Here is a 65,347-nt window from a genome sequence, read left to right on the forward strand (position 1 = left end):
CTCTGCCCCTTGTTGGTATCTGTCAACTTTCAATAATGTCAATTGCTTGAGGTGCCTAAGGGAGTGGCTCTGGTCTTTACAAATCTCAAGCCTTCAGATACCATTCTTCGTGTATATAGTTGCTGTCACATGTGGAAGAATGAAGGTATTTCATTTTCATATTTTCTGCCAAATGATACGTTCGAGATGTTCTTCAAAGCCTTGGGTGATTGACCTTGGTGCTTTGAACGTTTATTAGGAAGCACAGGGAGGAATGTTCTCTTTGGAGCCATTTGGTTTCTCTTTAAGATCTCACTCTTATGACAGGCGAAAATTCGCTTCCAGTATGTGTGTGCCTTGCTTTAAACAAATTTGATACTCTGGATTTACAACCACAGATTATTATTGAGTCACTTTTAACAATCTCTTATTTATTTTTTTTACAAAAGTAATATGCTGTTAAAAATTCAAATGCCATATTCTTTTTAATAGTAAAGATTTATGAATCACAAGAGAGCCACAAATTCAAAGTTCCCCTGTTAAGTGTCAATAAATACCTTAAAAAACAGGCTTGGGTAAACACAAAGCACCTAAGGAAACAGGGCTTTCTGCTTCAAAGACTTGGGCACAATCTTTCTTCTTTTCCTTGTCCATTTGTAGCCCTTCCCTACGGGTCCACACACAGCTGCCACTATGGCAAAGGAAGCCACCTATTTAAAAATGCATTCACTACTTTGCTGGAAGGGCAGTGGGGCTTGACAGCTAAAACCACCAACTTTATTTTGTAGTACAGTTTGGCAGTATCTACCAAAATTTTAAACATGCATGCCCTAAAACCCAGCAATTCCCACATCTACAAATGTGTCCTACAGAAATACTAACAAAAGTGCACAAACATACATGTATAAGGATGGACACTAAAGCAAGTAATGCTTGTAACAGTGAAAAATTTGAAAGATCCTAAGTTGTTTATCAGAAAAGTGGTTAAATAAATCATATCTATACAATGGTATAATACACAACTATTAAAGAGAATGAGGTATGTGTATATAATGAGGTGGAAATAGGCCTATTATACATTGTTAAATGACAAAAAGGCAAGTTTTCTAACAATAATTATTGTAATGTGTGTGTATGTATGAGCAAAGAAAAAGTTTAGAGGATTGTTCACCAAACCATTTACATTGTTTGCCTCTGGGAAGTGGAATGGGAACTTTATACCTTGCTGTATTGAGTAATACAACTAAGGCATATTATTTTTGTAACTTTTTTATTTACATAAAAGGAAAGTGAAAGAAGAGGTTTTGGAATCAAACTCTGGTTGAAATCCCAGCTCCATCACCTCTTTAGGGTTAGTAGGTATCTGATTGTAAGATGAAAATTTGCTTTACCTTAACATATGTTTGGAGCCCTGGTGGCGCAGTGGTTAAGAGCTCGGCTGCTAACCCAAAGGTCACACACAGTTCCAATCCACCAGCTGCTCCTTGGAAACCATATGGGGCAGTTCTACTCGTCCTGTAGGGTCACTATGAGTTGGAATCAACTTGATGGCAACAGGTTTTGGTTCAACATATGTTTACACTTCACATCAATTACTTGAAATATCTCTGATTTTATTTTCTGTAGTGTTGTTTTTGAACCCCAGAGAAGATTTGCCTTAAGGGATTTACGATCCGTTTTTCACATAAGAAATGCTTTTTGTAAGGTGAATAATTTCACTCCTTAATTTATCTGTTTGCTAATACCCATTGCAGTTGAGTCTATTCCGACTCATAGTGACCCTATTGGACAGAGTAGAACCGCCTATACTAGGGTTTCCAGGGCTGTAAATCTTTACGGAAGCAGACTGCCACATCTTTCTAATGTAAAGTGGCTGGTGGGTTCGAACTGCCAACCTTTCTGTTAACAGCCAAGCGCTTAACCACTGCACCACCAGGGTTCCTTGTTTGCTAATAAGATACCCATAATAAATACAACATATTCTCTGTCTCAAATCCGGTGTCTCTTTCTCCCCATCTCACCCCAACCCTCCACAACCTGGGAGCTGTCCAGGTACAAATTAACATTTAAAAAGACCTCAAGTTGTTCACACAGGCAACTCTATTATTGCTCTCCTCTTTACAGGCTTGGTCTGCTCAAAAACCCACACTGAAATTGGATCACATCCACTTCAGCACTTCAGCACACAGGTATTGTGGGCAAGAGGCCGCTTTTGGCCACAAATTCCTTTATTCATTTAAAATAACTTTATTCATAAGGTTCATTGAACAACTAGTCTGTTGCCATTACAAGCCTTGACAAAGTACTTTTGCCTACCTTGTCTTTAATCCTTACAGCAATTCTGTGGATGGGTGTTACTAGCTTCATTTACCAGATGAGCAAACCAAGGCTTCAAAGAATGAAGTGAGTTGCCCAAGATCACACAACCAGTTTAAGTGGTGGAACTTGCCTAGTGGAAATCAAGGCTTTGGGGTTACTAAAAAAAAAAACAAACCAAACCCGTTGCCGTCAGGTCAATTCCGACTCAGAGCGACCCTACAGGACAGAGTAGAAGTGCCCCGTAGGGTTTCCAAGGAACGGCTAGTGGATTCGAACTACCGATCCTTTTGGTTAGCAGCTGTAGCTCTTAACGACTGCGCCACCAGGGCTCCATGGTGGTTACTAGAGGTCACTTTAAAAAAAAATTAATTAACTAGCTTTAAAAGTCAATAGTACTCTAAGACTTGTAAAGAAAAACAGCATTCCCCTAGCCTACCTTTCCCTTCTGTCGAATTATAACACTCCTATGCAACCACGTGGAACTTTTTCAGCTATTTCTACTAGTTTACCGCTGTATTTCTAAATAACACGTATAACGAACGTGTTGCAGACTTCGTGATATAACCAAAACGCCACTCTACAATTAATTCTCTCTCCCTTTGTATTTGATTCACGGGTCACCCTCCCTGCCTGGGCTGAAAGGTCTGCCCGACCTCCTCTCTTTAGTTGTATAGAGCAGACCAAGGCTGAGCCACCATCAAACCCCAAGACTCGGCTGAGCTGGCGGCCTCGGCTCCCGGCCCTCGCCCCAGATCCCTCGCAGACTACTGGTCCGGGTCGGGGTCCGCTGTGGGAGTCTGAGAACGAGGGTAGGAGCCGGGGGTGAGGGCCGAGGTGGGGCGAGGGTCAGGGCTTGGCCGGAGCGGCGTCGAGGAGGACGAGGGGCTAGAGCGTGAGGCCGGTCCTCGTTTAGCAGGCGGCCTGGCTCTGGGGCCGGCTGAGGATGAAAGCGGACGCTGCCCTCGGGGCAGTAGTGGTTCCCACGATAGGGCGGCAGCAGCTCCGCGCGGAGAGCGCCGTCTCTCCTCCAGCCTCGTCCCCGCGCCCCTGCCAGGCCCGCTGGGCCTTGCAAGCCCGCCGCCCTCGCCGCGGCCACTCGGCGCCTGCACCCTCCAGCCCAACTCTAGGGCCGTCTCCTGCCCCCGAGCAACAGGTCGGCCTGCCCCGGCCTCGCCTGCGTTCCCGGTGGGAGGCAGGCCCCGGTTGCAGACGGCCTCGGGCTTTCTCTCGCTTGGGCCCGGCTGCAGAGCTTCAGGTTTCCCAGCTCAGGCAGCACGGTCCAAAGCGCCCTCCTGAAGTCCGGGGTAAAAGTGCTGCTAAGAAACTGCTCCATCATCCTCTCCACTCTTCTTTCTGACACCTTGTTTTTGGTTCTTCATTGGGCTGAGGGGTCCAAGACTTGGTGAGCAGTTTCTGAGGGAAATTTCCTTTGTTTATCTTCATATCGGGAAGGGGTGTGTCGGTTTCCACTAACTGTGGCATCCTCTTACTGACCTCTCACCAGCTCCGTCCCCTTGCTTCCCTACACACACACTCTCATCCTCCCAATACTGTTGTTACAACAGTGGGTTAACTCAATTTTTAATTTACATTATTATGAGTTTGAAAATACTTTTCACAATTGATCTATGTAATATAGTATGATTAGATTTCATTTCTTACCAGACTTTTCCCCCCTGGGAGTTAATCATTGTCTTAGTTTTAACAAAACAAACAGATGCTCTGCCAGTACTGTAAATCTCCTTTCGAGTCATTCAAACTCATCAGATAATATGTCTATTTTGTTTTTTCTTTGAAATATCCCTCTCATTCCACTCTTAACTGTTGCTTGCTAGGCTATCTGCACAGCTGTTGTCCTTGGACTTCCCTTCATCACCATCCTGGGAATTTTTCCTTTTTTTTTTACTTTTTCTCTGTGTGAAGCCCCTGTGTCTTAGATTCCATGTCTTTCTTGTTTTTCTCCTTCGTTTTTGTAGAACACATCTTCTAGTAGCTTCCTGAGAAAGGGTGTAAAGGAAGTCAAAGAAAATTGGGGGTGGGTGGGAATCTTTGCATGTTTGAAAACATCTTTGACTCCTCACTTGACTGATGTCATCACTTGTATGGGTATATAATTCTATGTTGGAATGCATTTTTAGTTAGAATTGTGACTTGTCTCCTAGCTTCCATTGTTATTGCTGAGAAGTCTAATGACATTTGACTTTTGTGTATGACCCATCTACCTTCATGTGTGACTCTATTTTTGTTATTTCTAGGAGCTTTGAGGGTGTTCTTTTTATCACTGATGTTTTGAAAATGCACAGTGATATGCTTTGATGTGCATCTTTTTTCATTCATTGTGCTAGACACTCGGAAGGCCCTTTCAATTTAGAAACTCTAACCATTCAGTTCTGGGAATTTTCTTGCGTTATTTTTTAGCTCTCCCTTTCCACACACACGCTTACCTCACATGACCCTCACCCATTTCTCTGTTCATTCTTTCTCAAATTTCTGTCATCCATATATTCAAATCTCCAGATCATCTTCTAAGCCTTTAACTTTTCTACTTCTCATCTTCTTTTTGTTCTTTAAATATTCTAGTCTGGAAATTTCCTCAGCTCTGTTTCCAACCCTCACATTGCTTTTCTGTCAGTTTTGCCTCCTAAATAATGGCGTGCTAGTAAATGTGTAACAACCAACTCTTGGGGAAAAAAAAGCCCTGATTTGTAGCATTTACCCATATCCATAGTGTAAATATTTACACCATTGTCAATTTCAAGCTACCAATATAAAAATCATAAAAATATGATTTGTATGTATAAGTATAGAATCATAAAAATATGAATTCAGAAGGAAGAGATGCACAGTGGCACATCATTGTATATAGTCCAACATACAATAGATGTAAATAACCCCAAGAGCATAGATAATAAAATGTAGGAAAAGAATTAAGAGGTGATGAGTTTTGAGTATTTAGTACGTAATACTCAAATTAAGAAAAAATTAATTAAGAAGTGATGAGTTTTGAGTATTTAGTACCTTTGTTTATAACATAATTCATTTAATTATAACTTTACATAATCTAATTTTTAATAATAACTGTGTTTAAAAGCAGCTTACAAAATTCCTGAAAAATTGAGCAATTGGCTCTTGCAAGCTACTGCTTCAAAATAAAAAATCCCAGTCTCTAACATGATAAGATTAAATCAGAGGAATCTTTCAAATGCAGTTCTAATCACGCCACTCCCCAGAGTGAAACTCTTTATTGCTTCTCTGCCTACTGAAACCCTGCTCAGCAATCCAGACTCAATTCACATTCTACCTTTCTGTTTGTTCATCAAGCAAATATTGATTAAGTATCTGCCATGGGCAAAGGTCTTAAGCAAGGTGCTGAGGATACAAGGATAAGTAATATGTATCTTCTTTCTCTGAGGCACTGATAGTATAGTAGGAGAAACAGAAACTTAAATACTTACTATTAAATGTGAAAAGTACCGTTAAAAAAGGTATGCACAAAGTATTATAGGAATGCCTAGAAAATGACTAATTCAGCCCCGGGGGATCTGCCAAGAAAAGACTCAGCATGTCTTTCCTTGTCTTTTAGGTCTACTAGTGGGTTGGGTTTTCTGTTTTATTAAACGTTATATACTTTTCTCATCACAAGCCCTAAAGGTAAAGTGTAGTGTTCTTTTTGAATACTGCTAGCCTTATTAGTATTATTTAATCTACAGGAGATATCCTCAGAATAAACTCCTGGCTTATTCAGTTAAGGGCAAAAATTTTATAGTGAACTAACAGAAAGCATTTCTTTATGCTATTAATGTATGAGAAAGGTAGGAATATTAAAATGTGTGCTACTAAGTTTCTGGAGTATATTTACAAGCATAAATAGAAAAGACGTGGTGGAAATAATGTGAAACATAAATGGAAGTAACAGAGTATATGGCAGTAGATAAAATATATTTGAAAGTAGCAACTGAGCCATAAGCTTCCCAGAAAACAAATATATAGGACTTAATAGGATTAGCAATCATCATCAGGGGATCATAAAGATTTTTCTAACCCAAAATACTTGAGGCTATGATCCTATTCCAGACTGAGAATAATTGATCTAGTAAAACCTGATTTTGTAAGAAAATTGGCCCAGAAAGGTGGTGAAGTGACTTTTCTAAGGCCATACTTTGTATATACATGTGTTAATATGTATATGTATATTTCCTAGTTCTGTCCACTGAGAGGGCCTAGAAGCAATGACATCTCAATAGCAATGATCTTGGTTTCTATATCATTGTCCTATAAATGAACCAGAGCTCTTTGGAGAAATAGCTGATCTAAGACTTGGGTAGGGAATGTACAAGATGAGCTTGGAACATTTTGTAGTTCAAGAAAGTATGGAAGTGTCAAAAAAACAAAAGGATGTGGGCATGTCAAAGGGACTCAGGAGTCAACCTGAAAGAGCTCCCAGTGGCCAAAGCTGGAATAATTTGAGCAACAAAATAAATAATGTAGCATTGGATTATAGCCTGAAGTATAACGTAAATAACTGTGAGTCCATACCGATAAAAATAAATAATTGATTAAATACATAAATGAGGGAGAAGAGACAAATTTCTCATACAGAAGAATTCCAGATAATTTATGTAGATACTCCTCCATCAAGGAGGTGGAGTTCAATTCACCACCCTACCCTCACTCTAATTGTTGAGTGTGGGCTGCATGTGGGAACCTGTTTCGAAAGAGTAGCGCATAGAAAGAGGGGGAAAAGTAACTTTATGGTGGAGAAACCTGCCAAACAAGTGCTTAAGGTTAACATCATTAATGACAAATTGTGTTCATAGCATGTTCCTGTGATATGATGTGATGAGAATGGTACTTCACCTCTGTGATCTTTCTCCCAAACACCTGTAACCTCACTCGAGCCACGTGAAAAAAAAATCAGACAAAACCAAATTGAGGGACATTCTGCAAAATATCTGACCAGTACTCCTCAAAACTGTCAAGGTCATCAAAAACAGAGAAAGTCTGAGAAACTCACAGACCACAGGAAGCTAAGAAGACATGAGGACCAAATGTAATGTTGCATAGTGGAGGATAGATGCATAGATAGATAGACAGACATAGACGGTTAACTTTGTACCCAACAGAAAATATACATATTATTTAAACGTCCATGAAGCATTAAAAATAATTGACTGGTTTTAGCGCCCCCCCCCAAAAAAAACCAACAAATTCTCAAAAACAGAAATTATATAGGCCTTTTAAAAATTTTTCCCCTTACCATAGTCTAGTACTACTGAATTAATAAGAGACTGGTTGAATAAATTATGGAACATCAAAAAAAAAATCTAAAAAGCAATTTAAAAAATGTTCAACAACTTTATTTTTTAAAGTGCCTATCTGTGAGCAGATTTTTTTTTTGTTCTCTTAGTTTTTTCCAGATATTTCTCTCTTAGTTTGTGAAATAATTTTTAGATTCTTGTGTAGAAGTGCAATGTAAACTTTTTACCTTTATTTCCTTTCTTACATTAGTATACATTCCCCATTGTACAGTTCACTGGGCAATCTTCTATATCACTTGAAGTGTTTCGAGCTGAATTTGTAACCGCTTTCTGACCCTTAGGAAGAAAGATAATTCCATTTGCTTTTCATTTGTTGATCATTTCAGAAATCAAAAATTGAAGCTGAGTTTAATTTTAGTTTAGCACACTCAAAGGTGATTTTTGTGATTTTCTTAGAATTAAAGAACTGGGATAGCTTTAACAAGAACCTAGATCGGTGTTTCTTGATCTTTTTCTCTATGTCTGATTTTGATTTAAAGAAATTCCTAATCTACTACCCCTGAAATCCTTATCTGTCTCTCTAGGGAGATATACCTTGAGAGCACTGATAGATGGAAAAGTCTGTCTTCTTCATGTATCTACCAATGAAGAACTTTATTTTCAGTTAATTGTGTAAAAACTACAGGCTTCGTTTTATTTTGTTTTACATTCCAAAAATAAAATTACAATGTTAAATTTGCTCTTCCAAATTATACATGATCCATCATCAACTTCCAGGCATTCTGCTATGGTCAAGAATCACTGGTCTAAATCAAACTTTCATTTTATATATGCAAAAACTGAGACATAGAGAAGTTAAATACATTCCTCAAAATCATGCTGTGAGTTAGTGACCAAGTCAAGTCTTGATTCATAGTCCAGTGTTCTTTCCCCAAGTTTGTTGCAAAGTGGAACTTGAGGAAAAAATAAATCTTTAAAACAGAAATAGAGTCAGAAGCATTTCACTCCTATTAAAAGAATTCTCTTCAAATAGTGCTATCTGAAGAAAGCCAAACCAAATTAAAATTCCTTGGCCTAGGTGTATTAATTTGATCCTGATCCACTAAAAGTACAGAAACTTAATTTATCTTGATATAAAGTAGAAGTCCTACTCCTCCAATCATTCTTTTTGCAGTGCCTCTGTGATAGAAAATGGTAACAGAATTCTGAAATTCTGTTGTTATATGCTTTTATAATCTTAAGAAACTTTTTCCAAGCACATACAGTACAAACTATCCCCGTGGCAACATATAAGCCCTGTGTTGTTCTATCAAAAACTGCTGCTAAGTTATTCTGTGGTCCCTTCAGTATACCTCTCTTGTTCAGCTCAACCATGAAGGTGACAACTTGCTCAAACCAGTCACGTGAACAGGTTATTGTTAGAATTTTCCATGTCAAAAATTAAGTTAGAGTGCTAACAACGGCAGGGAATATGGATTTTAAATGCCTTTTCAATTTCAACTCGGTACAGAATCAGAGGGAAAATCCCCCCATAGATTAAAATTAAGAGATAGGAAGCAATGAGTATGAAGAAAAGTAGTTCGACACAGAATAAGTTAATATCAATGTTTCTCCAGGAACTAGTGCTACTGAATAGTGTGCAAGTAGGAATAAAATCCTAAATAGAGTAAGGTGGATGAAGATTTTTCTTTTTTTTGTACGAAATACATGAAACATCCTAAAGAACACTGAATTTGGAAGCTAAGAGACAGCTCTTCCATAAACTGTCAACCCTACAGGTTCTCAACGTATACTTATCCTCCTGTGTGATGTTGGCAAATTACTTTAAATCCTGGGACTCAGTTTCCTCAGGTGTATAAAGAGAGGCTTAGGCTAGATAATACCTAAAGTTCCTTTAGCTATAACATTTGTTTCCATATAACAAATTAATTTCTAAACAGTAGTTGCTAAATATATCCCTCAAACAAAAATCACATCATGGAAATAAGAGCAATATGTTTTAATAATAACAACTAGGCTAAAAATAAAGGCCTGTATCTCTTAATTTGTTCTGATTAACAGCAGTGAAAATTAGCATTTGTGAAATGAAGTTGAATTTATAAACTTTAAATGGAAATAACTACAATAGAAATGGTTATAATACCCGGTTATGCTAACATGGTTAATGAAGGGCAGAGACATAGCAATGCTCTTTTTTCCCTGGAAAATGAAGAAATCATTTATTTTGGAAACGATAAATTCACACAAAGATAAGGGGTAACAATAGCAAGACTTCTTTTTTTTTTCTTCCCCTGGTGAAGGCATGCATAAGATATACACAGGTTGATTTCTTAAATCTAGATTTCATTACTACAAAACAAAGTCATCTTAATTATTCTTAGCATAAGTTTGTTTATAATGCTGTCTAATTTTGAGTTGGGTAAAGCCCAGAATATAGGAGTCCTGGTGGGGCAACCTCAGCTGTTAAGCGAAAGGTCAGCGGTTCGAACCCACCAGCTGCTCCGTGGTAGAAAGATGTGGCACTCAGCTTCCTAAAGATTTACAGCCTTGGAAACCCTATGGGACAGTTCTACTCTGTCCTATAGGGTCACTGTGAGTTGGAATGGACTCGACTGCAGTGGGTTTGGTTTGATTTGGTTGGTGGCACGATGGTTAAATGCTTTGCTGCTAACCAAAATGTTGGCAGTTTGACCCCATCCAGCAGCTCCATGGGAGAAATACCTGGTGATCTGCTTCTGTTAAGATTATGGCCAAGAAAACCCTATGGGGCAGTTCCACCCTGTCACATGGGTTCATGGTGAGTAGGAACTGCCTCGAGGGCACCCAAAAACAATAGTAACATAACCCAGAATACATCATCTGACTTGCAAAGACAACACAGTGTAATGTGGTTGCTTAAAAAAACAGAACTATTTTCTTCAAAGAGATTTTAAACCAGATAAAAGCAGAACAGCTCTGACTGAAATAAAGTGGAGGATATGGAGCCCACTATATTGCAGCCTCATCCTTTCCCTGAGGTAGCTTTCTGAAATGCTGGGGCTTCCAGGAAGATAGCTTGAATACCTCTGTTGTACTGGAAAACACACATGGGATTCTGAGTCTTCTGTAACCAGATTTAAATCCCAGCTCTTCGTTATAAACTGTGGCATAGTGGGAGAGTTACTTAATCTTTTTGAGCCTCAGTTTACATGTGCTATGTGCTTAAGAGTGGTTGACGAGAGAAGCTAACATATGATTGTTGTACAGATAGGATGCTCAGCAAATAGCAATTCACTTCCCCTATGGTTTAAAATTGAACATAAAACTTGTCTGGCAGTTTTAAAAATGAGCATAATAGCCGTCTCCAGATATAGGCCTCCCAAGATTCAGATTTAGGTATTTCCCATTTGGCTCAGGTGGTTTTTTTTTTCTCCCTCAGGTTATTAGTGTCAGGTTTCTTTTTGTCCCAGGGTTTCTAACTATATCTTACTATCATCCTTATTATATGTAGTTAACTCTAGATAAACACACGTACAAGTCAGTGGTTTATTATGAAAACCCCGTAATAGACAGTGAATGTTCTATGGTTGTAATGTTTTTCTTTCCTAGACAAACGAATAAAAAAATGAGTAAACTTTTGGGCTTTTTTTTTTTTTTTTTCCCATTGTGCTTCAGGTGAAGGTTTACAGAGCAAATTAGTTTCCCATTAAATAGTTTATACACAATTGTCCCATGACATAAGTTGCACTCCCCACAATGTGTCAGCATTCTCCCCATTACCACCCTGAGTTCCCCATTTCACTTGCCCAGTTTTCCTGCCCCTTCCTGCCTTCTCATCTTTGCTTTTGGGCATATGTTGTCCTTTTGGTCTCATGTAGATGATTGTTCTAAGGAGCACTTTCCTCACATGTGTTATTGTTTATTTATAGGCCTGTCTATTATTTGGCTGAAAGGTGATCTCTGGGAATGGCTTCAGTTCCAAGTTAGAAGGGTGTCTTAGGGCTATAGTTTCAGGGGTTCTTCTAGTCTCTCTCACACCAGTAAATCAGTCTTTTTTATGAATTTGAATTTTGTTCTACTTTTTTTTTCCCCACTCTAACTGGGACCTTCTATTGTGATCCTAGTCAGAGTGGTGGGTAGTGGTAGGTAGGCACCATATAGTTCGTCTGGTCTCAGGCTGGTGGAGGCTGCGGTTCCTGTGATCCATTAATCCTTTGGACTAATTGTTTCCTTGAGTCTTTGGTTTTCTTCAGTCTCCTTTGCTCCAAATGGAAAAAGACCAATAGTTGTATCTTAAATGGCTGCTCAAAAACTTTTAAGAACCCAGACACTACTCACCAATGTAGAATGTAGACATTTTCTTTACGAACTATGTTATGCCAATTAACCTAGATGTACCCCAGGACTATGGTCCTGAGCCTTCAAACCCTGAACTTTGGTTTTCAATTTCAAATAGGACTGCTGAAACTAGTTTTTTACAGTATTATTAGGAACAGTAATTATCATTACTATTTTTACTTTGGAGACTATTCTTTTTTATAATCAAATTTGATTGTATTTTTAATAGAACTTATTAGCAAATATAACTTTTTAGTTGCCTCAAAGCAAGACTTGAACTTATTTTTTTCTGACATAGCATTCATTGTCTTATTTTAATAGTCTTGGCCCTCAATTTTAAGATGATGGAGGTGGGGAAGGGGTAGACAGATGCTATACAAATAAAAAGGAGAATTGATATCTAGGTTATTTTTTTGCAAATGTATTCAATACAAATAATTATTCATTCCAGTACACCAGAGGCAATATTTACAAATACTGATCTTTCTTGACCTAGACCTTGCTAAAACTATCTAGTTTCATGGCGTGATGGTCAAGAGTGAGAGGTCTGGGGACAGACTGTCATCTATGAAATGGGGACAACAATAGTACCTACTTCAGAGGGTTGGTATGAGGTTTGAATGAGTTCAAAATATTAAAAACTTTTTAAATACTTCCTGGCACATAGCAAGCACTCAGTCATTATTATTATTATTATTATTTATATTTGTGCACTGGTGCCCATCCTCATTCATCAGGACTCATTGGATGAACCCTTATTCTGTGCTAGGCACAGTGATAGACACCACAGTTACTAAGACAAACCATCCATCATCCCTGCCCCCAAGAGTTTTCAGAGGAGTAGAAATAAAAAGACTTACTGCTATGACATAAGGGTTCTTAACTTGATTAGGATTCAGGGGGGTCCATGAACTTGGATGAGAAAAAAATGACATCTTTTTTCACTACCTCTAAATGAAATCTAGCATTTCCTTCAACTACTGATAATAGACAACAAACCACAGTCCTGTTAGCAGTGCCTGTGGCTTTGTTACCAAGAGAAATCACAGATATTTCCATATCACATTACAGATCTTGCAGGTATCTCAAAATATTATTTACCTTCATCACTACTTTGCAATTAGATAGTTATCAGACTGACCTGCTGCTAGATCTGGTTTAGTATGTTCATAAAGAAACACCTATATTAGTACAAGTTTTTCTTTTACTGTTTTAATAATGGTATTTTACCATAATTGGTTTCCTTTTTAATTCAATATATTTTATATTTATGCATTTAAAATAAAGGGTCGATAGGTTTCACTAGACTGAGTGCATTGCTCAGAAAAGGTTTTAAACTTCAGCACAGAAGTCTACGTAGGACAAAATAGGGGCATGAATGAGATAAAATGGGGGCATGAATGAAGGGGTGGACAACGGTGAGGAAGAGGGAAGAAAAAATGATTTTTTTTTTTTTTGGTAAGGGAAGCTAGATGGCTCTCATTTTTAAAAACAATTAGACAGGCTTAAAAACAGTCAGCTTGAGGTACCCGACTAAGGATAAGCATATTCTGATCGCGAAACAGCACAGAAATGGGAGTTAGAAAATCTGAGTTCAAGTCATAGCTCTGCTACTAAATGAACAATTCACTTAACCTCTCTAAACCGATTTTCTCATCTGTAAAATGGGGATAATAGCAGCATCATAATTATGAAAAATGAGATAATGTACATAAAAGCATGTTGATAACTGGAAAGTATTAAAACGATTGCTATTCTTCTTTCCTTGTAAACATATCTAGGCCTGTGCCAGGAAAAATAAATGGATGATGGCTTTGCTTTTTAGGTGTTACAGTTCAATTCCAGGTATAGCATGAACGCAAAAACAAACAAATAAAATCCTTCTAGAGAGCCATTTAAATTCAGTGTGAGGTAGAGGAATAAACATACACATATCATTGTCCCTAAACTGGAGCTAAATGTCTCAATAGCTGTCACCCCCAAATTCAGTAATATGACAAGTGAACAATCCTGAAATGATCTGTAAAAGTTTTACCTATAGAATGAACTCTGATTAAGAAGACTATAAATGTAGCTAAAATAACCCCTTAATTAATTTAAATTTGTCCGGGAAAGTAAGTTTTTTTAATGGTCTACATACATTCTAGACAAAGGCGAATCCAAAAAATGAGACTTTGTATCAACTAGATCTCACCCCCAGCATGGTTGGCTCTCATTTTCATGACCATTACTGGGTAGCTACTGTACATAGACCACACCCACGCCCACTCCCAAGGCAAGAATGCTACCATGACCTTTTTATAGGAAATACCCTTTAAGAACATCCCAACTCCCTTAGTTCCATTTCTCTGTTCAAGGATTTATGATAATCTAGCACTAGTCTTTTTCTTTGACTCTACCTGCTCTCACCCCTCAAAAAGGGAGAACCCTGTACAAGTGATGAAGACTGGTCATTTTGTCAGTTAATTAATAAATTAGCATTCTGGTTTATAACTTGATATTTTATGATTTACTTAGGGTAATTTAATTATCTAGACCCTGACTGAATTGATGAAACCTTTTTCTAACCCTGTAAAGTTGAAGACCAGCAGTTGACTAAGATTTAAACACCCACAAGCCTTTGTGGGGTGGCATTAATCAGAGAATGCTTACTTCAGAAATCTAAAAAAGAAAAAAAAATTTGTGGGTGGAAATTTAAAAAAAAAAGAGTACAAAGAATAGTATAGCAAGAAAGCATTCTGAATTTTTTGTCTGTCTAATCGTTCATCTATATTTTAATAGGCTGTATTTAAAAACTAGCAACAGGTATATAGGATTTCAGATAAAAGATTTGTGCCTGAAATGCCAAATTTCATGCTAAATGAACCATTTGTTCTTAATTATCATAGTAAATGTTTTTATAAAGACGGTACTTTAGTTATTTCAATAGCCATTCCAAAGATACTTGTTTTGTAAACAATTTGAATAACCATTCCCAAGATTCGTTTTGTAAATAAACAATGTTTTGCATTTAACTGTAAAAATGCTATTGAAAGTATGAAATAGTTCTATGTTTATAGACTGGGATTTATGTAGATGTTTCATTTTAATGTAATATAAGGTCACAGGATTTGAATTGGAAGGACACACTTAGAGATCATCTTGTTCAACCTGAAATTCAAATATTTTTAAGAGTATTAGCTCAATTCCAAGCCACGCGTGTATCAGAAAACTGAATGGGGCCTGTATACGTGTATCTTTCTTTTAAGCGAGACCCACGAAACACTGGATTCCCTCTTTTTTGCGACTAAAAGAATAGGTTCTCAAGAAGGGTGAACGTACTTTTAGAAGTTACCCAGTGCACCCTCTAGCCACTCCTGTGCTGTCTGGGGGGGAAAAAATCGAGTATTTAGGCTTTACTTCCATCATGTTGAGAAGCCACCATCTCAGCAATGATCCAGAAGCTTCGTAGCACCTACAGAAAATAGTTTTCCTCACTTCTATCGGAAATCCCTGCTACAATGTAAATCGGTCCCTTTGGTGGAGCCCAGTCGCGTCCGAGAGCAGCAGCCCGAACTCTTCGGCTGCCCCCAGTCTTCTCAAGGGCTTTGCTGGGTGGGATTTGGCTATGGGTGGCGTTAGGCACGCGGTGACGAGGGGACAGGAGACGCGACCCCCGCCTTGAGATCTCCTCAGATAAGAACTGACCCCGACGTGGGCACACCAACCCCCACGAAGGACCCTTCCTGTAAAGTTAGAGACTCGGTGAGCTATAATGAATCTCTCAGTTCATTTAACAGGCCCCCCGTCCCCAGGTCCTCAGAGACCCGCCTCTCTTCAGGGGGTCCTGTACCCCCCTGGGGGCGGTGACTGACAACGCTCAGAGGGCGAGAAACGGCTCTCTAAACCGCTCTCTGGGTCCCTCTCTCCCCACAATGCACCGGGGCCAGCAGGAAGGCCGCTCCGACCCCTAATTTTCCCGCGAATTCAGTTCAAAGAGGCGGCCGGGCCCGCGATCGGCCGCGCGCACGAGCCAACCAAGCCGGGCCTCCTGGAGAAGCGCCTCCGCGTGACTGACGGGAGAATCCGCGGGCCAACGGGCTGGGCAGCCGGGCGGCGCGCGCTCCCGCCGTCCAATCAGAGAGCCGGGCGGGGGAAGTGGGCGGAGCGAGGCCAGGGTAGGGTGAGCGGCCTCCGGAGCCGAGCGGAGCTGTGAGGAGGAGACACTTTTTTTTTTTTTTAACCTCCCTCCTTCCCTCCTCTCCTCCTCCCTTCCCTTCCCCTCTCCTCCCCTCTCTCCTCCTTCCCCCCTCGGTCCGCCGGAGCCTGCTGGGGCGAGCGGTTGGTATTGCAGGCGCTTACTCTCCGGGGCCGCCCGGCGGGTAGCTGGCGGGGGGAGGAGGCAGGAACCGCGATGGCGCCTCAGAAGCACGGCGGTGGGGGAGGGGGTGGCTCGGGGCCCAGCGCGGGGTCCGGGGGAGGCGGCTTCGGGGGTTCGGCGGCGGTGGCGGCGGCGACGGCTTCGGGCGGCAAATCCGGCGGCGGGGGCTGTGGAGGCGGTGGCAGTTACTCGGCCTCCTCGTCCTCCTCCGCGGCGGCAGCGGCTGGGGCCGCGGTGTTACCGGTGAAGAAGCCGAAAATGGAGCACGTCCAGGCTGACCACGAGCTTTTCCTCCAGGCCTTTGAGAGTGAGTGTGTACGGGGCTTTGAGGGCAGGGATCTGCGCCTATTCCAGCATTGGGGCGACGGGACATTTCTCTTGGGCAGCCCCCCTTCCTCACCGGGAGCCCACTTGATTTGGGAGTGGAGGGAGAAATCGAGGCGGGTATATTCCCCCTTCAGGGTTTGCGCCTTAATGAGATTGGAAGTCTAGGGCCTTTTGGGGAGGTGGAATAGGGGGTCCGGGCAGATTCTTGACTCCCCGGAGGTCTACACAAGAGGTTAGGCAAAGGGGCCCCACGTTCCGAGCAGGCGGCTTTTAGATGAGGTTTCAGTTGGAACAGAGGATGCAGGCAGATCCCAAAGACTAGTTCTTGTTTTCTTTCGTGCCTTTCGTACTCTAAAAGTGCAAGGGTTTCGGTTGTAGGTTTTGAGAAGCACAATTAAGCCTGTGAAGGGATCAGTGCAGTAAAGCCGGCCAAATTGTCATTAGTTTGAAATGCCTTCGCACTAACTTGGTGTTGCATATTAACACGACACGTTTTGATGCTTTAGATCTTTCAAACCTATCAGCCCATTTTATGGGTATCAGAACTGAGACGGGGAGTGTTTAAGCGTCTTCTCTGGAGACAACTCCGGAATCAGCCCCTTAGCGTGTCTTAATTCCGGACCATTTTCTTTTGTCAATTTTGGTTTTTAAGGTCTGTTTCGGGGGCGAAACTATGACTTACTTGGAAAGGGGAGCATGGTGTCTGTGAAACAAACAATAGAACTTATAAAAAACATCACGACTATAAATAAAAACTAACTGTTCTTTAATGAATGTTATATCCTCATTCTTTTCCTTTCGTAGTTTTGAATGGATGTTATAGTTGGGTGATCTTTAATAGATAAATATCGTATAGAAACTTGAATAAACCCGGCCCTACCACTGAATGTCTTTATTTACAATTTTCCCCTGGCATATGTTAAAGGCATGGTATCAGCTGTGCTTGGAAAGACGTATTACATTGTTTAATACCCTTCATTCTCTCTCGTTAGTGCTTCATGAAATTCTAATTGGAATTTTATAGAAGAAATTTCAGTTTTTATTGAAGTGAATATTCAGCCTCCTTGAGAGAGATTCACATTCTTATTTTTACTTAATTTACTTTCAAAAATATGGAGAAGCTGTAATTGGAAATATGGTGGAGAACTATGACAGTAAACATACATGTTGGTAATCCTTTCTAAAAGACTCCACCTCCTTTTAGTTTAATTTGAAATTAAAACTAAATTAATTGAAGATTAGGTGGGAATTTTGAAAATTCTTTCTAAATTATGAGAAGACATCCTCCAAGAAAGTTTTAACTGTTTGCTTTCTGATGAGTCCACCTTGGAGAAGCCAACTGTCACTAGGAGCTAGATCTGGTTACAAACTTAATTCTCTAATATTGGTCTTAGTTTCTGGGACATTTAAATGCTTTAATTACTAATATAGCTACTCATTTAGTTGATTTTGATACTGTTTTATTTAAAGAAACGTGGTACTAATAGTTCATTAATGTAACTGGTACGTACTATGGTATATGTGTATACAATATTTTCCATCTGAACCCTAAATCCATTCTAGCAAATTAAATTTTAACTACTCAGCATTAAAAGATTGCTTTGAGAATCTGTCAATTGCTTTAAAAATCTGTGTTGAGGTAATGTTTACGTTGAGCAAAACATATATTTAAACTATAATTAAAATAATCATTGAGGGTTTTAGCTACAAATTGTGTCTCTGAATGTCTTTAATACTGACTTTTAACATATCTGTGGTAGGACATCTAGGAAAAGTTTCATCCCATTTTGGCTGATTATTATTCAGATTTTTAAAATCACCAGTTAAAAAGTGAAATTTTTATCTTGTTTGGTATCAAATAAATAGTTCCTCTCCTGACTCGGACTACCTCATTTCAGCTGCTTTTTGGAAAGAGATGGGTTATGAATAGCTTAAATTAGTTAAATTTAACTACTGTTCTTCAGTTCAGAACAATAGGTACCTTAGAAATGCAAGGTTTAAGAACAAAAGCGTAAAGAACTTTATGTTTAAAATAAATGGAGATAAATTTTGTGAATGTATGTCAAAAATGGAATGTATTTTGATCTTATTGTACATATTTTCTTGGTGTAATATTTAGTACATGATTTCCATAACTGGTGATCAGTTTATATTGGGGATAACGCAGGCTGGGTTGGTATTTTCCTGACAAGTTAAGTGATAAGAAAATTTAGATAATGTTTGGATTTTGTTCCCTGTTACCTAGAACCAACACAGATCTATAGATTTCTTCGAACTCGAAATCTCATAGCGGTAAGTAATCAACCAAATTCAGCAATATAATTTTTGTTCTTAAGAACTTCATTGTTATTTAATTTTAATATTTTTGAAACTTTTTTTATAGCCAATATTTTTGCACAGAACTCTTACTTACATGTCTCATCGAAACTCCAGAACAAACATCAAAAGGTACGTTTTGTGAATCTTATTTCAAACTGATCAAAGAATGTTAAAGTTGTTTTTTTTTTTAAGTACTATTTCTAATTAAAGATTAAATATGAAAACTGAGGTGGAAGAGTGACTGGTTGAATTAGTTGCAAAGTGATTTTTGGTGCTAGTTTGTAAATCCCAGTTTATTACCAAATTTTTTTCCTAATAGAAATTTCAGTAGTGAAATGAATGAAATTAGTGTTTTTTTCTTATGCTGCTAGTATTTAACAGTATCTTATATGTCTAACAATAAAGAATTAGCTCCTGTAATGATAGGTTCAGAAAGTCTCATTTAATATTTTTGATGATGGTTTACTGAAGGGGTAACACTTTTGAAATCACTAGGATGAACGTTCTGAAAAAACAAGACTTAATCATCTGGTCTTAAAGTAGAGTCTGGAGGTGTGGGTTAGAGCTTATTTTTTGCTATGTAACTTTTAGCACTTAACCGTATGTAATAATATGGAATGCCAGTTTCTTGTTCTAGATGAAAGATTATATTTATCGAGCATATCAAGTGAACAAGTTTAAATTTAAAGGAGAGAACTTTTTCTATTCAGCATTCAGTTCTGGTGTTATTTTAGTTTTAGTAAAACCATTAAGCTATCTGAGTAGACTAAATAAACTAAACTACTTTGGGGATTCTTTTGGTTATTAAGTAGTCATCACTTTTTCTATATAAAGACATAGTTGAGCTTTGTAGATGTATCTAGGTGTATTTTGAAGGATTGAAATGTTAAAACTTCTGGGATTCTTTCTGAACCTAGAGAAAGAGCATTGCATTTACTAATAGGTAAAACTTGCCAAGCACCTAAATAACTAGGAAACAGATGAATTAGTCGACAGAGTTAAATTTGTCAGCTCTTTGTCTGTGTACTCCATTATTTGATCTATGCCAGGGATCAGCAAACTTTCTGTATGAAGGACCAGATAGTAAACATATTTTAGACTTTGTGGGCCAGGAGGCAAAATCGAGGGTGTTATGTAGGTACTTAGATATAAAGAGAGACAACAAATGTCCACGCGTTTTTATTGACAAAATTCTAACTATAGTAATAATTGGTACAATTTTTTGTGATATAGGCCTACTAGTGAGAAGTGTGGGATTCCTTTTTTTTTTTTTTGACATGGTTGGGAGGTAGACAATATTTCCCTTAGTTGAGTTTTATATTTAGTGTTTCTTATCATCTAATGGGGAGCCCTGCTGGTACAATGGTTAAGAGCTCGCCTGCTAACCAAAAGATCGGCAGTTCGAATCCATCAGCCCCTCCTTGGGAATACTAAGGGACAGTTCTACTCTGCCCTACAGGGTCTCTATGAGTCAGAATTGACTGGACAGCAGTGGGTTTGGTGTTTTTCTAAAATCATCAAACGGATTGCAAATGTTTATCTGTAAAAATCATTCTTGGCTCATAGGCTGTATAAAAACAGGTGGTAGGCCAGATTTGGACCATGGGCCATAGTGTTTAGACTCCTGATTTATAAAAATAATAATTTGATTTAGTAGTTAGGGTTTTTTTTTTCCATTAAAGTATTTTTTAATATGGAAGACAATTGAGTTGTTATTTATGATGTTGCCTGATTTTAATTTTAAAAACAAGTTATTTTAAAATAAGTTTGAGTTGATCTATAATTGAATTGAAAAATACTACTTAAAATCTAAGTTCATCATTTTCCTGTCATGTTTATTAGACTATTTGTCTCATCGTGAGATACATTTCTGCTGTCCGCCAGTGGGCGGAGGCAATTTTAAGGCTTGGTAGTGGAAACTGATTTTCTTAATTATTGCACTTCAAGTAATTTTAGCTTTAAGGAAGCAGTTTGCTAGCCAAGAAATATATAAATCCCACTTAGTTTATGTCTATACAAAAATGCTAAGGAATCACTTAATTCTTTTGTTATCTGCCTGGCTTATATAGTATAAGACTAATTTTTAACAAATTATACCACAACTCATCTTCAAATGAGCGCTGTCATCTAGTTGGTGATTTGCCCAGTGATTGTGCCTTTTGTTCAGAATGTTTTTGGACTCCTTTTTAGTGTTACAACAGTATTAATATCCGTTGTTGGAATAAACTTGAAGTCCTACACTCAGTTGTATTGAATAACTTGCTATATTGTTAAACACACGTTATACTCTAGTCTCACTTCCTAGAAGTATTAAAATTCTATGTGCTAGCACTACACTGACACAACAGAAATAACAGGTGAGGAGAAGGGCATCTTTTATTGAATCCATTTCACTAGGTTTTGTGTGAGCTGTTTCTGAACCCTCCCAAGAAAATTTCCTCAAATTGCTTGAATTTTTAAAATATTCTCCTTTCAATGACCTTTTGCAGTGGTTAAGTGCTGGGCTGCCAACCTAAAAGTCGGTGGTTTGAACCCACAAGCTGCTCCATGGGAGAAAGATGTGGCAGCCAATAAAGATTACAGCCTTGGAAACTCTATGGGGCAGTTCTACTCTGTCCTGTAGGATCACTATGAGTCAGAACCGACTCGACAGCAATGAGTTTGATAATAACAATTTCCCTTGTTAAAACTGAGAACAGCAGTACCTTTCTAAAGAAAAGAAATACTTGGTGTTGGAAGAGGGTCTGTGTTTGTGTAGTTGCTTATGGTGTTTGTTTGTTTTGTTTTTTCCTAAGGAAGGCTGAGTTGCCTTTATGATCTCATCTGTTTCAGATGGTGGTTAATACTCAGTTCTCCTATGTACTCCTCCTATGCACAACTTCATAATGTTGGAATTTATAGTCTTGTCTTTCTTCTTACAAATAGAATTCCTTCTTAATCATTATATAAATATAAACATTATTCTTAGACGTTTCCAGTAACTTCACAGCCCTCCTTAATAGTACTTTTCATATTTATACTGTAAAGTTCTTTGTAAATAGTCCTGCATTCTTCTTCCTTCTCTCTTATCTGTGGAGATTGAAAATGCATTACCATCCTTCATAAAGTACTTCTTTCTATTCTCTATTGGATAAAATTTTAATATTGAAGTTTTCAGTAACTCTGAAGGTAAAGAGAGAAGCTTTTTTTTAGAAAAAAGGTCTTATGTTAACAGAGGCTATTCCCGTTCACCTGAAACATAGATTGTGTCAGTGTGTCAGTTCTGTTCTTCCTATCAGTATTTATTGCAATGTATTTACATTAACATTTCTTGCTGATAGTTTTAATTATAGGGGTTGATTACAATAGTTGTTTTTGAGGAATGAGCAAATGGTAATTTCTAGTATCTGTATTCAAGTTTTATGAAGTGATAAATTAATGTGGAATACATTACGCTTTTAAAGTACTAAATTTAAAGAGAACATATTAGTATAAAGGGAAACGTTTGTTTCCAATTAATGAATTACTTTTTTTCTTAAACTTGTCAAGTTAAAAGCTAATAATTTTATTATTTGATGGGCATGTCCCCTAAACTTAAATCTTTTTTGTGATAGTTATAACTATCTCTTCAATATGACCTATCATTTAACTTTAGGCTTTGCTAATAGTTTTTGAGAATGCCTTATAAACTTCATATGTTTTATAGAAATCCATTTTTATGTGATCGTAGCAATACATAATTTGTCAGGGTACTTAATAGAGTATGAATGTTTTAAAATATACATAATTTGCATTTGTTTGGCTCAGTTTAACAGATACTCGAATACCTACCAGTAAAACATGGCACTATGCCAAGCACTACATGGTTTTCTTTGAAGAAAAGCAGTCTGCCCTTCAGGAGCTTATCATCTAGTTTCATATGTAGGAGACTAAATGACAAATATAAACCCAGTGCCATGTGTAAGGAGAAGTCACTCTGGATTGGGAATAATTGTAAAAGGTTTCATGGAAACCTTTGGAGTTTGAAGGCTTAGCTGCTGTACTTTGACATACGCTTTCTTAAAAGTATTCATTGTTATAGCTAATTGCCCATGAATTTTCTTACTAAAAATAATCAAAATCAGTTTTCCATCTTGCCTACTTATAGTGACAATAAAGTATGATTTGTTTGTTTTTCCCAGTTGAGAAGTGATTATTTTTGTTTATCTGTTTCTTCCAGGAAAACATTTAAAGTTGATGATATGTTATCAAAAGTAGAGAAAATGAAAGGAGAGCAAGAATCTCATAGGTAAGATAACCTATCAGTTTACATTAAGTGATATAATTGAGGAAAGAGGAAAAATTATAGTGATCATTTCCCTAGTGATCACCTTGATATAAGGAGTTAGAAGGAACCCTAGAACTCAGTTGGTCCAAACTCATACACAAATCAGGAATTCCTTCTACAGCATCCCTGGCAGAGAGTCCTTAAGCCTCAGCTTGAGTATCTCCAATGTTAGGGAACTTGCCTTTTGTTACCAGTTTCTTGCATCTTGAATCAAAGTCTCTCTTTGTAACTCTGCAGTTGGTCTTATCCTACTGCAGAGATGAAGACTCTCATTTATGGTATACTTACTGTGTGCTAGGTGCTGTGGCAGGTGCTTCACAGCATCACATCTCTTCTAAGTAATCATGTTCATATGAGAGAGACTTTTTATATATCAGTCCTTCCTCTCATTTAAATCTTTTAAGCAAAATATTCCCAACTTTATTTTATATTTGAAAAATGCTTCCTTCCATGATAGTTTAGAAACTTGACCCTTTTGGATGATACAACTTAAAATATGATATACAGAACTAATCTCTAAATCTTCTGATTAGCCTAATAACTGTCTAATCTAGACACTGTGCTGTTTCAGTTGTTCTTTATATATGTACTAAAGAAAGTTGAATGCTGTTCTAAAGAAAAACAAGGATTTGGATGGTTATTTGCTCATTCATTGACTACTTTTTAGAGAGAATGCAGAACTAAAACAACTAGATTTTAAAATGGAGTTGGAAAAATTGCCAAGATGGATTTCCCTTAAAGTTTTTAATCACATTTTACCAACTTAGATTAGGATAAATACTGGATTAATGATACTTCGTTTATGGTTTCTCATTGTTTTAGTGACTGGTATAGGAATATATTTTTGCAGTCATTTATATTTTAAGTATGGCTTTAGAATTAGGTGATTTTTAAAAAAAATTGAAAATCACATTTTTCACTTTACATTTTGGAATCTTGTTAGGACCAAAGTGTAATTTGTATTTCCATATCTGGATGGTCCTCAACTAATTAGCTAAAAGTTGAGATCCCAAATCTTTGTTTAGTCTGTCTACCACTGCCCAAGAAGTACTATAAAAGAGAGGATTGAGATTGAGTATACTCCCAGTGGATATACACTCTATTCTTGGCTTGAATTTCTATTCTAAATCCTTGTCTGGTTACCTACCCTAGACAGCTCTTGGGATCCTCAGTGCCTTTTTTACTTAAGGTATAAACTGCAGTCAGCCTGCTTTAACCTCCCTGCTTATTTTTTCCTGACCACCTTACTAGTTTGCCCTCCATCCTTCAAGTCCTAAATGAGAAGAAAGAATGAACCAAGAAGAAAACTTGACCCTTTTATCTTCCCCATCAAAGTTCTACCTTCATTGCTGCAAAACCCTGCTGCTGTCTCATTGTGACATTGGCTTTGATAAATATTACACATACCTTAAAAGTGTGTGTTGTGAGGGAGGTAGATTAGACTGGCCAATTCTCTCTGGACGATCACTCCCCTGGTATATTTTGTTCCTTTTAAACCAGTGGATTCAGTAGGTAGGCCAGTACTGTAACAGGAGTGTTGTTAACCAACTCACAGAAACATCAGAGGGTTATGTAAAATTCTGCTTGTCATTTTGCAAGGCCATTGTTTTGATCCTTAGTTCCACTTGAAACTGAGTTGGCCTCTTCAACCCCCTAGGATCTTCTATGTATGCCTCAGTGTGCTGCTCCCAGAGGCACTAAAATGAATTGGGAAATTGCTTCATTTGAAGTTTACCCCAAGACCCTATATTACTAAGTTACTACAGTGTATTTCTCAAACTGGGCATTGTTCTAAAATAATCACACAGGGCTGTCAGAAGTACCCTAAAGACCAATATATAATGCCAGCACCATAAAACTTGTAAATTCTGTTGTCAAATTCTTCAAGAGAAAACAAGCTAAATCTTTGTTGTTCTAAGACATCAGTCGAAGTTAAAACCTTAAATCATGTACAGAGATATCTTTATTCCTCCATTCTTTTTCTGTAGCATCTCAGACATAAAGATCTCATTCAGTTTGATTGGATCCTGGACCCGTTCAACAGTTGCAGTTTGGGAGACTTTTTCAGCACTTCCAAAATTGTAATATCTCCATTCCCAAGCCCAATTTATTTCATTCCCCAAAGTTCCAGGGGCAGTATCAAGATATAAAACAATATAACAATGCTTAAGCTCCAAAGTGAGAACAACCAAATGCCAGAACTAATTATGACATTTGTAGTGACTTACAAACGAAGTCAAATCCCCAGCATTATCTGTGCGAAAGAAGCTGATCTTCCAGGATCTTTTATGTCTTTTATAAGCTAGATCTACAGTTGTCTTACTAGTCACAGATAATTGTAGGCATTTAATTTAGGGGAAGCAGCTGACAGAAAGAAGAGAAAAACATGGGACATTTCATTGTTTTTATTTCTCTAAGGTATCAGTTAATTCATGACAATAGACCAGAATTGTCATTTGTAACCTTAAAATTCCAGAATACAGTTTACTGTCTATGCATATTGTTTCTTTTTCTTTTTTGCAGGGTACCTGCAATTAGCAAATTTTAGAAATTCGTAGTGATGGCACTTCTGGTCCCTGGGTTTTTCTTGCCTGATGTGCCTTTTTGGTGTGGTTATGTATATTTAAAACATCTGTGTTTTATTTTTAGAATGTCTGATAAAATGCCTTATATCTTTTTAAGCTTTTGTTTCTGGTACTCCAGTTTGGAATTTATTGTGGATTGGGTTCTGACCAAGGACTATGGCTTATAGAGTAAATTTCTTGCTTTTTGTAGTATTCCAACCTAGCAAGATCCCAAGTGTTCCTTGTGCTATCAATCCTACCAATTCTGGAACTCTCTTGTTGTAACTCCTGTCTCCTAAGGGCATCTCCACTGACTGAAAGGCATCATGAAAAGATTTCCAAATTGGAGTTGCCTCCAGAAGTGTTTCTCAGGGCCAAATGAGAAGCAGAATGTGTCCTCTCTTATTCTTCTGTTTATGGCCTACTGTTAGTAGCTGGAGAAGTCCCTTCAAAAGATACCTGAACTAGAACTTTTACTAGGGGTATATGTTTAAGTCTGTATTCTTAGTAGGTTGACAAGGCAAAGTACCTTTTATAACTTCTTTTTCCACATTACAGTGTAAGCTTTTGAATTTCTTAGGCATTGGTAATTCTTCTTTTCTAAACATCCCCCTTTCTAAACATCTTTTTGTACTATAGTGAGATCTGAATCTGTTTTTTTCTGGGATTCCCATTTCCTTCACATGCCATGTCCTAGGTACTCTAAGCCTTAGAGGAGATGTAATGGTAAGCAGACCAGATGAAAACCCTCCTTTTATGGAGCTTAGTGTCTAGGGGGAGAAGAGATAATCATATACTAAATATAAAATAGGTTCTGTAAGAAAGTATAGGAAAACTATGCATGTACAGAGCAGGAGAACCAGCACCTGTTTGAGGTGTAGGATTTGGGAATAGGGATAGGTCAGGGAACGCTTCCCTGAAGCAATGACCTGAGATTTGAAAGATGGATATTGGAGTAAAATGGGGCAGGGGAGAGGCAGTGGCATCACTAGAAGGGTGTAGGGGTTGTGGACTGCACCTCCTGACACTCAGGGTGACACCAAAATGTCTCCAGGTTACCCAACAGCAGCCGAGATGCTGTTGGGGGAGGGGCCGCCAAGGCAGTGGCGTCACTAGGGTTGGTGTCACACCATCACCCAGTGTGGTCACTTGTCACCACCACTCCCTCACCACCTGCCAGTCACTAGGATTGGTGTCACCCGGTGCAGTAATGCCTCACTACCACCACCCTCACACACACACCCCTTCCCTCCCCCGTCACCCACCAGTTAGGGTGCTGGTGGCTGGGCTGCCATGCCCGCCATTGGGCAGTGAGGAGGATCTCCACCCTAGCCAATGGGAGAGAGGAGGAGTTGCAGGGAGCCGCAGGAAAGGGCTGGGCCAGGCTACTCTGGCCGTGCAGGGTGGGGTTTGCTGTCTGCCCCTGCCCACCCCCAGTGGTTGGAGGAGTGTGACACCATAAATTACTGCACTGGATGACACCAACCGTAGTGATGCCACTGGAGGGAGTGTAAGCAGGCAGATGGTTCTAGGTAAAGGGAGTATGATAAGTCATTTGAGGAACTCAGAAGAGGCTAGAGAGTGACATGAGATGAGGCTGGAGCATAAGGCTATCACCAGATACTGGCGGGCATTGTGGGCTTTGTCAAGATGTTGGTCTTTATTGTGAGAAAGCCATTAAATTATTTAAATGGAAGCATTGCATTAAAGGTTTTCCCCTGCCCTTCTCTTTTGTGGATTCAGCCACATTTTTAAAACTTCAGGCCACTTCTTAAGTTGGTCCTATTTCTTTTCCATCTTGGTAAGATTTGATTGTCCTCCTCTTTTCTTTTTTCCAACGATCCTGTCTTGACTATCAGTTTGAAATTATTTTCAAAGTGACATATTTTCACTCTTGAATTTTAGTTGTTTTTTTCAGAATCTGGGCCATCAGTTTTTTTAAAATAATATTTTATTGTGTTTTAAGTGAAAGTTTATACAATAAATTTGGTTCCCCTTTAGCAATTTTTATACAGATTGTTCAGTGCCATTGGTTACAGTTTTTATAATGTGTCAGTATTCTTATTTTTTCGATTTTTCCATTCTGATTGTTCTGTTTCCATTGATCTAGCTTCCCTTCCCCTTCTCATCTTTGCTTTTGGGTAACTGTTGACTATTTGGTCTCATATACATAGTTAACTGTTTAAGGGAGCACATTCCTCATGGGTGATATTGTTTATTTTATAAGCTAATCTATAATTTGGCTGAAAGGTGACCTGCAGAAATAGCTTCAATCCCAAGTTCAAAGGTTATCTTAGCGCAGTGGTTTCGGGGGGTTCCTCTAGCCTTTATTGGTCGAGTAGGTCTGGCCTTTTAGGAATTTGAATTTTGTTCTACATTTTTCTCTTGTTCTATCCAGGACCTTCCATTCTGTCCCGGTAGTGATAGCTGGGTACCATCTAGTTCTTAAGGTCTCACCTTAAAAGAGGTTGTGGTTCACGTGGGCTCTTAGTCCCGTAGACTGGTTTCTTCTTTGAGCCTTTGATATCCTTCATTCTCTTGTGCCCTGTATAAGTAGAGACTAATAGGTGTATCTTAGATGGCCACTCGCAAGCTTTTAAGACTCCAGACACACTACTCGCCAAACTAGGATGTAGAACATTATCTTTGTGAACTGTGTTATGCCAGTTGTCCCCTGAGACTATGGCCCCAAGCCTTTTCACCCAGTAAACTAATCCTGCGAGTTGTTTGGATATGTCTAGGAAGACTCCATAAGTGTGCCCCTGTGTGGTTTGTTATATAAGTTGATATATACACAGCACATACAAGCTTGTGTAGACATATGTCTACAGATACACCTATACATGCACATGCGTTTTCTCATATATGCCTTCCTATAAACATACATGCATCCATATCTACCTACATAACCACATACATATATTTTGGTTGTTTTTAGTGTTGTTGCAAAATTGTGTTACAGCATTTACTAAAATTGTCCCTTTTTCAAGAGCCTTCCCCTAAAGGCTGTGACCTGAATTTTGACTTCTAGCCTCTGAACTGTGAGAAAATAAATTTCTGTTCCTTAAAGCTAAAAAAAATAAAATAAAATTGTCCCTTTTTCTTGTGTACTTTGTCTGTTTACCTTGGTCACGTTGTGCTGACTTTACCCATATTTGGGATTGCCTTTCCCATCATCCAAAGTAACAAGTGTCTACTGTCTAGAAAGTGATTCGCCCTCTGTCTCTCTCCCATCCCTGGTAACCCATCAAAGAGCTTTGCTTTCTGTGTGTATATCTATTCTTTTTATAATAGTGGGACCATAAAGTATTTGTCTTTTGTGATTGACTTGTTTCACTCAGCATGTCCTCCAGATTCATCCATGTCATGTTTCACGGATTCATTATTTATAGTTCTATAGTACGTAAATTTCTTTTTACATATCTGTTCCTGAAGCTGCCTCATCAGGTGCCACTGAGCATATCTGATCATTAAAGCAGAGTGTTCCAAAACAAATTAAAAAAAAATTTCTTTATATAATCTTTAGATGTATAATAATCTTTTCATTTACTATTCTTATGGAAGGTGATTCACTTAAAAATAATGGATCCTACCCCCATACACACATACATACCAATTCAGCTTTATCTTCTCACTACAGAGTGTTCCATTTTTGTCTGAACCCCATATTTTTGAGACCCTGAATTCCAGAATAATGGACTTGATGTAGTCAATGATTGTTCAGCTTTATACTTCTCGGGATTAAACATGGAAGAAAAATTGGGTAGCTAGCATCTTAATAGTGCAGGTGCCAAATAACTTACTGTTTTGAATACAGCTATGACCCTAGAAATGAAATCTTATACTTGCAGCTATCAGATTAATGTGTAGAAGTTAGAGGCACTAATCTTGGTTTTTTTCTAGCATAAAAACTTTGGTTACTTAATAGGATCTGATGATTATTAAAGGTTGAGGTTCCTACATGAAGCTTGTTTCAAAATGTTAGTCTCTTATGAACTTAACCTCATTCTGTAGACTGCTTCAGATCTGTCAGATGTTTGTGCTTGGAATCTAATATCCCAAAATTTCAAATTCCTCATCTAGTTGCCTATTGCCATATTGCTTGCTCCCTGAGGAGATGTGAAGAGGGAACACATCAGGTAGATGAACCAGATCCTTATCTCATATCTTATCTGGTCATGTAAACTGGATCCAGTGCAGCCTAAGACAAATAGGCCTGACCAACTTTACATGTTTATTTTCTTTCCCTTCCTCTGATCCAGCTTAACCAATTAAAATGTGGACACAGTAGCTGTAAGGCAGGGAAGAGAGAGAATCAGGAAGGAAAAGAAAACTTTGCCCTCTTTCCTCAGATGAAGTCATCTATGGAAGGAGTCAACTGGGCCTCACTTCACTTTATTCTAGGTGCATTATCAGAGTGTTTACTTTTAGTGAGGGAGTAGAAGTTGTTCATAGCAAGCCACATTCCCAAAGTTATTTTTTAAGTTAGTTAATTGAAATTCGTAATTCCTTTTCTAAAGGCAACAATGTTGGTAATGTTGGACGAATATGCAGGCTATCTTACTTAAACCAGTGTCTCAACATGTCTGTGCTGAAGGGATTGTTTTCTTTTATTTGTTCGTTTTTCACTTCCAGTATTTTTTAGAGTGATACTTTTGTAAAATACGCTGATCACATGCTTGGATGTATGGCACTGTTAAATTACCATAAAAGGTTTTTGAAGTCTTATTCTCAATTTTTTACTTGTTATTTATCTTGTGGAATGGTAACAGTTTACCTAATGACATCAGTTTGCAGACGACATTTTGAGTAACACTGCTGTAAAATATTTTCTGGAGTAGATCAATGCAAGATAATGTTTCTGACCTTTCAAAGTTGGAGTTTAGAATCAAATGTTCCATAAAAGCAAGGTAAATAATACTATTAGTACTGCAGTACAGGTAGTCCCTGAATTATTAGCAGTTCTGTTCCAATGACGCTGTTGTAAGCTGGTTCTAACGTTAAGTATTGCCTTTTATTAACAGTATCTTTATGCATCTGGTCTTTGGGGGTTGGAAACATTACATATAAACTTACAAATATGATAACATCAGCAAATTACAAGCTGCAACATTGTATGTAGTATATATTACTAATGATAAGATGTACCCAAAAAAAAAGCAGATGGTTGTAAGTGGGGTTCATCATAGCTCATTGTAAATTGAGGACTACCTGTATAATGGGCCATGATCCCTGCCCTTAAAGAGCTTATTACTCTAGGAGGACATCATTATCCTCATGAAAAGCATTTTTGTCTTTCTGTAAGACACTGCTAGTGACAGTGATACAGTCTCGGTTACATATGAGTTTATACCTCATTGTTGAGAAAGAATGTGTATGAAAAAATAGTGCCAAAGAAGTGGTAATTATAAGTGTTTATAAAGGTAAGAGGTGATCATTAAGCTTTCAGGTGGTTGGAGGTGGGGTTTTTGTAGAAGAGGGAGAGAGTACCTTGCTGGATACTTTGTTATTTTATGCAAGCCACACAAGCTTGAGAGGTAATATTCTAATTTTACAGATACCAGGTCACAGCTAATAACTGGAGCCAGAATTCTATTTCTCTACTTAAGTATTTAGTGGAGATAAAAGTATTGTAGATGACTAAACAAACATTTGGCGGTGGGGACTCCTTAGAAGGAGAAAGGGATGAAATGATACATACCAAATGGTGTTTTAGGAAAATTAACGTGCGTAGTGTGTAGGTTTAGTTGGAGCAACTAATAATAGGATAGCTTGGTGGTAACTAATGGATTATCTTCAGCATGTGGAAATTTTAGAATACTTTTCTCTGTCCTCTTATGTTTTGGAGTTTAGCTAATCCTGATTTGTAAGGTGACATTTATGGAACTATTTTTTATAGGAAAGTGCTAGCAATCTTTTTAATAAAATGTCATGTAAATTTTTCAGATGGCTGATGTGCTTTTTAAAAATCAACTTTGAGTACAACTAACATACAGTAAAATGTACCCATCTTAAGTATATAATTTGAGTTTGACGAATGTGTGCACTTGTAATCGTCACCACAGTCAAGATATAAAACATATCCTTTACCTTGAAAATTTCCTTTGTGTCCTTTTGCAGTCAGTCGTCCTAATGTACTTTTTAAAAATTATAGTTTACATACGGTCAGATTCACTTTTTTTTTTTAAATTCAGGTGAAGGCTTACAGAACTGTAGTACACATATTGTTTTATGACATTGGTTAACAACCCCACAACATGTCAACCCTCTAACTTCTCAACCTTTTTTTTTGGTGAAAATACACATAGCCAGAGATACACCATTTCAAAAATTTCTACATGCACAGTTCAGTGACATTGAGTACACTCTTCCAGTTGTGCTGCTATTCTCACTTACGATGAAGGCTTACAGAACAAAACAGTTTCTCATTTAACGGTTACTACACATGTTGCCCTATGACAATGGTTAACAGTCTCACAGCACATCAACAATATCAGATTCACTCTTTTTGGTGTGTAGTTCTGAGTTTTCAAAACGCATACAGTCAGGTAACTGCCACTGCAATCAAGATAAAGAACCCCCAAATTCCCTCATGCCCCCTTTATATAAGTCAGCCCTTCTCTCCTCCTGTTCTTGATATGCTTTTAAAATGAATTTCATTCATATCAGAAAGTGAGTAATGTAAAATCATTTATACTATATGAATTACCTGTTTTTAGGAATCCCATTGTATACCATTTTTATTTTTGTTGACAAAATTTATGTTAGTTCTTATTAGTTTTTCCCTCATTTATGTTTTCTAACTCCACTGGGATCTTCTACTGTTCCCTAGTCCTTTTGTCCTCTACTAATACCCTAGCATCCTTTATTTAAGTATACCCTTCAAGACAGTTTTTTTTAGGAGATGGTTTCATGGCTTCCCTCACTAAGAAGATAGAGACATTATTGCATCTTCTGTTGAATTATGTATTCACTTGCTTTTTATTTCTCTATCTTAGAAAAAGAGGCATCCTGGGCAAAGTTACATGGCTAATAACTTATTTATAATATGTACTAATTTCCAATCATTTCTTGCTCCTTAATACTGTCTTGCCTCATTATCCTTCTATTATCTTTCCCTTATAAAAATGTCTAAATTGTCACTATCACTTAAAAAAAAAGCAGCCTTTCCCTTTACTGATCCTTACTGCCTTTTACCTATTTACTTTCCTTCTTTTCACTAGTAAAAATTTTGAGTACGAGATCATTACTGTTTCCATTTCCTAACCGTCTATTCTCTATAAAATCAGTTGCTGTCAAGTCAGTTCCAACTCATGGTGACCCTATGTGTGTCGGAGTAGAACTGTGCTCCATAGAGTTTTCAGTGACTAATTTTTCTGGAAGTAGATCGCCAGGCTTTTCTTTCAAGGCTCCTTTGGTTGAACTCAAACCTCCAACCTTTTGGTTAGCAGCTGAGCACGTTAACCATTTGCACCACTCAGGGACTCCCTCTGTTCTATACAGTGGACTATAATCTGGTCTGTCTCTATCACACCACAGACACTATGCCTAGGAAAGTTATGAATGGCCCCTGATCAACACAGAAATTGCTCTCTTGTAGTTTAAGGGTACTATGAAAGCCTGTTGATAGTAGTTTATTCTGTACCATCTTAATAGTTTTCCCAGTGTTAGCAGATGTTATTCAAATCAAAAAGATCACTGTAGTTCATGCTTTCATTCCTTTTCCATAATTATTAAAATTAAAAGTGTAAATGACACATTGAAACTGAGTAGCTAAATTACAAATCTACAGATTTGTAATTATGTATTTCATCCCTAATTTAAGTGGAAAGTAATGGTTTTGTATCATTTGTTAGGAAGGTTGAATTTCCATAGCTTTAAAATATTGAAACATTCAAATAATTTGCATGGATTTAGCTACCCTTATAAAAATTTCCTTTTGAGAGGTGGGAAGGGAAACCTGTCCCTGTTTCATAGGCAAGACACTAAAGTTCAGTAAATTATCTTGTCTCTCACTCAGTAGTCTGTTTTTTTCTGCTTTACTCCTGGTGTGTCTGTGTTTTGTTTTTATTTTTGGGTTATATATATTTTTTAAGTGTATGGACATTATCTTTTAATAGGGAAAGCATGGAGTTATGGGCCTAAATAGTAATTAAGAATGAGAAAATCAAATATAAATTAGCTGAAGTAATTTTGATTTTAATGTTATAGTTTAAAGTCTAGGCTATTTTATCACAGAACATTAAACTGATAAAATTTTTGTTTGTTCTGTTTAGCTTGTCAGCTCATCTGCAGCTTACATTTACTGGTTTCTTCCACAAAAATGGTATGTACTTTAAAATTAAATATATCAGTCACTGAATTGTACATGTGGAAATTGTAGAATTGGTGAAGGTTTTGTTGTGTATTTTCACCATTCTAACAGCAAAATACCTCTGTGAATATTTTTAAAAATTTTAATATTCTTGGTGTAAATTTATAAAATTGTATTCAGTGTAAAGGATGTTCATTTTGATAACTTAATTTTTCTTTAGTTGACCTCTCTAGCAATTTCAGTTACTGCTTTATGTGGTCATTGATAAGATGTGGGGCATGTAACTTGCAACTCAAACTTAAAAGTAGTAGAGGATTTTGAGCAGGGAAGCAACATGACCTGGTTTAGATTTTAAAAGACCACTGTCATGTCCATGTGAAAAATACACTCTAGGGAGGCAAAAATCAACCCAGAGAGCTCTAACAGCTGGCAGGGAAATGCAGTGATCCTGGGGAGAGATAATGGTAGCTTAGACTGTGTCACATACACACACACACACACAAATACAGTGGTTCTTAAATTTTAGTGTTTATAGAAACATTTTGACAGGTTGTTTAAAATACATATTCCTGGACCCTACAAAGTCTCAGATTTAGCAGGTTTATGGGAGCTTTGGAGCTTGCATTTTAATCCAGAACCCAAAGTAATTCAGAAGCTGGTTTTCTGAGGAACAAATTTTAAGGTACTTTGCTTTTAAAAATTGCAGGTAGACTTTATACATAAGCTCTTGTTCGTAGCCCAGTTTCCTTGTTACTTTCTGCTATCCATTAAGTTTTAAGTAGATTTAGAAGTTGGTGTGTAAGAGATAGTCATCAGTGCTGTGTGTGATTATTCTTGAAGGTAAATGTTAGTTTCATCTGGCTTATATCTAAATAGATCAGATTCTAGCTTTTATCTCTAAACCACACTTTTGTAGTGCTTTACTATTATTAGAGAAAAAGCTGTATAATATTATCTTACCTTGTTCAGAGCCATCATTTTCAGGAGATAATAAATAAGTTGAAAATAGAAAAAAGTGTTTTCATAAAATTAAATTTCTTAGAATTAGCCCTTTTGGTTGGCAATTTTGTTTGAACTTTAAGTTATAAAGGCTAATGATGAAAACTTCCTTTTTTTTTTAAATTGTGCTTTAGGTGGAGGTTTACAGAGCAAATTAGTTTCTCATTAAACAATTAATAGACTTTTTTTGAGTGTGTGTGTGACATTGGTTGCCAACCCCACAACATGTCAACACTCTCCCCTTCTCGACCTTGGGTTCCCCATTTCCATTCGTCCAGCTTTCCTGTCCTCTCCTGCCTTCTTGTCCTTGCCCCTAGGCTGGTGTGCTCATTTAGTCTCATATACATGGTTGAGCACGTGTATTGTTTTGTTTTATGGGTCTGTCTAACCTTTGGCTGAAGGGTGAACCTCAGGAGTGACTTCAGTACTGAGTTAAAAGGGTGTACAGGGGTCATACTCTCAGGGTTTCTCCAGTCTGTTAGACCAGTAAGTCTGGTCTTTTTTTGTGAGTTTGAATTTTGTTCTACGCTTTCCTCTAGCTATGTTGGGGACTCTCTATTGTGATCCCTGTTAGAGCAGTCAGTTAATGATGAAAACTTTAATTGCCTTAGAACCTAGAATAGGTGAAGAATTTCCTGTTATTGCATCATATTTTTAAAAAACAGTAGTAAAACAACTGAAACAACTACTACCAATGGTATATAACAGTATGTTAGCTATTATACAAAGAAAACTCTATAGTCTTTTATTAAAAGAGCTAAAAGCACGCTAGGAAAGGTTTCAAAATAGTTAGAATGCCTCTCAGCTTGTCCATCTTAGATTTGTGTATATATCTTTTTAATGCAATGGAATAAAGCCTTAATAAGAAATAAATTGATATATTAGAAGAGTTTCATCACTTATCAGGTTTTTTAAGTAAGAAATTTGAAATCCGAACATATCTGTATTAGCAGCTGGTGTTAACTTCTAGTGTTGCTATAGATTTGGTCCCTCTTTTATATAGAAGTAACCTGGGTAGCATTTTTATGTTTTTTTCTCTCTACATTATTTATAATTGTCTTATAGCATCCTTGTGTCTAATAGTTCATCATGTTGATTGGTTTTGTGTAGTACTTCTCAAGTGCATGGACTCTCATGCTTTGAAGTTTTTAATTTGAATTCTGTAGGTTCATTAGCTCTTTGTTCCCAGGGACTTACAGAAAACATACACAAATTATGCCTTACTAAAACTATACCTTTGGAAAGTAGATTGGTTAAACTTTTTTTTTTTTTAATCTACACGACAAAATATGTAAAAATCAAAAATTCGTCAAATTCACCCAAAATTTTTTCTGGATGTTTTTGATGTCCATGATGAGAAAGTAAACTGTTGAGATTTCTGTTACCGGAAGATAATTTTTTAATTATAACTTTGAAATCAGTAAAAGTTGTAAAGAAGCAGATTTATTGCTTCTCTATCTCTTCAAGGTATATCTGTAGTTTTCTTTTTTAAGAATCAGGATAGAAAACCAACATCAAGATCCCTAAAATCTGATTTTTCTTTTGTTTTGCTGTTACTACTTGAAACTGCTTAGAATGAATGCCAAAAATTATTAGGGTACTATTTTCATGTTAAGTATTTTTCCAAGAGCATTTTTCTTATTACATTTTAGACGTTATGTTTTTGCTATATAAAAATGTTTTTATCCTGTACGCAACTTCCAGAAACACTGATTTGGAAGTGTTTTTTATGCACACACCCTGCATGAGAAGATTGTTCTTAAGTAGACAAAGTGTTGTCTAAAAGATCACAGAACCAAAATTATTTTGTTTCTTTGTGTGTTTATGGATTAATCTATTAAAGTAGTACTATTATATTTTTGAAGCTTAATGATGAATTAGTGGTTAAATACTTAAAGTTTTGAACTATTGACACCTTTGGGATTTTAAAAACAAGTGAATTATAGAGGAGTACTCTTGTACCTTAATTTGCAAAGCTTTTGTAAGCTAATTGATAGAGAGAATACAGAACTTAGAGTCGCTATGAGTCAGAATAGACTCAACTGCAGTGGGTTGGTTTTATTCAAAATCAAAATCCTTAAACTTCGTAAGCCTATAGGATTCTCCCATTTGAGCTTCAGAGAAAAGTTAAAAAACTAGCTATCTTTTTCCCTGTTATAATACTTAATGTTCTTTGAAATTACTTTTGACTAGATGTTTATTATGTTATTTTATCATAAATGTTAAATCTTCAAACCAGAAGTAATCAGTAAATAATTGAGCCTCTTATTTTAGTCAAAAGAAAATCACAGTAAGTAGAAAGGTAGTTATATTTGTCTTGTGAAAGGTTTATTTAAATGATTTTATATATAAGGACATTTATTTTAAAGAGTACGCTGAAAGTTTGGAACTGATTTGCGGAAAAAAGGAATCAGTAAACTTTTGAGAAGGCTTCATTATAGGAAGTCCTTTTAGTCTTTATTATTTGGAATTCCCAGTCTTATGAAAATGAGTACTGCATTTATACTTTTAAAAGTATGTATTTTGAAGTATTGATTTTCTATTTAGATAAGCCATCACAAAACTCAGAAAATGAACAAAATTCTGTTACCCTCGAAGTTCTGCTTGTAAAAGTTTGCCATAAAAAAAGAAAGGTAATGTATAAAGTGATTGTAGTAGATTAAGTATAATATTTTCTTAATAATCAAATATGTTGATGCATATATATTTATTACATTTCAAAGCCAATTTTAAAAACTTTAAAGCTTAAGAAATATGTTGATAGTAGACTCAAAACTGATAACCGCTTTTACCAACCGCCACAATCTTCATGTTTTTTCCTAGTCTGGCTACGTCTTTTCACAAAACGTTCTCATATAGCTGTCTGGCAATGAAGGGAAGAAGCTGTATTTTAGCATCTGATGCTGTGAATTAGGTTGCTTCCCTACCACTTTAGTCTCTTAGCTTCTTCCTTAGCTATTATGCATTACATTTTTAGATAAGGGATAAAAGAGTTTTCCCCAAAAGGATTATCTCTTCTGACACTACTTTCAGGGAAAAAATTCTTTTGCCAGCATTATTAGCCATTAACTTATTAATACATTGCTTCAAAATTTTATTTATAAAGATTACATCATTTCACCAGAGAAACAAGTGTTAAAACGGTTAAGTTTCCTGGACAACCCACCAAAGCCAACAGATATAATACTTTCAGTAGTCCCAAGTCCTTGGGTCTTTTAGGAGGAGTAGGAACTGACATATATGGAGGCTCCTATTACTGATGTTCTTCCAAAGTCATAATAAGGTGACTTGGAGCAAAAACTACTGGAGCATTGGTAGGGAGGGAGTGGGCTGTGGTGATAGGCAGCAGTGTAGCTCTACATTAAAAAGAAGTTAGGAAATACCATGGCCCATTCCTGTTCAACTCCCTTCAAGATATATTATTATTTAGAAAAAATATATAAAGTAAGTATAGTATGATCCTTTTTATGTTTTAAAAAATAGTATATAGGTATAAACATTTTCTTGGAAGAATATACACAACTGTAGTAATCATCTGTGGGGTGTAAGATGTAGAAGATGGGTGAGACGTACACTTTTCATTTTATACTCTTGTAGAGTAGATTAAAAAACACAAAGTGTTCTTTTCTGTATACTTTATTTAAAAACAAACAAGCTACCATGAGATATGAACTATATTCTCTTATTATAAAGGTCTTCTGCATCTTCCCATTCTTCTACCATGCTCTTTCAGTATAACTGGTTACTTGATAACCATATTTTTCATGAGATGATTGATATCCCTTCTGTTAAACAACATGTTTAAATGTATGAATTTACTGTTTTATAGTGTTGTCACCAGTGGGGTTATTACAACAGTTGTTTTTCATTTTTAATGGTCCCACCAGTTATTGTTATGCTAAAATAGAAAATTTAAGGTAAAACACTAAAATATTAAACCCATGTAAATTTTTTTTAGTTTTAATACCATATTTTTAATATTATAAAACTATTTCAGATGACCATCAGTTTAATATTGGATATGCTGTATCATTATTTTCATTATATTGGGAAAAACCTCAATTGCTTTAATATTTGGAATATAGTTGTACCAAATTTTCTTTTTGCTTCATGTAGTATCACACTTTTCAGAGCTATGATTAGGATATCAACATTACGTTTGGTAATTATGGTCTATACCTTGTTTCTTATAGATAAGATTAGAAGTTTTATTTTTAATTCTTAAAATTGCAGGCAAACAAATAAATGTAATTTAATAATCTTTACCTTTGCAGGATGTAAGTTGTCCAATAAGGCAAGTTCCCACAGGTAAAAAGCAGGTGCCTTTGAATCCTGACCTCAATCAAACAAAACCTGGAAATTTCCCGTCCCTTGCAGTTTCCAGTAATGAATTTGAACCTAGTAACAGCCATATGGTGAAGTCTTACTCATTGCTATTTAGAGTGACTCGTCCGGGAAGAAGAGAGTTTAATGGAATGATTAATGGAGAAACCAATGAAAATATTGGTAATTTTAATAATTTTTACTAGATTTTGTCATCAGAGATTAAGGTTGATAAAAATGGATTTAACCAGTATTTCTTTTTGAATTACTTTAAAACCTTGCCTATCCACGGAAGATAATGGTACAGTGCTAGAAATACATCGCATGCATTCTGATAGCGTGGCCTTTTTTGCAAATCTCATATAGTCTGATAAGATATTAATTTTATGGTAGATTGCCCTGCCCTTTAGACTGTTGGCTATTTTGCTGTATTAGATATTTAATCTGTAAGGTTGTCATTATTGCATAATGAAACTTACGTTTTATGTTGTAAAAATATATTGAATATTGAATGTAAACGACTGGTCTTTCAAGTTAATTTCTTAGCAAACAATGAATTTATCTTAATCCTCCCAAACATTTTACTGTGAAAAATTTCAAACATACAGAAAAGTTGAAACAGTTTAATAGTGAACACCTGCATACACACCACTTAGGTTCTACAATTAACATTTTATTATACATATTTACCACATATCGATCCCTTTATCCATCCTTCTGTTCTTCCAACAATTCTGAATTCATCTTTGAGTTAGTCCTTCACCCAACCTATAGGTACTGTACCAGGAATACAAAGATGATTAAACAACAGTGTTATCCTCGAGGCTCACAACCTAGCGTAGAGAGAGAGACATGAAATAAATAATTGCAGCAAAATGATGAGTACTGTAATTGAGGTATAAGTTCAGTGGAGAAGCACATGATTCCATGGAAGTGTCATGGAACAAATAAGCTTTGAGTCTTAAACTATCCTTTGAAGTTCTTAAGTGAAGAGGGGTTTGCCTAGCAAGGAAGATTATTCTAGACAGAAAACAGTATTTGCAAAAATGTGGGGTTAATGTCAAAGAATCTCAAAAAGTGAGGACATATACATATGGTAAAAATACAAAATTGAAAAGAGTTTGGTCTGAATATTTCAACTTTAGTATAATCTGTATCTCATTTGGAATAAATGTAGTATGTTTTATGTTAAGGGACCATATAGCATAAATAAAATTTTTGCTTGAATATTCAATTTATAAGAAATGTTTGTCAAATTCAGATGTCAACGAAGAACTTCCAGCTAGAAGAAAACGAAATCGTGAAGACGGAGAAAAGACATTTGTTGCACAAATGACGGTATTTGATAAAAACAGGTAATGTTGATGTACAGGTGTGGTTCTTGTAATCTTCTAGAAAGGTTTTAATTCTGAAGTATACTATTGGTGAAATTAAATATTTCTTTGCCTTTGTTTCTCTTTGGTTTATGGAGAAAAAAACAAATTTGTAAATCCTGGACTTTTTATCACGTAAAGAGCAGTAAACATAGATGAGGAGCTATTTGGACGACTCGGTTAAGATTGTTTATTCAGCAAGTGCTTCTGTGTGTCAGCTTTTACCCAGACATTGTTCTAGGCAGTGAGAAGGCAACAAAGTCCCTGCCTTCGTGAAGCTTAAATTCTAGTGGAGGAAGCAGTACCACCCCCAAAAAATTAAATCAACTTAGTGGAAACAGACATCACTCCCAAAAAGTTACAACAACATAGTCATAAGTGCAATGAAGACAAAGAGAATGATTACAGTTTTATGTAGAGAAAGCCTCTAGGAGCGGGTAATAGTTGAGCAGAGACTTGAATGAAGTGAGTCCCATGAGAATTTTGGGGTTATGTATTCACTAAAATTGAGGAAGAATATTGTGTGTAATCATTATTGTGTGGCTACATGTGCATTTGGCAGAGGGTAGCAGAGAACATTTGGGTTTAGAACCATCTCTTTGCAGTTTATATTTAATAAAGCATCTTAGGGCCAGTAAAACAAGTTCTAGGAAGCAACTGCACTGTTCTTTTTTGGCAGTATTTGGGGGGTTTTAAACCTGTGGCATGCCATGGTTTCTTGTCCCAGGCTGCTCACTGTCCACACAGTTCACTGTTAACCAGGTACAGGAGACAGAGCCAAGAAAAACAAATAGGACATATCTCCTACTTATTCTTTAAAAAGTATTAGATGGTTAATGTAATCACTTATTAGCCACCAGGTAAAGAAAGGTGCAAGGATTTTAACAAGAAAGCAAAGATAATTAGAAATGACATAGATTCCATCTGCTATATTGTGAATTAGAATACATCACTTAATGTTGGAGCCCTGGTGGCATAGTGGTTAAGAGCTCGGCTGCTAACCAAAAGGTCAGCAGTTAAATCCACCAGCCATTTCTTCGAAACCCTATGGGGCACTTCTGCTCTGTCCTGTAGGGTCGCTATGAGTCAGAACCAACTTGATGGCACCTAACAACAACACTTAATGTTACTGGTAGAAACGAACATAGCGTTTGTTTTTTAGAGTCAAATTTGAATGTGGGTCAGAGATTTGAATGTAAACCAACAGAATTAAAGTACTCGAAGACAGTGGTCAGTGGGGAAAGTAGTTGGGATGTGGCACACTGGGCTTCATTAGTATTGGTAAATGTTCCATTTTAGTCAGGATAGGGTACATTGTATTTTTTTAATTGTTTTCATGTATGTTAACATTCCTAACATAAGAAATACACCTTTTTATTTAATGAAAAAATACCTAGAAACCATGGGATAGTTTTCCTCCATCTTTTTATTTTTTTAATTTCAAAACCTATAAACATGTTGAAAGAATAACAGAATGAGCATACCAAACAAGCATCACCTAGATTGATCAGTTAACATTTTGCCACATTTGTGTGTGTGTGTGTGTTTTTGTTCTCAAATCACTTGACAGTTAAAGTTTACTTCATTTTTCACTCCTAAACACTTATAGCACATATGTACCAAGAACAAAGGCATTCCCCTGCATAAACCACATTACACCTATTGCACTCAGGCAACTGAACATGATACAACAGATAAAAGTCTGTCTCCTCAATTGACCATAATAATGTCCTTTATAAGCTGTTTCTCCTACTCCCCATCAGTAATTGAGAACTATAGGTAGTTGTCATATCTGTCCAGTTTCCTTCAGTTTGAAATAGTTCTCCAGACTTTCTTTTTTTACCTTTCGTGGTACTTTTTATTTTTAGTACAGACCAGTAGTTTTGCAGAATGGCTTTCAATTTGGACTTGTATCATTGTTTCCTCATGATTAGATTCAGGTTAAACATTTTTGGCAGGAAACTAATTGGCCATATGCTCTTTGTGTACAACATGACAGACACGAGATTTGATTACTTGGTTAAATTGGTGTTCACTATATTTCTCCATTGTAAAGGTACTTTTTTCCCTTTGTAATTAGTATGTAATCTTTGGTAATACCTGAAATAGGGCAAATTTCCTTTTCTCCCCAGTAGTCTTTCACTAAATGGTTTTAGAATCCATTGAAGTTTCTTGCTCGAATAAATTATTATGGTTTTTGCCAAGTGCTACCTTTATCATTTCTTCCATATTTGTTAAAGAAGAGCTTTTCTTCACTCAGCTGTACTTTTTTTTTTTTTTTAAGCATCAGCATGGATTAATGAACTCTGTGTATTCATTCTTTTGTTATCTGTTTCATGTTACTCATTTTGAGGCACAAATCGTCCTAAATTTGGCCAGGAGGAGGCCTCTAAGGAGGCTCCTGTTTCCTTTTGACTATCTGTTGTTTTTTTTTTTTTTTTTTAGTATTTCCTTATTTTCTGAAATAGTAAAATATTCCAGGCTTACCTTCTTCTTTTCCTACCTCTGCTCTGGAATTGGCCATTTCTTCAAGGCATTCTGCTTCCTTTTAGAAGGTGAATGGTATTTACAAGTCAAGATCTTAGGACTACGTGTATGAAAATTGTATCTATAATCTCAGAGAAGTTAAAACTCTTCCTATAGAATGACCAAAATTCAAAAGCCATATAGGAAAAGTATGAAATCTTTAGCAAAATTTAAAAAAAAACTTTCTCAAAAAGCAAAACCCACCATAAAGTCAAAATAAACATGACAAGTCAGGAGGAAATTATTTTCATTTCCTATTATAGACAGATGTCTTATTCCTCTAATATAAAGAAATCATACTAATTAAAAAGGGAAAGGCCACAACCCAATAGAAGAATGGGTAAAGGATGTACATAGAAAGTATATATGCTTCTTAAACAATTAAAAAGATAAGACATCTGAATTAAAGTCCACTGAGATACCATTTTTTCACTTATCAGATTGGCAGAGATCAAAAAGCTTGATAAAGCACTGTTGATGAGGCTGTGGGGAAAAAAGGCCTCCTCATACATTACAGGTAGGAGAGTAAATTGGACTGGAGCTATCAAATGTACAGCCATAAAATGGAGTATTATGTAGCCATGTAAAAGAATGAGGGAAGCTGGTTTTTAATTTAGAAGCATATGAATGTATTACTTAAATTCAGATTAGATTTTTCAAATAGAAAGTTGAGTGGCTTTGCTGATGTACTATTATAGTAGACTAAATTCAAGTAGAACAACAGAAAAGACAAAAGTTCGTAAGTCTCAATCATTTTGTTTTAAGACTCAGACTTTGGAAACAGACTACCTGGATTCATTTGCTAGTTTTGTTAACTTCCTGTGATAAGAAAGCAAGTTACTTAACTCCTCTGTGCCTCAGTTTCCTCCTCTGAAAATAGTACCTACTTCACGGAGTTGTTGGAAGATTAAATGAACTATGTAAAGTGTGAAAGCTTACAGTTAATTATTGAGCATGGTCGAAGAATGGTGTTTTGGGTAGTAGTGGTTACCAGTACTTAAAAGTGTAGAAAAATTATAAACTGTATACAGTCATGAGCCGCATAACATCCGTTTAGGCAACATCCAACCACGTATACGTCCATGGTCCCATAAAGTTACAGTAGAGTTCAGAAATCCTGATCAGAGAACAAGACATAGCGGATGTAACCGGATGTAGCGAACGCAGTAGCTTCCTGTACATAATGTGTATCTCATGTTTCTTGTATGCAAAGTGATTGCATTGCCAGGCGTATGTATAATGATACAGTACGTATAAAAACCTATAATAATACTGTATCTTGATAGTCATAATAAATGCCTATGTTACTGGCTTATGTATGTACTGTACTTTCTACTGTTATTTTAACATGAACTTTCCCTACTTAAAAAGTTTATTATGTAACAGTGTATGCTTTGACTCATAGGCAGCAGCATCCAATCTCATCTATCGCAAGTCTCTTGAATGTTTTAGCGTTTTCTCTGTTTAATTTTCTTTTAAAAATACTACTGTAATGTGCATCAAGGCTCCCAAACACAGCAAAACCAGTGCTAGGGATAGCAGCTGCAAGAGGCAAAGAGGAAGTATCAATTTGGAAGTGAAACAGAAGGTTTTTAAATAACACGAAGGTGGAAAATCAGTGAATGTTATTGCTCGCAATGTCGGCATGTTTGCACAACTTCCAAACACATAATGTCCTATTTCACAGAACATATTGTGGCCGTTAAGCGACACATGACTGTATACACACACATACATGTACACACATCGTAACTGTACCGAGTATGGATGTAAATTAATTGATGGACCCGCTATTTCATTTATTCATTCCTGAAATAATTATTGAGCCACCTGTATGTGCCAGGGGCCCCTATAATCTTAGTTATCACAGTCATCATTATAATCATCAATTAGTTTACTGGTCAAGTATAAGCAGTAAAGAATTCTAGTTCAAGCATTTACAATAGTTAAAAATAACAGAGGCATAATTCTTAGTGGTTCCCTAAGGCAAGTATTGTAACACTATTGTTACCCTATTTTTTGAAGTATAAACCCTGTACACTTGCTTTATACTTAATGTTTAAAAAGTAACCAGGTTTTGAGACCTTAGGCATATTATAGTTAAAATTTGTAACGTTTTATCTGAATAACTATAGTAATGAAGTAATTCTCTAGTAAATCAGTAAAATTGCTATTGTCAGTACTGGAGTATAGGCATATTTTAAAATCTTGTTGGGTATGTAAATTAGTTTATAAGTTTAGTAAAGACTTTTTAGTATGAATCTAAAGATGTAGAATTTGTGTACATACATTAATATACAGGTAACTCTAAAGTGTATGTGTTTGTCTAACAGGCGCTTACAGCTTTTAGATGGGGAATATGAAGTAGCCATGCAGGAAATGGAAGAATGTCCTATAAGCAAGAAAAGAGCAACATGGGAAACTATTCTTGATGGGAAGGTATGGATTACTTAGAAGGTTGAGCATGTTATAATTATGAACTCCCATTTTTGAGTGATGTTTTCTTCCCCAAATGCAAATTTATGTGGAAGTAAAGAGTCTTTCATTTCTGTACTTTGAAAAACGTAAGTAAAAATGATGTAGTCAGAGCATTTAATGGAAGACATCATCCTTGGAACCAGACTACCTGAGTTCATATCTCGGCTCCATCACTTACTTGCTAATGTGGTGTTTGGCAGTTTAGTAACTTTATGTCTCATTTTTCTCATGTATAAAATGAGGCATAAAATTGATAGGTTAAATGAGATAATAAAATATGCTTAGCAGCATGCTTGGCATAAAATAAGTGCTCAGTAAATGTTAACTGCTGTTATTTTAAGTCCTAGTCACAATAGCAGCAGGTAACATGATGACTAGTAATCTGCAGAACTTAGATGAAGCATACTTAAAATAACTCTTCTAAGAGAAGAGAGTAAATAGATATCCATATATTTTCTTGGATAGGAAAACTCAACAAAATAAAGATGTCAGTTACTTCTAAATTTATCAGGTCAATGTACTCACAAACAAATTCCTAATTTCTTTGAGCCTTAAAATTAGTTTCAAGTTAACCTAGAAGAATAAGTATGTAACGATACTGCAGAGATGTATACTGAGGAGAGCCTTGACTAACAGATAGTAGAATCTACTATCAGCTAAAAGAATTAAAACTATGTTATGAGTGTAGGAATAAACAAGCAGATAACTGATGTATAGTCCTGAAATAGTTGCATGTGTATTGGGAATTTAGTTCATGATAAATGTGATGTTACAGATCTGTGTATGGGAATGATGGATTATTCATTAAGAATTTTGACAGAGCTGTTCTCTAGCCATCTGGAAATAAACTGAGACCTAATAAATTGGAGAATGCTTAGAAACAAATGTTAAAATTAACACAACATAACTTCAGAAAAAATGTAGATGAATATTAATACACTCTTGTGGGGAGGAATGCCCTTCTAAGTATCATACAGAAGGTAAATGCATAAAGCAAAAAATTGACTAAAGTAAATCATTTCTATGTTGCAAAAAATCTAAAGATAAAAAGAGAAATGATGAACTGGGGGAAAATATTTGCAATGCAGAAAAGGCTAATATGAATACAGTTTTTAAAATGTATATTAAAAAAAGCAATCCAGTAGGAAAAATGGATAAAGGACAATCGGGCAGTTCTTAAAAAGAAGAAATATAGATGGCTAGTAAAAATTTTAAAAGTTCAACCTTATTAGTATTCAGAAACATGCAAAAAAAATCAGATGTAATATTTTTGACTACTAGTTTGATGAAGATTAAAAGGATTGACAGTTTCTGGTGGTGGTGGGGATGTTAGTACCCATTACTCTAAAATAATGCTTTGATGTAAGAAAAGTTGGTGCAGTCTTACTGGAGGGAATACTAACTATGTATAAAAATTAAAATTGTATATATAGTCTTTAATAATAACTCAGAATTTTGTCAAAAAGTAGTAACTGGTTAAGTGAAAAGATGGAGGTAGTAGCTCTTCTCGGCATTTTTTAAATAGTGAAAAATTGGAAACAAGTTAAATCTAAACGGATAGCCCTTAAAAAGTATGATTATGATAGTTGGAAAAGAACATTTCCATGATATTTAAATTTTAATAATAGTGTGCATAATCTCATTTTTATAGAATTAATACAATAATATCTCCCTAGGTGATGGAATTTCATAGAATTTTTATTTCTTCATACTTATCTATAGTGTTTGCATTATCTACAGACATTTATCTTCATTAATCTTTTTGCTTTAAATTTCTTAAAGTATGTCAGGTTTGTCCATGAGAAAATAAGGATTATATATAAGATTTTAAAATAAATTGTTTGCAGCAAAATAAAATAGACATCCTTCCAACTCAGGACATACAGATTTACCTCTTTTTAAAAGCTCTGTGGTATTAAACTAAATGTCCCATAGTTTACTAAACCAACCCCATTCTAATGGATAGTTAGGTTATTTTAATTTTTTACATTTGCAGAAATGCTGTAGTTAATATACTTGTATGTGTATATTTCTGCATTATGAGTATTTTTATAAGCTAGACTCCTGGATATGGACTTGCTGTGTCAAAACCAGTTTATATGATCACACATTTACCTTGTTCCGGTCTAAAATTACAATTTTAAAAGGATTATTTGTAATGAAGATGTAGCAGTTCAGTCTTGTATGGCAGTTTAAAAAGAAATAGGAACCCACTGAAGGTTTCTACGAAAGAGAATGACATGAAGAACGTCTACGAGAAGATTATTTGGTCTCCTGTATATGGAAGTGATAAAAAGCAGGAAGAGCAGCTGAGATACAGTAATGATAAGGCAATAAGGATCTATACTATTGCTGTGATTATTGAAGGGAGAGGTAGAAATAATAGACATTTCAGAAAGGACTTCGTGATGAGAAATAAAGAATAGGGGTCAAATGTGATTCCAGTTTTTTTAGTTTAGGATTACTCGTGGAATGATAATTCTAAAAAAAATAATTGTATCTGGGATGGAAAGTTTATTTTAGAAGATAATAGATTCACTTCTAAAGATACTCGGGTCCAAGTGACAATGTCCAAGAAACAATCAGAGATACGAGTTTGGAGCTCAAGTATAAAGATAAGAATGGAGGACCAATTTGTCGTCATTATCTGAAGGTAGAACCTTGAGGATGAGTGACAGATGGGGGCAGATGGCTAAAAGTTAGCTAGGAATTGAGACCACGAGAAGAGTTGTCTTATAAATAATTAGAGGTGGACACGGAAAAGCAAAAGATAGTTCAGTCTGCCAAAACCAAAGAAAAGCAAGAATAGTCATTGTCAATGCAGCTGAGGGAAGTCAGGGAAAATTACTAATTGCCAAAGCTGTTCAGTTTACAGAAGGAAAAGTAATTGGTCACTTAAGAGCAGAGGTTCCAAACTGGCAGGATTTGAGTACCACAGGTTTTTAAAAGACTTTTTGAATTGGTTACTAAACACTGCCATAGAGTATTCCGACTCATAGCGACCCTATATGACAGAGTAGAACTGCTCCCCGATAGGATTCCCCAAGCTGTAAATCTTTATGGAAGCAGACTGCCACATCTTTCTCCTGCAGAACAGCTGGTGGGTTGGAACCACTCACCTTTGGTTAGCAGCTGAGTGCTTTAACCACTGCACCACCAGGGCTCCTCCTTGAATTGGTTACCCATGTTTAAAAATGGGAAGATTTCCCATGTAAACTTGGGAGTTCTGACTTCTTTTGAAAAAATCTGAATATCTGGCTGTACTGGGCCAGTATTTACACGGCAGCAATTCGGCTATTGCTAGTAAGTTGCTGCCCCTTTTAGACAGCCTAAATTCTCCATTTCTACAGTGTCTGCTGCTCCATACATTCACTTTACTTGCTTGGCTATCACTGCAGGCATTTGAGTTTTCAATGAAAGTCTCTTTGATTTGACATCTCATAATAAATAGTAGCTTTTAAATCCCTCTAATTTCAATTTATTGTGTGATTGTGCACTCTTTTCATGTTTTTTTTCCTTTTCAGAGGCTGCCTCCATTTGAAACATTTTCTCAGGGACCTACGTTGCAGTTTACTCTTCGCTGGACAGGAGAGACCAATGATAAATCTACAGCTCCTATTGCCAAGCCTCTTGCCACTAGAAATTCAGAGAGTCTCCATCAAGAAAACAAGCCTGGTTCAGTTAAACCTACTCAAACTATTGGTAAGTAAACATCTTTTTATCAAAGTAAAGGTTTGTGGAGTTAGGACTTACATCATTCTTTTTCTTCATGTAAATTATTCTTTGGGAAATAATATTTTACTTATTAGACAGATTATGAATAAATTAGAGTTCTTTTATATTAAATGTTAAGTTTTGTGTTGAAGTCCTGATTGATGATCCCTTATTCTAAACCCTTGTGCTAAATGTGTGTGGCAGTATCTAATTTTCTTTAGAAATATAATATGCTGTATAGTATATATGCCATATATAACACCTCCAAGTAGGATCTATAGGTAGCTTCATATTAATTCAGGAGAAGTTTTTCCATTAAATAAATTTGCTGGAAACTCATGAAAAATCTCTTGGTTTTCAGAGCTTTTTTAGGTTTTGGAATTGCAAATATAAAGGGTTTGGTGGAACTATACTTTTTGTAATTCACAGAAAAAGTTGTATATGTTGTAGCACTGAATTCAGTATTTCAGACTATTTTTTAAATTTTAGGGCTAGAAGAGAATCATTGTAATCTGGATTTTATCAGGTTAAATTTTACAGTAAATACTATGTATTTTAAGAGGAAAGCTCTCTCATGAGTTAAGGCCCAAGATGCAGTGTTCTGTCATTTTGTATCTGCCTGATAAGGAACACTGTCCTTGACCTGAGAGCATCTGAACTGTTTTATCCAAGTCTGTGTAAAGAAGGCAGAAAGCTTAAGACAGCTGTCTTTGACACTGACCACTCGTGTCCGTTCACTGTATGCAAGTCACTGTAATGGTCAGATTAAAGAGATAGAAGACATGGCCCACATCAGGGAAAAGATTTCCCAAATAAATTATAGTACAGGCATGTCTCAAAATACTCTGTAGCCACTCAGATAGATAAAATAATTGTTACAATGTAAAAAAGTACTTATGATATGCTAAAAAAAAGTTTTGTATAAAACTGTGTATATGGAATAGTTATGTCAGGAAAAATATTCTTTTTTTCTTAAGCCTAAAAGGAAATATTCCAAAATTATTTTCAGTGATTATCTTTTGGATTTGGAGTAATTTTTATACAATCAGTTTTTACCTAGTTTCTGTTAGACCAACATATAGTGAGTGCCTGCTCACTATTGGGCACTGGAAATATGAAGACCGATCACAACTACACACTGGCCTTCTGAGTGCTTAAAACTTAGTATAGTGACCACGTATAATTACTTGGGTTACTATTACAATGGATTACGACAAAGGAAGTGGTTTTTAAAGGGAAAAAATGCATCCTGCCAATAAAGACTTTTAACATCTAATTAGGGGTGCTGGTTAAGGGAATTATTGTTTCTGTGATCATCAGTTGTGGTATGCATAATTATGTTATACACTATAGTTAGAATTCTGTGAAACCTTCAGTGTTTAATCATTTTGGTAAGATATTTAACTATAAAAGCAAATATTTTCATTAAATATAAAGACATGTATTTTCAGCTGTTAAAGAATCACTGACTACAGATCTACAAACAAGAAAAGAAAAAGATACTTCAAATGAAAACCGACAAAAATTAAGAATATTTTATCAGGTAAACATAGCTGACCCTTCTTTTTTAAGTAATCATGAAAATGTATTTGTTTTTATGTTAGAGCTGAACTATTTTGGCACATTAAATAAAAAGTATGTAACTTAATTTTCCTTTTAGATTGTTTCTCTTTTAAATTATTTTACAGATGAGATTGAAACATATTTTGAAATGTGAAACTTGGGAGTTTGCTGTGTTTTTTTTTTTTCTTCCCAGTTCCTTTATAACAACAATACAAGACAACAAACTGAAGCAAGAGATGACCTGCATTGCCCTTGGTGCACCCTGAACTGTCGTAAACTTTATAGCTTACTCAAGCATCTTAAACTCTGCCATAGCAGATTTATCTTCAATTATGTTGTGAGTAACTTTTCACTTTTTTTCTTACCAGTAAAATAAATATAAGAAAACCTAACTTTAAAAAGTTATCCTTTGTGAAAAAGTACCAAGACATTTGCTGTTGAAGGATAGCTATATACATTGATTACAATGAATGATTCATTTTTACATATATTTGGAATAATCATTAACATTTTTGCATACTGCACGTGTATTGACTCACATTATCCTCACACAATTATTTTTGAATTAAGGGGTATTTTCCTCATTCTTGGTCAGATAAGAAATAATTTGTGTAAAGTTATCAAGCTAATAAATGGCACAGCCAGGATTTCATACAAGTCTTGATTCTAGGTCTGTCCCTTTCTGTTCACCATGCTGATGTCCCTGGCCTGTTTTAGGCTTCAAATTTAAGAACCCACAAATACTTTTTAATTAACTAAATTGGAGAATAGGTATTTAGTGTAGGATAATTTTTTCTTTCCTAAACACCTTGCCATTTTTGTTACAGTATCATCCAAAAGGTGCTAGGATAGATGTTTCTATCAATGAGTGTTACGATGGCTCCTATGCAGGAAATCCTCAGGATATTCATCGCCAGCCTGGATTTGCCTTTAGTCGAAATGGACCAGTAAAGAGAACTCCTATCACACACATACTTGTGTGCAGGTAGGTAAAAAAAAGGCCATACAACAAAAGTTTATTCCCTGACTCCTTGTTGATGATGTTGGAGGAATCAGAAAGGAGCCAGACATGGCTACTGTTCAGGTGGAAATCACCAGTGCAACATTATTTCAGTACTAGCTAAGTGTCTGGGGGTGGCTTTATCCTTTGTAACCCTCCCCAGCCGTTATTTACATAGGGGCTTTCTTACCTCCTCCTCACAGCTTTTCCCTGTATTTTAGCTGTTAATGTTGCACTGCTGCATTGGTTAGTGGGATTAAAGACTCCTTCAGTGGAAGTTGCTGTGTGTTTATACCTAGGTAGGCACCTGCAAAAGGATGGACTCTGCTTGGGTGGTGTGAAACATAAAGAAGCCTGCATGATAGTATCCAGCTAGGCAGTACCTGGGACTGGTTTTCCTTCCGTTAGGCTTTAGAGTTACCATGGTACATTCATGGCAGCAGGTTGGCTACTGAGATTAAAGTTAACCAAAAGGAATTTTTTATTTCTGTAAAACTAGTTAAAAAAAAAAAAAAAATTCCCAAAGAGTTGTGTAATAATCTGTAATAACACTGTATAATCAGTGTTGTGGTTTTTCTGCTTTGTGAATATACCTAAATGTGTTAGTATACATATTCTCATTTTATTTTTCTGTGACTTAACTAGCCTTTCTTCCTTTTTAATCATGTTTCTCTTTTTTCTAGGTTTATTTTTCAAACCCAGAAAGACAAGTTTATCTTTAATATTTTGGTGTTTAAATTGATACATAATGGGTCTGCTTCACATTATGTACAGAAAGAAAATAATCTTTGTTACTATTTTTGTTTTTTGGGGACTGCCTCAAATAGAGTTGATTTGTGGTCAGTTTTATAAAATGGTAGTATTGTCAAATTTTTACAGCCCTCAATTCTAAGTCATGTAATTACATGATGTAGATAGCATATTATATCAACATTTATTTCTTTTCATTAGGCCAAAACGAACAAAAGCAAGCATGTCTGAATTTCTTGAATCTGAAGATGGTGAAGTGGAACAGCAACGAACATATAGTAGTGGACACAATCGTCTGTATTTCCATAGTGATACCTGCTTACCTCTCCGTCCACAAGAAATGGAAGTAGATAGTGAAGATGAAAAAGATCCTGAATGGCTAAGAGAAAAAACCATTACAGTAATTATTATCATTCCTAGCAATGATCTTAGAATTTTATAGTTAAATGAATTTTGAAAACTATTAGCAGTTTAATATGAATTAGACTTACGACTTAAAGGAACTTTTGCTAAACTAAGGAATTCAGGAATCCACACGTTTCATAACTGCCATTTAAAAGGTTGCCGTCTAAAGGAAAAACAGATTTTCTTAGTGTGACTTTGTATTGTGTATTTTCATATGTACATTTATAGGAAACTATTTCATAGCTTAAATGGAAGTTTAAGAAATGTTGACTTTTATATAAAGAAGTGGTATTTTTGTTGCAAAACATTCTATTTTTTACATTCTCACAAATTTTTTCCTAGAAATACCAGTTGTATTCATTCTGTATTTAATAGGTTTTTTCTTTTTTTCTTTTAGCAAATTGAAGAATTTTCCGACGTTAATGAAGGAGAGAAAGAAGTGATGAAATTATGGAATCTCCATGTCATGAAGCATGGGTAGGGTATTTCTAAATTAAATATTCTGTTTACCTTATACTCTTGATGCTTCACATTCTATTAATGTATGTCAGAATCTTATTAAAAATTCCATTAATTTAGGTATGTGTCCTACATCTTATCCGAGTCCAAAGTATTATAACTGCATGTATAGGAAAATGGTGATGTTCAAAGAATGGATATCATTCCATCTAACAGCAGATTTTTATTTTTAATTTCTCTAAAACAGGCCCAAAGTTTTTCTTTCAATATTTACATTAAAAAAAAACTTTAATGTTATCATCAACTGAATTTAACCTTTTCACTTATTGTGACTTAATAATGTAAAGGCAGAATAACTTCTAAAAGCTCATTAAATTAAAATTCCTCTGTACATTTTTTTAAATTATGCAGTTTTCATTCCTTTTATTGCCAGGGGATACTAAAATGATAAGCTGTGTGCTACTTGCCTGGAAATCCTGAAAATCACTTACCACAGCTACTACTACACTTTTTTTTTTACAATTGCTTACAGAATAAAATATAAATAGCCTTTCTGATTTCTCATTTGTTACCATTTCAAAGTAGAACAATTCTTATAACTTCTCATGAATTTGTGACTCCTTCCCTGTATTAATATACATAGTTTTGTTCTCTACCTGCCTTCTTTATTTAGAACCTTAAGGATTTTTCTGTAGCACAAGCATCCAAGGTTTTTTCATTTAAGACCATTGAGATAATCAGGAAGAGGGTACTTTCTATACTCTTGGGGAGTGAAGAGGAGTTGGTGTATAAGTTCTAGTGCAGGTGTCTGGGTGCATGGCCCATAACCTGTTTTTGTACTGCCCTTGAGCCAAGAATGGCTTTTATATTTTTCAAGTGGTGTTTGAAAAAAGTTGGAGATCGCATGTGGCCCACACAGCTGAAAATATTTACTATCTGACCCTTTAGAGAAAAAGTTTGCCTAATCTCTGTTTTAGTCATTAAAACTCAAGTTATGAGTAAAGTATATATATGGAACCTTGGGTTATATCTGTTTTTCCTATTGTCCTGATAGGCTAGTTTCAAGATGTAATTTTAGTCAAATTATTCACTTCTGTTTTAGTCTGTTGCATAGCAGCTATTGGGGTTCATTATATAGTGACAGGTAGTTAGGTAAACTAATTAGATTTTCTTTAGATCTGCAGGCAGGCCTTAAGACTCTATGTTGGACTCTCAGTTTCAGTGGTAACTTAGCAGTTATTCTCGCCTGTTTGGTTTCAGTTGGTAGTCAGTTTATTCACTGTTCATGTACCCCACCCCACCTCCCATTGGCTTTCCATCGACACAGCCACACTATACCATCCCTTGGTGTGACACCGTTATTTTTTCAGATGTTTGCCATGAATTGAATATGTAGAGAAGCACTGCTGCTTTAACGGGAAAGTATGGCAAGATCAAGGGAGAGAATAAAAGAGAATTGTTAGTGTGTATATAGAAAGTGTTAATGGAAGTGGTATGGCAGGAGAAAATATTTTATACTTTTAAGATTGCTGTTTATAATTTCATTAGCAAAAACAAATTACATCTACTATTCTAATGGCAAGGAACCCTGGTGGTACAATGGTTAAGCACTTGGGTATTAACTGAAAGGTTGGCGGTTCAGATCCAACCAGCGGCTCTGTGGGAGAAAGACCTGGCAATCTGCTTCCATAAAGATTACAGCCAAGAAAACCCCGTGGGGCAGTTCTAGTCTGTGACAGGGGGTCAGTATGAGTCGGAATCACCTTGAAGGTACCCAACAACAGCAGCATTCTAATGGCACCTGGCTAAGCTCTGGTTAGATTAAATCTCTTTAAATTTCTAAAATGGTAAGCTCATTCACAATTTCACTATAGTTTTGCTACTTGTTATATCATCACTTACTAGATTTGGGTGTAGTCTTACTGTTCTGCAATGGTTATCACTATTGCATTTGAAAAAAATACTTTGCATCACTGTTGTTTTTTTTTTATTAAATAGGTTTATTGCTGACAATCAAATGAATCATGCTTGTATGCTGTTTGTAGAAAATTATGGACAGAAAATAATTAAGAAGAATTTATGTCGAAACTTCATGCTTCATCTAGTCAGCATGCATGACTTTAATCTTATTAGCATAATGTCAATAGATAAAGCTGTTACCAAGCTCCGTGAAATGCAGCAAAAATTAGAAAAAGGAGAATCTGCTTCCCCTGCAAATGAAGAAATTAGTGAAGAACAAAATGGGACAGCAAATGGATTTAGTGAAATTAACTCAAAAGAGAAAGCTTTGGAAACAGATGGTGTCTCAGGGGTTTTAAAACAGAGCAAAAAACAAAAACTCTGAAAAGGCCTGACCCCATATTATGGACAAACACTGAAATTGCATTCTGGGGAATTCAACCTCTAGAAAGAAGACTGTTTTTTTGTTTTTAATCATAGGTTCCAAACAGGCACTGTAGATGAAGTAAATGATTTCAACAAGGCTATTTCTATCAGGGTTCTTCTTCACTTCATTATGCAAGCATTACATGTCTATCGGTTTTACTGATGTCATTACAATATTCTCTAGTTTGAGCATGGAAAGCAGTACTTCAGAGAGAGCTTTTTTTAACTTCCAACAATTGTCTTATGAAATATATTGAATTGATAATCTAGAAATTATTTCATATAGTTAAATTATAATGTTCTTTGCATTTGTGACTGGCTGTTTTTCTACTTTGTGAGACATTTTCTTGGGGAAGGAAAATTGAATGCAATTCCCTTTTTAAAAAATTGAAAAATTTTATGAAATTATGTTGGATTACTATTTGCAGTCAAACCTTGATCCCTGATTTTGAAATCATTTAACAATTTGGAATGAAAAATTAAAATGTTAGATTATTTTACATTAAATAAGTTCATTTTACAATTTTAAAATAGCACTTCTTCGTCTTAGGCCTGTTTGAGATGTTAATTTTTCCACATTGTTGACAGTGAAATGCCATATTGGTTTATATAGTTACTGACCATTTGTTTTTATGTGGATAATTTTAGTGTATTGCTCACCCAGTATATTCTTTTAAACTTGAACGTTTTGCTGTTTCTGGTTTTTCTTTTTCAGTTAGGTAATCACATGATAAACTCAGCTGTCCACATCTTTTCATTAGGATGTAAACCAAGAGAAGAATGAGTTTGAGATTTTTAAGATGCCACTTTCAAGGGGGAAATGTTATGCCTTCCCCTCCTTTTTTGGCAGAGATGTCTTTGTAAATGTATTTCATGATTAGAATATCCAATACAGATAAGCTGACTTGAATCGTTTTGAGCAATTTTGCCCTGTGTTATATGTGTTTTATGCACATATTTGCAGTTGGATTTTCTCCAACAGAAAGTGGTTTCACTACTGGCACATTAACAAGCACCAATAGGTTTTTATTCCAACTCCAAGCACTGTGGTTGAGTAACATCACCTCAATTTTTTATTATCCTTAAAGATATTGCATTTTCATATTCTTTATTTATAAAGGATCAATGCTGCTGTAAATACAGGTATTTTTAATTTTTTAATTTCATTCCACCACCATCAGATGCAGTTCCCTATTTTGTTTAATGAAGGGATATATAAGCTTTCTAATGGTGTCTTCAGAAATTTATAAAATGTAAATACTGATTGGTGTTTAAGATGTGTTTAACTGTGAGACTATTTAACTAATAATGTGGATGTGATTTGTCATCCAGTATTAAGTTCTTAGTCATTGATTTTTGTGTTAAAAAATAGGGAAGAGGGAAACTGCAGCTTTCATTACAGACTCCTTAATTTGGTAAGCTCTCCAAATGATGAGTTACAGTAAACTCTGATTATGCCTCTGGATAGTGGATCTCAAGCATTTCTCTCGGGCTTTAATTTGCTAAAGCTGTGCACATATTGTAAAAAAAAAAAAAAAAAAAAAATATTTTAGGGGAGACGTAGGTGTAGAATTATTGCTTATGTCATTTCTTAAGCAGTTATGCTCTTAATGCTTAAAAGAAGGCTAGCATTGTTTGCACAAAAAGTTGGTGATTCCCTCCCCCAAATAGTAATGAAATTACTTTTGTTGAGTAAACTTTTTATGTCATCTTATAATAAAAGCTGAAAAAAAACCCTTTGTTTCTATTTATAAAAAAAATGCTTTTCTATATGTACCCTTGATAAGAGATTTTGAAGAAATCATGTAAGATGATAAAACATTTGAATGGTACAATAGATGTAAAAAAAAATTCAGTTTAAAAGAACGTTTGTTTTTACATTAAATGTTTATTTGAAATCAAATGATTTTGTACATAAAGTTCAATAATATAAAAGATGTATTGTTTTGTTTTGTTTTGTTATGCATTGTTAATGTGTGCATTAAATATTTCACTTGGCTAGCAGAATCAGGATCCAGAAAAAGTACACAAAATAATGGATCCTAGCTAGTAAGAAATGGAGAAAAAATGAATGTGAAATCATGCCTTCAATTCTAGTAACATCAATTGCAACTAGTATTTTATGAGATTTACATAAGTGGAAAATGAGTTAGAGAAATTTGTCATCAAGAGTATGTGAAAGATGAGGCCATAGCAAGAGGTAGACAGGTCAAAGGAAGAATTCAGGGAATTCTTGAATAGGAAGTTTGAACATGATTGTAGGCTGACAGGAGGAGATGTATAGAATACGCACAACTAATATATACCTGTATTTGCTTGGGCTTTTGTAGACTATCCCTAAAGTGATACACAGAAACAACTGCTTTCAGGGAAGAAAGCTGGATTTAAAGGACAGGTGTGGGAAGTAGACTTTTCACTGTGCCATTTTTGAAACATCTGAATGTACTGCCTATTATTTTTATATTTCCAATATTTAAAACTTAAAAAATGGAGAGGGGGAGTTAGAGGAGGATTGCTTTTCCCACTGAGATCCAGGTAGAATGGGTAAGTGCCTAACACAGGACTTGTAACATGTAGGAACATGGTAACCCTGGTGTCGTAGTGGTTAAGAGCTATGGCTGCTAACCAAAAGGTCAGCAGTTCAAATCACCAGGCGCTCCTTGAAAACCCTATGGGGCAGTTCTACCCTGTCTTATAGGGTCACTATGAGTCGGAATCGACTTGATGGCAGTGGGTTTGGTTTTTTGGTTTTAAAGAAGTTCACTGCCAAAAAGAGTTCCTAAAACATTCAATTTAAATTTTCTACTTGCTAAAGTAATCTAAAGGTACACTGCTCCTAGAAAAGTAGAAATATGTGAGGATTTATTACACTGACTACCATATTAAAGCAGTGTTCTTTAATGGTTCCCCCTTGTTGACACAGTAAAAAGATCATGCTCTTCCTCCCGATTAACCTTGTCTGTCTATCCAGTCTTTTTTTCACTGTATGTAGTCTCCCCTCCCAAGTGAATCACCAGGGCACACCACGCTCTCTGATACTCTTCGTGGGTAGCCTAAGACCAGTTTCTGGAGCATCTTAACACTTCTATGTACTACTTCCTACAAGTGTACTGCTGATTTTCATATAGGGATAAAAATTCACTCAAGTAAATTATTAAAAGTAAAAGATTGTTAATTAAATGTCCAGTGGGATGAATCACTTTATAAAGCTAGTTCTAGAGAACAGGGTTGTTATCTTTGGGCTACCCTATTAGTCTTCCCATTTCTGACAACCACCCTACCCACATGGCAGGGCTTCAACCAGGCGCCATCTGCAGGTGCTCCATCTCCTGGAATCATATTTGTGTCCAAGCTATTACTCTGTACTTTATCCAGAACCTAAATAGCTTTCTACCTGCTCTTCTAGCATGCTACCACTAGCATCCATTCTTTCGACTACTGAATATCTCTGTGCCAGCACTTGTACCAAGCACTGGGATTGGGAATTCAAGTAAGACTCATACTCTCCCAGGACTCAGATCAAAACTGCAGTCACTATTTCTTCTGTCTCTTGTCCCCAAATAAACATATTCCTTTGGTAATTTACTGCTTGTTACTCCAGGGAAAAGGTGAGGCTATACATGTATCAGAAATCCTAAAGGCTTTTTATAATTTGACATTTAAGTTTATGAATCACTTAGCACAGTACCTAGAATGTAACAGGGATCCAATAAATATTAGCTCGTTTACTAATCCTTGGAGCCCCAGTGGCTCAGCGGTTAAGAGCTTGCCTGCTAATCAAAAGGTCGGCAGTTCAAATCCATCACGCCTTCCTTGGAAACCCTATGGGGCGGTTCTACCCCGTCCTATAGGGTTGCTATGACTTGGAATCGACTCAATGGCAATGGGTTTTGTTGTTGTTACTGATCCAACTAGGATTTTCTGAGTGAGTTCTAAATTATCCTTATTTGTCTTACTTGGGGGACTGACTCTTAAGTGAGGTCTTGCAGTGGAAGGACTGTGGTTGCCATGTGGATAAGCACAGAAAGCTTTATTTTTATTCAATAAATACATACTGAGCACCTACTATGGCCTATGCATTAGCTAAGCACAGGGAATACAATGATGAATAAACCAGACATCGTACCTGTCCTTGTGAATCTTAAATTTTAGAGATTCACTTGCATTTTAGTAAACCATGTTTCAAAGTATCTAATCTCAAACTAGTGTCCTGAATTTAGGGCAGTGTGGTGGGAGAATTATGGGCTTTAGAGTTGACTGGCTTGGATGTGAACCCCAACTTTGGTGATTTTGTGGCTTTATGACTGTTAGGAATCCTGTTACTTAACTACACTGAGTTTGTGTCCTCATTGCAAAATGGGATTAAAATACCTCCCTCAAGGTCTTTCTAAGGATTAAATTACAGAGTTGCTATGGGTTGGAATTGACTCAGTGGCAACACAACAAGGATTAAATGAACAAAAATTACCTAGTACAGTAACTAGCTCTTGAATAGCATCACTATTTTCTTTCTGTCACCCAAACAGTCTTGTCTATTTACTTCTGTTTCCACCTAAGAAGAAAAAAATCACATGCTAACAAGCTTGCTCCTTCTTCCCCCAAGCTACTTTAAGAACGTATAATGCTTTTTAGATTATATTAACAGTCTCATTCTCCCGTAAAACTACAACTGTTCTAACACTGCTTTATGTATGTAAGATTAACACATAGAAGGGGCATAGAGAGGCCAAGATTGTTTTAATCAACATTAAATATGGGACAAAATAGAGGGATTAGTTTTATTTTCCTAAAATTTTTTGTTTTTAAAGAAGAAAAGTACTAGTCTTATTTCAAAAGAATTTATTAAATGTCCAAATATCAGGAAATGTCGCAGACTTTGGGATTTCACAGACCAGTCATCTACTTAAAAATTTTTTGACTTATTTTGTCATACGAGGACATTGACAAACAAAATAAGCAAACCTACCATCTACTATCACTTTCATTTTATAGAAGGACAGAACCCTCCCCGCCCCCCCAAAAAAAAGGCAAGGAAGATAAGTTTAGACTAAAGGATAGTAGTCATCTAAGCAATAACTTAAAATTTACAACAACAACAAAATCACTCTGGAGACCCACTTTTAGTTGTTTTGCAGCAGTTATTCCCAAATCTGCTTGCACAACAGAATCATCTAGTTTTGTTAAAACAAAACCTGAGCTCTACGTGTTGTCGTTAGGTGCTGTTGAGTCAGTTCTCACTCAAAGTGACCCTATGTACAAAAGAACAAAACATTGCCTAGTCCTGTGCCATCCTAAGACCAATTAAATCAGAACCTTTGGTATTGTCTAAAACTCTCCAGGTGATTCTATGTACAGCTAGGGTTCAGAACAACTGCTGTAGAAGATACCAAACCTCAAGGAATTTATAATCTTCGTGGGTTTAAAGAAGATGGCACAAACTCAAATACCTAGTTAAATGAGTTAACTAGCTGAGTATTATACCAACTTAGGAAGACTGAAAACAAAGATAACACAGGCTTCCAAAGAGAAAACACGTAACAAAAGAACCAGAATCAGAATGGCATCAGACTTTTCAACACCAGAAGCTAGAAAACAATGAATCAATGCATTCTAATTCTAAGGGAAAATTATCTCCAACATAGAATTCTGAACCAGCCACTATCAATCAAGCATAGGATAAAGATTTTTTAGACTTTCTAGTTGTCAAAATATTTACCTCTTGGGCACCCTTGCCAGAAGTGGAGGAAGTGCTCCACTAAAAAAAGGGAATAATCCAAGAAAGGGGAAGCCATGGAATATTGAAAATAAAAGATTCAAAACTGTATTATACATTGTGGCACAGATTGATTTACACGTGTGGGTAGGTTTGGACCAGTTTACAGCATAACTAAATGAGTGTGTTGCTGTCAATAATAGCTGTTAAAATAGTTTGTTGATCCTCAGTAAGATACTAGCAAACAAAATCCAACAGGATATTAAAAGGATTATACATCATGATCAGTTGAAATTTATCCCAGGAATACAAGGGTGGTTCAACATTAGAAAATAAGTAAATGTAATACACCACATTAACAGAATGAAGAGGGGAAAAAACCATACAATCATTTCAATAGAGCAGAAAAATAATTTTACAAAATTTCTAGCTTTTATGATAAAAACAGCTAGACACAGAAGGGAACTTCTAACTTAATAAACTTAACTAAGGGGTAAAATACTTCTACATTGAAAACTACAAAACACTGCTGAAAGAAATTAAAGATGACTTAAGTAAATGGGAAGGCATCCTGTGTTTACGGATATGAAGACAATATTGTTATGACAGCAAAAGTCCAACAGCCTTTTTTGCAGAAACGGAAAGTCAATCCTCAAAATTCATATGGAATTGGCTGAACAGCTAAAACAATACTGAAAAAGAAAAAGTTGGAAGACTCACATTTCCCAATTTCAAACATATTACAAAGCTACAGGTATCAAAGCAGCACGGTACTGACATAAAGATAAACATACAGACCAATGGAATAAAACTGACAGTCTAGAAATAAACCCATACATCTATGGCCAATTGATTTTTGACAAGGGTACCAAGACCATTCAATGGAGGAAAGAACAGTCTCTTTGACAAATGGTGCTGGGACAACGGGGTATCCACATACAAAAAAACAAAGCTGGACCCCTACCTCACACCATACACAAAAATTAACTTAAAATGAATCCATGACCTATATATAAAAGCTAAAACTCCTAGAAGAAGAAAACATAGGGGTAAATCTTCATGACCTTGAAGTTGGCAATGGGTTATTAAATATGACATCAAAAGCATGAGCAACAAAAGAAAAAATAGATAAATTGGATGACATCAAAATTAAAAATTTTTGTTCATCGAAGGACATTATCAAAGGAAATGGAAAAGACAATCTACAGAATGGAAAAAAATATTTGCAAATCATATACAGTTGATTCTCATTCACAGTCGTTATGTCTATAAAGTCGCCACAAACACTGAATTAGCAAATACTGAAGCACTGTTCCTATAGGAAATACATGGTTAGGTTCCTGTGGGCCATTTCTGTCATTCAATCAATATATAACCTTGTTTTATGTGTGTTTCTGTTTAAAGACACCTTATTCAATATATACTGCAGATTCATTAACATTGAACTCACGGCTAATAGCACTATAACTCATGCCTGAATGAAGCTTATCTAACACATATACTTTCTCACATCACTGCCTTATTATGGTTAGGAAGTGAAATAAACCAGACACAAAAAGTCATACATTGTGTGATACCACTCCTATGAAATATCCAGAATACGTAAATCAGATTAGTGGCTGCCACGGGCTGGAGGAAAGAGGAACAGGGAGTTACTGCTCAATGGGTATGGAGTTTTATTTTAAGGAGATAAAATGCTTTGGAACTAGACAGCGGTGGCTGCATAACATTGTGAATGTACTCAATGCCACTGAATCGTTCACTTTAAAACGGTTAATTTTACGTTAAGTGAATTTCACCTCAATTAAAAAATAACATTTGTTGTCAATAACTGACTAATTGATCTTGAAGTAACTGATCTTGAACTAATGACTTCATATTTAATAGGAGACCTTTAATGCTTATTTTACTCCACAGGGAAATACCTCATAAGAGTTGTATTTATTTTTTCTCTTCTATTTTTTATGTTTTGATATTAAAACCCAATATATAGCTTCAGAACTTTTACTTCTGAGATACTTTCTCCTATTCCTCCTGCTAAGTACAACTAAAAACCCTAGACACTATATATAAAACAAACATAAGATGGCTCTGAAAGGTGGAGAAAACATGGTTGACTGGCTAGGGACCTCGAAACCCGAGAACAACACAGTAGTGAGTTCTCTAGATTTTGTTTTTGCCTCGACTACCCCAACCTTGGGGCTGAAAAAGAAAAAAAGAAAAAAAAAAAGCTACAACAAAAGTCTACTCTCTCTAGCCAAAGAATCAGAAAAGGAGCAGTCTAGCAAGAGAAAATTTTTACACAACAACTGACTTACTCCAGTCAACCACTACTGTAGTCAGTTGAATGGCAGGTACCAAAAAGATCTATCCACTTTCCAAAACCTGTGAATGTGACCTCATTTGGAAAAAGAGTCTTTGCAGATGTAATTAAAAGTACTGAGATGAAATCATCCTGGATTATGCGGGTCAGCTCAGAACCCAATGACACGGGTCCTTATAAAATTCAGAAGGAAAAGACCACATGAAGATGAAGGCAGAGACTGGAGGTATGCAGCAACAAGCCAAGCAATGCCTGGAGTCACCGACCAGAAGCTGAAGAGGCAAGGAAGAATTCTCCCCTACAGCTTTCAGATAGAGTGTGGCCCTGCTGACACCTTGATTTTGGACTTCTGGCCTCCAGAAGGATAAATTTCTGCTGTTTTAAGCCACCAAGTTTATAAAAATGTGTGATGGCATTCCTAGGAAACTAATACAACTACAGAAAAAGCTGTTTCCTCACCCCCAACTGTGCCAGTAAAGGCTGAATGGCGAGGCTAGACTCACAACGCTTTAACGAGGTGTCCCTATACCTCCATCAAGTGAGGTCAGAGAAGGCCAAGTAGGGAGCTGATACTTTCATCCCCACTAGTTAGTCATGAAGTTTCCCTACTACCCCCACAATGTCAGTGAAGACTATGTGGGGAACCTGGACTTCCATCCCCACCCAGAGGTAATGAGGCACCTCTTCCCCTTCCTGCTAGGGTGGTTCAGAAACAGCCTAATGGAGAGTCAGGACTTTCACCATCTTTTAGCAGTAATAAGACCACTCCCCACCATGTGGAGAACCAGAACACACTCCCAGCAGTAATAAGGAGTCCCCCTGTGGCTGTCAGTGGAGGCTGAGTGGGGAAACTACACCTGTACCTCCACCTGGCAGTAATGAAGCTGCCCACCCCCCATCTCCTCTTTCTGGAGTAATTTAGAAAAAAGAAGAAAAAGCCAGCTAAAAAGAAGATTTAACTAAAACCCACAGTCTCTCAACAAAACACAAAAATGTCCAGGTTTCAACTGAAAATCCCTTGTGAAACCAAGAATCAGGAAGTTTTCAAACTGAATGAAAAGAGACAACCAATAGACGCCAACATCAAGATAAAAGACATGTCAGAATTACCTGACAAAGATTTTAAAGCAGCAGTGATAAAAAATGCTTCAACAGCTATCTCCGAGGTTCACCGTTCAGCCTGGGAGTGGACAGCCCCGTAAAACCAAATGAGACTAACGAGGTACAGGAGTCCAGTGACAAGGGCCAGAAGGCAGAAGGGGACAAGGAAGCT

At 36.2% G+C, this 65,347-nt stretch overlaps 1 protein-coding gene across 1 annotated transcript; it reads left to right on the forward strand.

Moving 5' to 3' along the window:
* The first annotated feature begins 16,050 nt into the window (after positions 1-16,050).
* Positions 16,051-57,593, forward strand: SUZ12 (SUZ12 polycomb repressive complex 2 subunit). The gene is made up of 16 exons (XM_004385394.2): positions 16,051-16,540; positions 18,806-18,852; positions 18,944-19,008; positions 23,078-23,146; positions 34,026-34,075; positions 37,610-37,695; positions 39,337-39,568; positions 40,647-40,740; positions 45,618-45,723; positions 49,287-49,464; positions 50,928-51,019; positions 51,233-51,376; positions 51,867-52,024; positions 52,991-53,189; positions 53,592-53,671; positions 55,652-57,593. The coding sequence occupies exons 1-16, from the start codon at positions 16,267-16,269 to the stop codon at positions 55,995-55,997; spliced, it is 2,220 nt and encodes a 739-aa protein (XP_004385451.1). The 5' UTR covers positions 16,051-16,266; the 3' UTR covers positions 55,998-57,593.
* The last annotated feature ends 7,754 nt before the right edge of the window (positions 57,594-65,347 follow it).

This window comes from Trichechus manatus, unplaced genomic scaffold (assembly GCF_000243295.1).
Source record: "Trichechus manatus latirostris isolate Lorelei unplaced genomic scaffold, TriManLat1.0 scaffold00138, whole genome shotgun sequence".
NCBI classification, from domain to species: domain Eukaryota; kingdom Metazoa; phylum Chordata; class Mammalia; order Sirenia; family Trichechidae; genus Trichechus; species Trichechus manatus.

What these genes read in the sequence shown, in the direction of transcription:
- SUZ12 (XM_004385394.2), top strand. Translation starts at nt 16,267, where the DNA reads ATGGCGCCTCAGAAGCACGGCGGTGGGGGAGGGGGTGGCTCGGGGCCC. An exon ending in AGAAACCAATGAAAATATTG is followed by an intron (nt 39,569 to 40,646) that starts GTAATTTTAATA and finishes TGTCAAATTCAG; the next exon opens with ATGTCAACGAAGAACTTCCA. An exon ending in ACGGTATTTGATAAAAACAG is followed by an intron (nt 40,741 to 45,617) that starts GTAATGTTGATG and finishes TTTGTCTAACAG; the next exon opens with GCGCTTACAGCTTTTAGATG.